This window comes from Scyliorhinus canicula, chromosome 2, assembly GCF_902713615.1.
Source record: "Scyliorhinus canicula chromosome 2, sScyCan1.1, whole genome shotgun sequence".
Lineage (NCBI taxonomy): Eukaryota > Metazoa > Chordata > Chondrichthyes > Carcharhiniformes > Scyliorhinidae > Scyliorhinus > Scyliorhinus canicula.
The window spans coordinates 97,091,687-97,163,775 of record NC_052147.1 but is presented as its reverse complement, the minus strand read 5'-3'; the positions used below and the strand labels follow the sequence as shown (position 1 = coordinate 97,163,775).

At 47.5% G+C, this 72,089-nt stretch overlaps 1 protein-coding gene and 1 long non-coding RNA gene across 5 annotated transcripts; one reads left to right on the top strand and one right to left on the bottom strand.

The window, feature by feature from the left end:
* The first annotated feature begins 13,713 nt into the window (after positions 1-13,713).
* Positions 13,714-58,621, top strand: LOC119956489 (mRNA decay activator protein ZFP36L1-like). 4 transcript variants are annotated; one of them, XM_038783773.1, is made up of 3 exons: positions 13,714-13,800; positions 31,212-31,406; positions 55,434-58,621. In XM_038783773.1, exons 2-3 carry the CDS (start codon positions 31,359-31,361, stop codon positions 56,406-56,408), a joined length of 1,023 nt encoding a protein of 340 aa, XP_038639701.1. In that variant the 5' UTR covers positions 13,714-13,800; positions 31,212-31,358; the 3' UTR covers positions 56,409-58,621. The 4 variants fall into 4 exon arrangements, with proteins under 4 accessions (XP_038639701.1, XP_038639717.1, XP_038639709.1 ...); XM_038783789.1 differs by lacking the exons at positions 13,714-13,800; positions 31,212-31,406 and adding an exon at positions 51,554-51,669; XM_038783781.1 differs by lacking the exons at positions 13,714-13,800; positions 31,212-31,406 and adding an exon at positions 51,706-51,799.
* LOC119956514 lies at positions 44,941-51,389 on the bottom strand. Its single transcript, XR_005458644.1, has 2 exons — positions 51,179-51,389; positions 44,941-45,336 (listed from the first exon to the last, which is right to left on the bottom strand). It is a non-coding gene; the product is annotated as an uncharacterized LOC119956514 (long non-coding RNA).
* Positions 58,622-72,089: the final 13,468 nt, after the last annotated feature.

The window sequence follows — 72,089 nt, the reverse complement described above, 5'->3', positions numbered from 1 at the left end:
GCATATACTTGTATATATGTTCACTTGTTCACAATGTACACATTGTCAAGACGTTACAACCTGCCTCAGTGCTCTGATAGGAGGGTGTGAGGGATGGCTTGGTCTGGGCTGGCCGCAGAGGGGATGCTGGGAGTGGGGTGGGGGCTGGGCGGGTGTTAGGGGTGGGCATGGGCCACGAACTCCAGTCCAGCCAGTGCCCACCACTCCGGTGTCCCATCCCCATCCTTCTCCCCCACCCTCCCCCACCTCCGCCACCCCAAGGGTTTGGCGGGACCGTGTGTAGCGATGGCCAACTCGCATGCAGGGATCGCCCAGGTGGCCGGTGGAATGTGCTACCATGGGCAAAGTGGTTAAAGCGGATGGCCATCATCCTCCATCTCATGGACCAGATCCGGTGTTACTGCTGTAGTGTGGCAGGTAGGAATCACAGAGGCAGTTGCAAGGGACGTGAGGTGGGGGTGAACGCATGGAGGGTGTTCATGGAAGAGGGTGGTTGCCCAGGAGGACAGGGGGGGGGCATGGGGTTGTGATGGGATGTCCGTGCCATGGGCCAGTCACACCCTCCCCCCCCCCCCACCCAGTAGGTGAACCTGGAGGCGATCAGATCGTCCCGTGCACGCCGGCCCAGATGAACACATTCTGCAGCCTCCTGTGCCCGGGCCCTATGTCCTGCCCATCCTCACCCTCCCCAGCATCCTCCTCCTCTGGCACGTCACTCCTCTGCTGTGCAATGTTGTGGAGGACGCTGTAGGCCACCAAACTGTGGGTGACTCTCCTCGCGCTGTACTGGAGGGCCCCTCCAGAGAGGTCCAGGTACCTGATCCGCATCTTCAGGATGCCAAAGCACCGTTCCATCACGCTCCTGGTCGCTGCACGGGCGTCGTAATAGCGAATCTCCGAATCAGTCTGTGGCTTCCGGATCAGCATCATCAGCCACGGCCACAGCGGATAACCCCTGTCACCCAAGAGCCAACCCCTCAGCCGGAAGTATGCCTCGAGAAGGCTGGGAATCGTCGAGTTAGCCAGGGTGAAGGCGTTGTGCACATTGCCTGGGTACTGGGCGCAGACGTACATGATGCGCATCTCATGGTCACATGTCAGCTGCACTTTCATCGAGAGGAATCCCTTTTGGTTTGTGAAGACCGACCTGTCAGGGGCTGGTGCTCGTAGGGGGACATGCATCCCATCGGTCACCCCCTGGACCTGGGGCATCTCAGTGATGATGGCGAACTCTGCTGCCCAGGCATCCTGGTGGGCTCGGTGCACATTGAATTTGATATATTGTGCCAACTGGGCATATAGGGCCTCCATGACAGAGCAGCTGGGCCTGTGCATTCCAGAGAGGTCCCCACTCAGCGCCTGGACGGACCCGATGGTGCAAAGGTTCAGGGCAACCGTCACCTTGATGGTTACGGGAGGGGGTGTCCTCCCCCACATCCCAGCGGTGCCAGGTGTGCCAACTGTTTCTCTGCTCAGCCAAAGTCTTCGACAGCATGCCCATTCCTACAGGTCCTCGAATGATGGTGCTGCCGGTACACTCAAGGCCTCATGTGGCGCCTCCTTTCCACCACCTCCTACTTGGCCTGTTGGGCAGCCGGCTCTCCATGCTCACCAGTTGCCTCCTGTTCCTCTGGGGCAGGTTCCACCGCTGCAGGGTGCCCCTTGAGCAGCTCCTGCTCGTACAGCCTCAGTGCATCCCCCAGGGCTACGGCAACCAGGATGAAGGCCACCATTCTCGGTTGTATTCACAAGTCCATTGTGGAAGTCAGACATGCTAGTCTGGTGGCTCTGGTCTGCACTGCAGACCGTGCCCCCGCTTGTCCCCCGCCCCACACCCACTCCTGGCCGTTCCCCTTGCCACTCTGCCCTCTGCACCCCTGGCCCCATCGGTACCCGGCACCACGGGGACCTCAGGCCTTGGCACTCTTCACTGCTGCCAGTGGAACACTGTAGCACAGATTCACCAGGATGATACCAGGCCTTTGAGGAGAGGTCCCATAGGTCTGCCTTTCTGTCCCCTTGTGTGGAGGAGATAAAGGATATATAGAGTGCCTTCTCAGTCACTATGTCTCAATGCATTTTATAACCAGTGAATGACGTACTAGTTGAAGTGTAGTCACCGTTGTAATGTAAGAAATATGGCAGCCAATTTGTGCAGGCAAGATCCCACAAACAGCAATAAGAGAATGGCCAGGTAATCTGTTTTTGTGATGTTGATTGAGGGATAAATATTGGCCAGGACACCAAGGAGAACTGCCCTGCTCTTCTTCAAAATAGTGCCTTCGAATCCTGCCCAAACATCTGAGCAGACAGGGTCTCAGTTTCACACCTCAACTGAAAGGCTGCCCATCTGATGGTGCGGCACTCCCTCATTACTGCACTGGACTGTCCACCCTGATTTTTGAGATCAAGTCCTGGATTAGATCTGGAATCCAGAACCTTCTTACCCTGTGGCAACAGTGATGTCCACGGAGCCACAGGTTTTAAAAATGTTCAAAGCGCTTGATAAGCTAGCAAGAGTGAGTCACCTTCCCAGGTTGGGTGTCAGGGACAGGGGCAGGCACCTTAAAATGGACCATTTTGACGGCTGAAGTCAGGAAGCACCTTTTTCACACAACATGTCGAGAACAGCTGGGACTCGCTGCCCCCCCCCCCCCCCCCCCGCCCCCCCCCCCCCCCCCCAAATTGTGGATAATAGGGGAACAATTGCAGTGGAATTCTCCATTCCTGAGACTAAGAGTCGACACCGGCACAGGATTCCTGGACTTCCACAACAGCAAAACTGGGACGCGCCTGGACCGAGTCAGAGACCGTGGAGGGGCTCGCAGCGGCGCCACGTGGAACACAATCGATTCCAATGAAAAACGGTGCGGGATTCGCCAGGTCCATGATTGACACTCGAGAAGCTAACAAGCTGCAGCCGCGTATACACACTTCACTCCCCACACACACCACCCCAGCCAACAAGGTGGCACTGGTTGTGGAGCGCACCGATTCCACTGATGGGTCGGCTGGGGCAAGAGGGCACCCGAAGGGGGCGGCATGGGGGGACACGTAAATGATCCGTTCACAGTGGGCAGTCAGCAGCGTGCGCAGCTGCTCGGCTGCTTTGCCGACCGCAGCAACGGTGTTCCATATCCGTCCACCCTGACCCCACATCCCACCTCCTGACCACCCCCCATTACTCTCCCTGGCCCTGGCAGAAACCACCCCGGGCAGCTGCACAATTGTCAGAAACCTATGGCGATGTTGGACACTTTCTGTACCCCCACTCTCTCCCTCAGCAGCCAAGGCACCTGTTCACGGTTTTTAAAAGCACAAAGTGAACCTCGCCGTCGGGAATTCGGCCCAGTGGAGGCGAAACATTGCAGAGGCCCCACAGAAAACAGGGTCAGGCCCGCTAATGATATACCAACGGCGTTTTTGTACATGTAGAGTGGAACACATTGACGCCGCTGTCGAGGCACCAGAGAATTGAGACTTGGCGTGAAAGCGGCGCCCGCCACAATTTTGGCGTCAAAAACGATTCTCCGCCCAATCACGCTTCCCGATTCCAGCATCGGTCAACAGAGAATCCTGCCCTTGGGGTTTTTGAGACTGAGATTGATAGATCTTTGTTTGCTGAAGATATCAAAGTGTATGGAGCAACGGGAAGCTCTTGGTCTTTATTGTAAAGGTATCGGAGTGCAAAAATATGGAGGGTTTGCCACAATTGTATCGGGCTTTAATGACACCACATCAGGAATCTATGCAGAGTTTGGCAGCGGGTTTCTCTGTCAGCGGGATCTTCCGCTTTGCCGGCAGCGCACTCACACCCACAGGTTTCCCAAATGGTTGTGAATCTTTGGAATTGTCTGCTCCAGAAGGTTGCGGATGCTCCATTGTTGAATATATGTGAGGTTCAAATAGGCAGATTTCTCTGGTCTCTTGGGGATTCAAGGGATAGGGATTGGAAAAAGGAGTGGAGGCAGGCGGTCAGGCACGATTTTATCGGACGGTGTCCGGGTCAATGGGTAATGTGGTCTACCCCTGCTCCTCTTTTAACGTTAACGTGGGTAGCACTGTAGCACAAGTGAATAGCACTGTATCCAACAGCATATAGATGGTAGAATTCCTGAGCCCTCTGCTTCTTCAGCTGCTGGTCTTCTTGCCTCTGCTTGGACGTATTACTAGAGGTGTAATCACATGACATAGAACATACAGTGAAGAAGGAGGCCATTCGGCTCATTGAGTCTTCACTGTGGCTTCACAACGCCAGGGTCCCAGGTTCGATTCTCCGCTGGGTCACTGTGTGGAGTCTGCACGTTCTCCCCCAGTCTGTGTGGGTTTCCTCCGGGTGCTCCGGTTTCCTCCCACAGTCCAAAGACGGCAGGTTAGGTAGATTGGCCATGATAAATTGCCCTTAGTGACCGAATAGGGGCAGCACGGTAGCATAGTGGTTAGCATCAATGCTTCACAGCTCCAGGGTCCCAGGTTCAGTTCCCGGCTGGGTCACTGTCTGTGCGGAGTCTGCACGTCCTCCCCGTGTGTGCGTGGGTTTCCTCCGGGTGCTCTGGTTTCCTCCCACAGTCCAAAGATGTGCGGGTTAGGTGGATTGGCCATGCTAAATTGCCCGTAGTGTCCTAAAAAAAAGTAAGGTTAAGGGGGAAGTTGTTGGGTTGCGGGTATAGGTTGGATATGTGAGTTTGAGTAGGGTGATCATTGCTCGGCACAACATCGAGGGCCGAAGGGCCTGTTCTGTGCTGTACTGTTCTAAGGTTAGGAGGGGTTATTGGTGATCGGGTGGAAGTGAGTGCTTAAGTGGGGCGGTGCAGACTCAATGGGCCGAATGGCCTCCTTCTTCACTGTATGTTCTATGTTCTAGTAATACGTCAAAGCAGAGGCAAGCAGACCAGCAGCTGAAGAAGCAGAGGGCTCTGGAATTCTCCCACCTATATGCTGTTGGATACAGTGCTGAGTGCAGATTGCAGGCAGCCTGCAAACACATGTCATTCATTAAAGAGGAATTGGAAACAGTACAGTTCACTATGCTTGTCTACTTCATTTCATAATCACTAGCAGACATGTTTCTTTAAATACCAAGTGTAAATTGACCCCCTCCCCCCATCTTCAGATACTGTGGTCCTAACCGAACATTGAGGCTTCATTACTAGCCGTCGTTCAACCTTTGATTATCAGATTACTTGGTCCATAACATTTCAATGTAACTGTCGGGCAGGGTCGTCTCTTCAAGCAGACTTCAGAGATGCAGTGAAGCACATGAGGGTAATGAGTATCATTATCAATACGACAGGATCGAAATATATCATTCAGCACAAAGCCAGTCTTCTTCTCCCTGCTTCAGCTGGAGGCCACCCACTGTCCCCTGTGAAATTATTTAATGACACAGTAAAGCCCAAAGAAATCTTCTTTCTGTGCTTGTCAAGTGCAGGAGTGAAATACAGGGGTAAGGACACATTTTCCATTTTGGACATTAATTGTAACCATCAAACGCTCACAGAGCAGGTAACAAAGATAAGCGGAGAGTAAAACTCTCTCTTTACAGTCCCATCAAACACTCTCAGGCTGGTAGAGCACGGGGTTAGATGTGTGGTGTAAAGCTCCCTGTACACTATCCCATCACGTTCCCAGGACTGGTATAACATGGGTTAGATGCAAAATGTTCTCCACCATTCTATCAAAAACTCCCGGGCAGGTGCTGCACAGGTTAGATTCAGAGTAAAGCTCCCTACAGTGCCCCATCATACACTCCAAGGAACTGGTTAGATGCTAAAAATAACTGACTCTCTACTTAACACCAAAGCAAATATAGCACTGGTTAGACACAGAGTAAAGTTGCCAATAGCACTGGTTAGACACAGAGTACAGTTGCCAATAGCACTGGTTAGGTACAGAGTAAAGCTCCCAATAGCATTGTCATATCAAACGCTCCCAAGGCAGGTAATGCATAGATTAGATATAGAGTAAAATGCTTTCTACACTGTCCCAACAAATAGTTCAACGGCAGGTACAGTTAGATACAATATAAAACGTCCTCTACATTATCTAAAGTGTGTGCCTCAAATGCGACCAACAGAATATTTTCTATTGCACAAGTGTGAATGTTCTGTTCAATTTCTAGGCATGCTGGGCTGGATTCTCCGATTTTGGTGCTATGTCTGGAGGATCCGTGGCATTTTACGTGGAAAATATCGGCGAGGCTCCAGCACCGATCCACCGACCGGTGAGAGGCTAGCAGCCACGCTATGTAAAATGCATGGCCTTCCCGATATAAACATCTGGAGAATTGCTGGGCCTGTGGCCGTGCATGCCCACGGCGACAACCTGCAGCAGTCCCCCGTACAACATGGCGGCGGCAGAGTGCGGACCCGACCTGCTAGATAGTGCCCCCCTGGACACCACCTCGCCATCCCCCACCAGTCCCACCTCTCCAAAGCCAGCCAGTCGCACGGCTCCCCCCCCCCCCCCCCTCCCCCCGCCCGACTGTTGGCGGTGCTAGACACAGTCCGCAGCTGCCAGGCCGGGTTCCCAACCGCTGAGGCCATGAGTCAACCGCGTAGTCGGGAACTCAGCCCATTGGGGGTGGAGCATCGGGCGAGGGCCTTCAGGTAACATCTTGAGGCCGTCCCAATGGTGTGCAGCGTGCTCCTCGATGACGCCGTTTTGGAGGGGGCGGTGCATCCGAAAACTGGCACTGCCCCCAATTCAGTCGTAAAAAAGGATTCCCCACCCGATCACCGATTATGAAATCGGCGTATGCAAGCAGAGAAACCCGCCCACTTTCTTCTCTGTGAGTAACACTGGTACTTCAATCCCAATTGAAGAAGAGAGAAAGATCTTGCAATCATAAAATTCACTTTGATACTGGAGGCACTCTCACCCTGAGGTACAAAGGTGGTACAAAGGTTGTCCATTCAAGTTTCATCCCACAACTGAAGGAGTGCTGCATCGTTGAAGGTTCCCAAGAGAATTGAAGCTAAGCCCTTGTCTGGCCTTACAGGTTAACGTAACGCTAGGTTTGGAGAGACAGTGAAACTGGTGCAATGGATGCAGCAAGTTGCAAAGCGACATTGATCAGTTAAGTAAATGAGCAGAACTATGGCAGATAGACTTTAATGCGGGAAAGTGTGAGCTCATCCACTTTGGACTCAAGAAAGACAGATCAGAGTATTTTCCAAATGGTGACAAACTGGCAAGGAACAAAGAACATTGGGAGTCAAAGCACAGAAATCATTAGACAACAGACAATTGCAAAATAAGCAAAAAAAATTAAATAGTGGGAGTTGGAATTCAAAGGGGAGCAAGTTATGCTTCGGTTGTGTAAAGTTTTGATCTGACCCCAGCTGGAAAATTGCTTTCAGCTTTGGGCACTGCACCTCAGGTCGGATATATTGGCCATGGTTGGGAGCAGTGCAGTTTCAACAAAATGGTACCAAATTTAGAAGATTAGTTTATGAGGACAGGTTGAAAAAGCTTCCCTTGTATTTTCGTGAGATTAGGAGAGTTGCGGGCTGGTTTGTTCAAGCTGCTTGAAGCGTTAAAAGACTTTGACAGACACTGCAAATGTAGAAAAGCTGGTGAGAGAACAAAAAACAAGAGGACAACTTCAAATCAGATCCAGGTCCATTCAGGACAGCAAGCACTTTTCCACAAATGGCAGTAGAAATTTGGAACTCTCACCCCAAAAGACTGAGGATGTTGGGATAATTACAGCTTTTCAGGCAGAAATCAATAGATTTGTGTTGCGCATTTAGTGACCATGGAGGAGTCCAATACGAGAGGCGTAAAGAAACTTATTTTCAGCACTCATAGAACATAGAACATAGAACAGTACAGCACAGAACAGGCCCTTCGGCCCTCAATGTTGTGCCGAGCCATGATCACCCTACTCAAACCCACGTATCCACCCTATACCCGTAACCCAACAACCTCCCCCTTAACCTTACTTTTATTAGGACACTACGGGCAATTTAGCATGGCCAATCCACCTAACCCGCACATCTTTGGACTGTGGGAGGAAACCGGAGCACCTGGAGGAAACCCACGCACACAGGGGGAGGACGTGCAGACTCCACACAGACAGTGACCCAGCCGGGAATCGAACCTGGGACCCTGGAGCTGTGAAGCATTTATGCTAACCACCATGCTACCCTGCTGCCCTGCTGCCCCATCTGGGCGGCTTTTATGCCAGAGTCCTTTACTCGGCTGATAGGCCCCTGCCGCTCATTGGAGAAGCTTGTATCCTCCGAGTCTCGTGGAGCGGCTAATTGGTCCGTCCCCATAGGTCTCGTGCAGATTACCACAGGTATCAAGGAATATGGACCAGAAGTGGCAAAATGGAGTTGAGCGGTAGATCAGCCATGATCTAGTTGAATGTCACAGCAGGCCTGATGGACTGCAAGGCCTCTTCCTCTTCCAAGTCTTCCTGTAAAAGATCCCATGGCACCACTTCAAATTGGAATGAGGGAATATCTCTGGTTTCCTGGCCCCCAGTTATCCCTTAACTGACAACACTGAAACAACTTAGTTGGTCAGTATCTCACTGCTGGTTCCGGGAGTTTGTTGCATGCAAATTGACTGCCAGTTTTCCTGCATTACAACTTTGACCCCTCTTTAAAAGTACTGCATTAGCTGTAAAAGGCTTTGGGGCACTCTGAGTTGCAAATTGTGCTATATAAACGCAAGCTCTTTTCTCCTTTACATTGTTACACCCCTGGGTTATTCTATGGTACATTTAATTATTGGACAGCACTAGATGCTCAGAGCTCCCAGACTCAGAATATGTAAGAGTGAGCCAAATTCTGTAACAAACGGAAAGGAAGCTGACATCAGACTACGAGGGAAGTGAGAACTGCGAACATGAGCTCTGGAGAGTTACCAAGAGAGAAAAGAGAAGCACATAGAGCTGGTGCGTGTTTGGACACAGTGACAATATTTTTGTTTCTTTGAATTATTTAATGCCAATTTACTCCCTGGATTGGCACCTGGAGCAAAAACCCTGGCTGACGTTCCTCTATCTTGATCCATAGCTCATTCATTTTTAAGTATTTTTATTCAACATTTTTAATATTTTAACATTTAAAGCACACAAAAGTACAAAATAAAACCAACACAGAACCCAAACCCGGCACCCTCCCAACGCCCGAACCAACCACCCCCGCTTACCCCCTCCCCACGCACCCTCTCCCCTCCCCACCCAGCGGCTGACAGTAGCCAGCTCCTTGAAATGTAGTATAAACAAACCCATTTCTTATGAAACCCCTCACTCGCCCCCTTCAGAGTGAATTTAACCTTTTCCAAGTACAAGAATTCCATTGGATCCTCCTGCCACACCAAAGCACAGGGTGGAGAAGCTGAACTCCACCCCAACAGGGCCCCGCTTGCGTATCAACGAGGTGAAGGCTAACACATCTGCCTCGCTCCCATCTGCAACTCCGGCCAGTCCGACACTCCGAATATGGCCCCCAGGGAACTGGGCTCTAAATCCACGTGCAAGATCACCGACATGGTGCCGAAAAACAACCTCCAAAATTTCTCCAACTTCAGGCAGCACCAGAACGCATATACATGATTGACTGGGCCCCTCCCACACCGCTCACAAATATGCTCCACCCCTTCATACAACCGGTTCATGCTCATCAGATGCACTCTATGCACCTTCAGCTGTTTCCAGCCCAGCCTTGTGCACGAGGTTGAGGCATTCACCCTCTGTAACACTTCACACCACAACCCCTCCTCCAGCGCCATCCCCAACTTCTCCTCCCACTTGGCCTTAACCCCCTCCGGAGATGCCATTTGCTCTCCCAAAAATCCTCCCATAGATCACCGAGGTGATGCCCCCCTCCTCCAGCCCCATCACCGACAGCAACCCCTCCAACGAGGAGGGCAGTGCCACCGGAAAAGTCGGAAAAATGTTTTTCACAAAATCCTGCACCTGCGTATACCTGAAACCCCTCCCTCCGCGGGATCCAAAACTTATCCCCTAGCTCCTCCAAACTCACAAACCGCCCTTCTAAAAACAAGTCCATCATTTCCATCACCCCCCTCGCTCCTCCTATCCCCGAAACCTAACATTCACCCTTGCCGGTTCAAATCCATGGTTCCCTCAGATCGGCATCAACTTCAGCCCCGCCCCCAACCTAAAGTGCTGCCGAAATTGCCTCCATATTTTCAGCATGACCACCACCACTGAGTACTTCCCTGGGGCAAACGGGAGTGGCGCTGTTGCCAGCACCTGCGTTCCTGACGTCTTACAAGAGCATGTCCCCATCGTCACTCACAAAGCCTCCGTTTCCCTACTTAGGGCCCCCCACCTTCTCAGCGTCCGCCACCCAATAATAGCAGAAAAGGTTCGGAAGGGCCAGGCCCCGACTAACCTTCTCTGAAGTACCATCCTTCCTTACCACCTTACCTGCCCACACAAATCACGAGACCAATCTATCCACCCCTATAAAAAATAATTTCGGCGAAACGACGAGTAGGTACTGAAATAAAAATTTAAACGGCGGCAAAATATACCGTTCCCATCACCCACCATTCACAGCTCTCAGGCCCATTGAAACCTGTCCAATGGCCATGGCCCTTCCCCCAACCTTGCTCCCATTTACTAGCCACCTCATGCTTGTCAAAGAGATGTCCACTGCCAAAGGCCCTGCCCCACAAAGAGAAAGCCAACACAATGGCCTCCCACACCCACACCTTCCAAACTCCCAACACAGTAATCCCTCAGATCCAAAAGAAACCAATCCCAACCAATTGCCACAAATCCCCAAGCTATCCCGTCCCAAACACAACTTAAGAAGAAAGAAATAAGAAAAAAAAGAGAGAAAAACATGAAATAAGAAACACAGATTAACCCAAGCAAAGTCCAAACTCATCTCGCTCCCAGTCCTTCAGCTTTCACAAATGCCTCCTCCGCCATCTCCAAGTAGAAGTCCTTGGAGTTATGTGTAACCCTCAGCTTTGCCGGGTAGACCACCCCAAACCTCACATTGCTTTTATACAATGTTGCCTTCGCTCAACCAAAGACCACCAGCCTTTTCACCAGTTCCGCCGTAAGATCCTGGTATATATGAATACTCGCGCCTTCCCACCTTATCTATCGGTTCAGGTTCGCCCATCTCAGAACCTTTTCCTTCACCTGATAGCTGTGTAAGCAGACTGCCACAGCTCTTGGTGGCTCATTCACCTTTGGTTTTGGTCGGATCGACCAGTGAGCCTTGTCCAGTTCGTAGAAGGAGGGGTCCTCTTCCTCCCCCATCATCTTGGAGGCAATCTCCGCAAAGTTCTCCGGCGGCTAATTATAAGCAAGGCTCTGCTGAGACAAGTCTGGAGATCAAATTGTGGATGATATTTTTGAAGTGGCAATTACCCCATTATTCGCTGAGTTACTTTCTACACTGGAGTTAATTGTTATTTTGTGCAGAGTTCTGCTGCTGTGATTTAATGAAGTTCCATTGACATCATGAATGGGGAATGATAAAATATGTGGGTAGCACTCAACAGAACCCTAGTTTATAGCTCAGTGAGGAGGTACATTAGCCTCAGTTAGATGGTAAATTGAGGCATGGAAGGTGCCAGTCTGAATTTCATACCTTCAGAACTTCTTGTTACGTCTCAAACATATTAAAATGAAAATGAAAATCGCTTGATACTTAAGAATATCTCTCAATAAAGTTTCCTTTTTCAAGCATTTCTTTCCTTGCACACTTTAATTCCCCTTTACGTTCTTGTCCTCCTGGTCAAACCCTTCTGTTATCTCAGACACCCTTTCCTGGAGCCTGGCTATGGCTCACTCTGGCGCAAGCTGGGGCTAACAGCGTTCGAGGAGGGGAATTCATTTGGTCATCCCTGCCACAGTGGAAGAGGAGGATCAAGTTGTGAGGGTGAAAGGTCTTCATGTTTCATGAGATATTATGGGGTGATAACCATTGCCAGCAAACCCACAGATCCATGTTAAAGGCCAAGCCATTCTACAGGTGCCAGTTGTAGCTGTATGGGTGGCACTCTCACTCGATAGGCAGAAGGTTCAAGTCCGACTCCAGAGACTTCAGCACAGATTCCAGGCTGACACTCCATTAGCAGTACCAAGGAAATGCCGCACCATTACCACCTTTCAGATGAAGGCCCAGACATATCTACCCTCTCAGGGTTATGTAAAGGGTCCCACAGCACTATTCTGATGAAGAGAAGGGGCTAGTCAGCGTTCAACCAACATCACTAAAACAGATGATGTGATTATTATCACATTGCTGATTTTGGGACCTTGTTGGGAGCTAATTGGCTGCTGTATTTCCCTATGTTTCAACAGTGACTAAACTTCAAAAGTATTTTATGGTTGGGACATGCTATGGGATGTCCTGAGATTGCGATTTCTTGTATTTTTAGAAGTTGCATAAGGCAACACATATAATTGAGCTGATGACGTTCTCACACTCTCAAATAACGGGGAACAATGCACCTGTGATATGCCGTGCCTATTATTAGCTTTGTTCATTTAAAATGAAATGTCGGTTGGCAGGGATGATCTGACAAGTAGAGTCATAAGCAGCTCATTGTGAATTGCATGCTTGTAAAGGTTCCCTTTGCAATTCAAAGATTCCATCCTGTCTGGATAGATCAGGTGGCTCCCAGATTTGGTTCTTGCAGTGTGCTGAATAAACAGAGTGCAGTGAGCATTGGAGCAAGGAGACAGCATCTGTCCTCAGTCTCCCAGCGGTTCACAATCGAGAGGAAAGAATTGGCTATGGTTCTAAACCTGATTGCTACCTAGGGCAAGTGCTGATGGGTACTCCCATGGGTAAAGAGCTTACTGGCACTGAGTGCGATAATACAGGGTATTCAACACTCATCGAGCCCAGCAAAGGTTCAACATCTTCAGGAGAAAGAGCTGGCACGAGAAAAAACTGGCAAGTTTCCATGTTGGCACAGATATAACAAACCACGAGCAGGCTCGTGTTTACAGTGGCACTGACTTGGCACCCATAAATCGAAGTCCTTCAGATCAAATTTCATCTCACGTCTAAACTTCCAAACACAGTATAATTTCACACAATAGACTCTCTTTGTCCAATAAAGCACACCGAGATTTAATTATGTTCATTATTTTCTTGGGTTCCCATCAACACCATGGTTCAGTAGTAAGGGTAGTGATGAGGCCGGCTGTCTGCACTATTGGAAAACCCAATCTCTAGATAATATCCAAGGTCTGCCTGTCCATAAAGATCCCAATGCAATAATCATAAAAGATGAGGGCAACCTCTTTAGTCCCAAGTGAACTACAAAGTGTTCTTATTCTCTGAAGGCCCAATGAGAGTATGGGGCACATGGCACTGAATCCAAATAGCAAGGAAAGGGATATTCTCACTGGACCCCAACACAAATGAGAAGTCCAGTCTCACTGACAAATGTTTCACCTGAAACGAAGTATGCCGGACACACTTTCTCAAGGTACCATTAAAATAAGCAAATTACACCAGCAGACATGCTCAATGAGGTAAGTGGTGCAAATCATATTGCCATGGCAACGCTTTACTGCATATTACCATGGTGACAAGTAAACAATACACACATTAGTATGAGAGCATTGCCATGGCAACACTTTATCATGCTCATGTTACCATGGTGACAAAGGCTCCTTTCGGAAAAATTGATTTGTTCTGGATATTTCACGTGGTCAAGGTCCGACTTTTGCAGGTTATTTGCTCCATGCCCCCTTTGCCAATCATGGCGGGAGCCAAATATCCTAAAAGGTTGTAGAAATCCCTTTGATTTGCTCCTCAATATCATACAAGGAATTAGGTAAGTGTTTCTTTTTCATCCGCTCCAATTCTAAGGTGAACCCTTAGTTTCCGGAGACCATTTTGCAATAAACAAATGGGGGCACTTGTTTCTTTACTGCAATAAGACATTTGAGGCAAAGGCGTCCCTCACAAGGTGCTAATTGTTTCCAAGCTCAAAACAGATTGTGGCAGCACAGATGTGGTGACCGCGAAGTAGTGGTGGTTGGTAATGTGATGGGGATACAAAATCGGATATGCAAGAGAACTTTAGATTAATTGGAGTTTGTGAAGTTTTGAGGAGACAATCACCAAGTTAATAAAGGCATTGATTCGATATTTGTGGCAGATGAGGAGATGTTAGGGACACGCAATGCTTCTGAGATGAATGGGCTTCTGGTTGCTGCTTTGCTGATTGAGGTGAAGCTCAATCTGTGATATCTCCACGCGGTAAGGTGCAAATGTAATCAGAAAAAAATGGTATCGGTGTTCATAGAACATAGAACATAGAACGATACAGCGCAGTACAGGCCCTTCGGCCCTCGATGTTGCACCGACATGGAAAAAAAAAACTAAAGGCCATCTAACCTACACTATGCCCTTATCATCCATATGCTTATCCAATAAATTTTTAAATGCCCTCAATGTTGGCGAGTTCACTACTGTTGCAGGTAGGGCATTCCACGGCCTCACCACTCTTTGCGTAAAAAACCCACCTCTGACCTCTGTCCTATATCTATTACCCCTCAATTTAAGGCTATGTCCCCTCGTGCTAGCCACCTCCATCCGCGGGAGAAGGCTCTCGCTGTCCACCCTATCTAACCCTCTGATCATTTTGTATGCCTCTATTAGGTCACCTCTTAACCTTCTTCTCTCTAACGAAAACAACCTCAAGTCCATCAGCCTTTCCTCATAAGATTTTCCCTCCATACCAGGCAACATCCTGGTAAATCTCCTCTGCACCCGTTCCAAAGCTTCCACGTCCTTCCTATAATGAGGCAACCAGAACTGTACGCAATACTCCAAATGCGGCCGTACCAGAGTTTGGTACAGCTGCATCATGACCTCATGGCTCCGGAACTCAATCCCTCTACCAATAAAGGCCAACACACCATAGGCCTTCTTCACAACCCTCTCAACCTGGGTGGCAACTTTCAGGGATCTATGTACATGGACACCGAGATCCCTCTGCTCATCCACACTACCAAGAATTTTACCATTAGCCAAATATTCCGCATTCCTGTTATTCTTTCCAAAGTGAATCACCTCACACTTCTCCACATTAAACTCCATTTGCCACCTCTCAGCCCAGCTCTGCAGCTTATCTATGTCCCTCTGTAACCTGCAACATCCTTCCGCACTGTCTACAACTCCACCGACTTTAGTGTCGTCTGCAAATTTACTCACCCATCCTTCTGCGCCCTCCTCTAGGTCATTTATAAAAATGACAAACAGCAACGGCCCCAGAACAGATCCTTGTGGTACGCCACTCGTAACTGAACTCCATTCTGAACATTTCCCATCAACTACCACTCTCTGTCTTCTTTCAACTAGCCAATTTCTGATCCACATCTCTAAATCACCCTCAATCCCCAGCCTCCGTATTTTCTGCAATAGCCGACCGTGGGGAACCTTATCAAACGCTTTACTGAAATCCATATACACCACATCAACTGCTCTACCCTCGTCTACCTGTTCAGTCACCTTCTCAAAGAACTCGATAAGGTTTGTGAGGCATGACCTACCCTTCACAAAACCATGCTGACTATCCCTAATCATATTATTCCTATCTAGATGATTATAAATCGTATCTTTTATAATCCTCTCCAAGACTTTACCCACCACAGACGTTAGGCTCACCGGCCTATAGTTACCGGGGTTATCTCTACTCCCCTTCTTGAACAAAGGGACCACATTTGCTATCCTCCAGTCCTCTGGCACTATTCCTGTAGCCAATGATGACCTAAAAATCAAAGCCAAAGGCTCAGCAATCTCTTCCCTGGCTTCCCAGAGAATCCTAGGATAAATCCCATCCGGCCCCGGGGACTTATCTATTTTCACCTTGTCCAGAATTGCCAACACTACTTCCCTACGCACCTCAATGCCATCTATTCTAATAGCCTGGGTCTCAGCATTCTCCTCCTCAATATTATCTTTTTCTTGAGTGAATACTGACGAAAAGTATTCATTTAGTATCTCGCTTATCTCCTCAGCCTCCACACACAACTTCCCACCACTGTCCTTGACTGGCCCTACTCTTACCCTAGTCATTCTTTTATTCCTGACATACCTATAGAAAGCTTTTGGGTTTTCCTTGATCCTACCTGCCAAAGACTTCTCATGTCCCCTCCTTGCTCGTCTCAGCTCTCTCTTTAGATCCTTCCTCGCTTCCTTGTAACTATCAAGCGCCCCAACTGAAACTTCACGCCTCATCTTCACATAGGCCTCCTTCTTCCTCTTAACAAGAGATTCCACTTCTTTGGTAAACCACGGTTCCCTCGCTCGACCCCTTCCTCCCTGCCTGACTGGTACGTACTTATCAAGAACATGCAATAGCTGTTCCTTGAACAAGCTCCACATATCCAGTGTGCCCAACCCTTGCAGCCTACTTCTCCAACCAACACATCCTAAGTCATGTCTAATGGCATCATAATTGCCCTTCCCCCAGCTATATTCATCTTGGGCTATAATGGAAAATGGACAAAAGCAAATCGCCAGCCCATTCTGAACCCACTCTGATTTTAATAACAAACATTGGGGACCACTTTAGATTTTAGAAGTTTCCAATATAACTCACTTAAAAATCAGGAGGGTAATAACCCTATTAATAACCAGGGTTTAACTGGTCCCAGAGTGCATTTAACTTCTTGAGTTTCTACCAGCCTTGTCTTTAATGTCAAGACTCTGATATAAATGTTGCCACCAAAGCACCGATGAAGCTGTCACTTGATGCTCATCAACAAATCCTTCTATTATTCCTGGGTCATTGTGGAAAGCAAATAACCCAGCTCCTCTCTCAGGCCTCACTTCCCTTCATCTGCTGCTATTTCTTGCTTCTTAGAAAGGATGTGGGCTTTTCAGGATAGGCCAGCATTTATTGCCCATCCCGAAGTGCCCTTGAGAACGAAGTGGTGAGCCACGTTCTTGAACTGCTGAAGTCCATATGGTGTAGATACACCCACAGTGTTGTTAGGGGGAGAGAGTTCCAGGATTTTAACCATGTGACAGTGAAGGAACAGCGATGTGTTTCCAAGTCAGGATGGGTGATTGACTTGGTGAGAAGCGTGCAGGTGGTGGTGCTCCCATACATCTGCTGCTCTCGTCCTTCTAGGTGTTTGAGTTCACAGGAAGGTGCTGTCAAAAGAGCTTTAGTGAGTTGCTGCAATGCACCTTATAGATGGTACACATTGTGAGTTGGTGATGGGGTGGGGGGAGGATATTTCAGGGAGTGGGTGGGGTGTTAATTAAGTGAGATGCTTTGTCTTGGATGGTGTTGAGCTTCTTCAGTGTTGTTGGAGCTGCACACAGCGTGGCCAGTGGAAAGTATTCCATCACACTCCTGACTTGAAGATTGTGGGCAGGTTTTAAGGAGATGTATTACTCACCAGAGTTCCCAGCCTCTAACCTGCTCTTGCAGCCACTTCTCAAACAACTCAACTCTGCTTTCTGACTCCCCCATTTCTATGGGATTGTTTTATTGACTGATGCCACCTAGAGTCACTCTAATCACAGTTCATACTATTTAATCCCCTTTGTTTCCAGAATCACTATGGACCATTCGATTTTACTGGTTACATATGCCACTCTCCAATACGCTACTTCCTATCCTTGAACTATTTCTCTACCTATACTTGCACAGCAGCCTGTAGTATGCCCTGCCCTTGGTTCCACGGTATGTATGTGCTACCTCACAGTGACATCATTCACATTCAGCCTTCCAATTTATGCTAATGAGACCAGGACAAACTCATTGCCCATATCACTGACTCAAAGATTCTTATCTTTCTAACTGAGTGCCAAGTCTGCTATTTTGGTGTCACACCATCACTGCAAGTCCTTTGACCATTAACCTCCTGGCACGATCGAGCCCCAGTTGAACATAATGATCTGCATACAGTTAAATTCACACGGATTCAGGAGGCTGGGGGACCTGTTCATAGACGGGAAGTTTGCGAGCCTGGGTGAGCTGGAAGGGAAGTTCGGGCTCCCCGCGGGGAACACCTTTCGGTACATGCAAGTAAGGGCGTTTGTCAGGCGGCAGGTGGCGGGGTTCCCCCTGCTGCCGCCGTGTGGGGTCCAGGACAGGGTGCTCTCGGGGGTATGGGTGGGAGAGGGAGGATCTCGGAAGTGTACCAGGTGATGCAGGAGGTAGACGAGGCCTCGGTGGAGGAGCTGAAAGATAAATGGGAGGAGCTGGGTGAGGAGATTGAGGAGGGGACGTGGGCGGATGCCCTAGAAAGGGTGAACTCCTCCTCTTCGTGTGCGAGGCTTAGCCTCATACAGTTTAAGGTACTGCATAGGGCTCATATGACCGGGACAAGGATGAGCCGGTTTTTTGGGACCGAGGACAGGTGTATTAGGTGCTCAGGGAGCCCAGCAAACCATGTCCACATGTTCTGGGCATACCCAGCGCTGGGGGAATTTTGGAAGGGGGTAGCAAGGACGTTATCAAGGGTGGTAGGATCCAGGGTCAATCCAGGCTGGGGACTCGCAATATTTGGGGTTGCAGTGGAGCCGGGAGTGCAGAAGGCGAAAGAGGCCGGTGTTCTGGCCTCTGCGTCCCTAGTAGCCCGGCAGAGGATTCTTCTTCAGTGGAAGGATGCGACACCCCCAAGCGTGGAGGCCTGGGTCAAGGATATGGCAGGGTTTATTAAATTGGAGAGGGTGAAATTTGCCCCAAGGGGGTCAGTGCAGGGGTTTTTCAGGAGATGGCAACCATTCCTAGATCTCCTGGCAGAACGGTAAAAACAAAAGGTCAGTAGCAGCAGCAACCCAGGGAGGGGAGGGGGGGTTGTCTCTTTGTTTTTGTTTTGGGTTGAATATCTGTTTTTTGCCAATGACGGGCGTTAATTTATTGTTTCTCTTTTGTATTTACGTCGGGGGGGGGGGTTCTGTTTTTTTCTTAGACTTTTCTGTTATTGTTTTCTTTTTTGTGAAAATGTGAAAATTTGAATTAATATAATTTTTTAAAAAAGAAAAGGAGGTCACTGAGATCCATTGTGTACTTGGCCACGGAGATCCATTATGTACGAGGTCACGGAGATCCATTCTGTACGAGTTCACGGACATCCATTGTATACGAGGTCAATGAGGTCCATTGTGTAGGAGGTCAATGCGATCCATTGTGTAGGAGGTCAATGCGATCCATTGTGTAGGAGGTCAATGCGATCCATAGTGTTGACGGTCATTGTGTCAACTCACAGATCCATTGTGTAGGAGATCACTGAGGTCCATTGTGTAGGAGGTCATTGAGATCCATTGTGTGGGAGGTCATTGACATTCATAGTGTTGGAGGTCACGGAGATCCATTGTGCAGCGGGTCACTGAGATCCATTGTGTGGGAGGTCATGGAGATCCATTGTGCAGCAGATCACTGAGATCCATTGTGTGGGAGGTCACGGAGATCAATTGTGCAGCAGGTCACTGAGCTCCATTATTCTGATGGTCACTGAGTAGCTTGTGCAGGAGGTCACTGAGATCCATTGTGTAGGAGGTCACTGAGATCCATGGTGTAGGAGGTCACTGAGATTCATGGTGTAGGAGGTCACTGAGATCCATTGTGTAGGAGGTCACTGAGATCCATTGTGTGGGAGGTCACGGAGATCAATTGTGCAGCAGGTCACTGAGCTCCATTATTCTGATGGTCACTGAGTAGCTTGTGCAGGAGGTCACTGAGATCCATGGTGTAGGAGGTCACTGAGATCCATGGTGTAGGAGGTCACTGAGATCCATGGTGTAGGAGGTCACTGAGATCCATGGTGTAGGAGGTCACTGAGATCCATGGTGTAGGAGGTCACTGAGATCCATGGTGTAGGAGGTCACTGAGATCCATTGTGTAGGAGGTCACTGAGATCCATGGTGTAGGAGGTCACTGAGATCCATGGTGTAGGAGATCACTGAGATTCATTGTGCAGGAGGTCACTGAGATCCATTGCACAGTAGATCACAGAGATCCATTGTGCAGGAGGTCACTGAGATTCATTGTGTAGGAGGTCACGGAGATACATTGTATTGGAGGTCACAGAGATCCATTGTGTACGAGGTCACAGAGATCCATTGTATACAAAGACACTGAGATCCATGGTGCACAAAGTCACGGAGATCCATTGCGCAGCAGATCACTGAGATCTATTGTCTTGAGGGTCACTGAATTGCTTCTGCAGGGGGTCACTGAGATCCATTGTGCAGGAGGTCACTGAGATCCATTGTGTCGGAGCTCACTGAGATCTTGTGTAAAGGAGGTCACTGTGATCCATTGTATAGCAGGTCACAAGATCCATTGTGTCGGAGGCCACTGTGTGCATTGTGTAGGAGGTCACTGAGATCTATTGCGCAGGTGGTCACTGAGATCCATTGTGTCGGAGGAGATGGATGATCCATTGTTTAGGAGGAGATGGATGATCCATTGTTTTGGAGGAGATGGATGATCCATTGTGTAGGAGGTCAATGAGATCCATTGTATGAGGTCAATGAGATCCAGTGTGTAGGAGATCAAAAAGATGCATAGTGTTGAGCGTCACTGAAATCCATTGTGTAGGAGGTCAATGACATCCATTGTATATGAGGTTAATGAGATCCATTGTGTAGGAGGTCAATGACATCCATTGTATATGAGGTCAATGAGATCCATTGTGTTGGAGGTCAATGCGATCCATAGTGTTGAGGGTCACTGTGTCAACTCACAGATCCATTGTGTAGGAGATCACTGAGGTCCATTCTGTACGAGGTCACGGAGATCTATTGTGTATGAGGTCATTGAGATCCATTGTGTGGGAGGTCATTGAGATTCATAGTCTCGGAGGTCATGGAGATCCATTGTGCAGCAGGTCACTGAGATCCATTGTGTGGGAGGTCACGGAGATCAATTGTGCAGCAGGTCACTGAGCTCCATTATTCCGAGGGTCACTGAGTAGCTTGTGCAGGAGGTCACTGAGATCCATTGTGTAGGAGGTCACTGAGATCCATGGTGTAGGAGGTCACTGAGATTCATTGTGCAGGAGGTCACTGAGATCCATGGTGTAGGAGGTCACTCAGATTCATTGTGCAGGAGGTCACTGAGATCCATTGTGTAGGAGGTCACTGAGATCCATTGTGCAGCAGGTCACTGAGCTCCATTATTCCGAGGGTCACTGAGTAGCTTGTGCAGGAGGTCACTGAGATCCATTGTGTAGGAGGTCACTGAGATCCATGGTGTAGGAGGTCACTGAGATTCATTGTGCAGGAGGTCACTGAGATCCTTGGTGTAGGAGGTCACTGAGATTCATTGTGCAGGAGGTTCCTGAGATCCATTGCACAGTAGATCACAGAGATCCATTGTGTAGGAGGTCACTGAGATCCATTGTGCAGGAGGTCACTAAGATTCATTGTGTAGGAGGTCACGGAGATACATTGTATCGGAGCTCACAGAGATCCGTTGCGTACAAAGTCACTGAGATCCATTGTCTCAAGGGTCACTGAATTGCTTCTGCAGGAGATCACTGCGATCCATTGTGTAGGAGGTCACTGAGATCCATTGTGTAGAGGGTCACTTCGCTCTATTGTGCAGCAGGTCACTGAGATCCACTGTCGCGAGGGTAACTGAGTAGCTTGTGCAGGAGGACACAGCATGCTTGCCTTCATCGGACAGGGTATTGAGTACAAGAGTAGGCAGGTCATGTTACAGTTGTATAGGACTTTGGTTAGGCCACATGTGGAATACTGCATGCAGTTCTGGTCGCCATATTACCAGAAGGATGTGGATGCTGCATCTCCACCAAAGACTGGGTATTGGAAATTCTCTTGCAATTTACAGTTGTATAGGACTTTGGTTCGGCCACATTTGGAATACTGCGTGCAGTTCTGGTTGCCACATTACCAGAAGGATGTGGATGCTTCAGAGAGGGTGCAGAGGAGGTTCACCAGGATGTTGCCTGGTATGGAGGGTGCTAGCTATGAAGAAAGGTTGAGTAGATTTGGATTGTTTTCGTTGGAAAGACAGAGGTTGAGGGGGGACCTGATTGAGGTATACAAAATTATGAGAGGTATGGACAGGGTGGATAGCAACAAGCTTTTTCCAAGAGTGGGGGTGTCAGTTACAAGGGGTCACGATTTCAAGGTGAGAGGGGGAAAGTTTAAGGGAGATGTGCGTGGAAAGTTTTTTACGCAGAGGGTGGTGGGTGCCTGGAACGCTTTACCAGCGGAGGTGGTAGAGGCGGGCACGATAGCATCATTTAAGAGGCATCTAGACAGGTATATGAACGGGCGGCAACAGTGGGAAGTAGACCTTGGAAAATAGGAGACAGGTTAAGATAAAGGATCTGGATCGGCGCAGGCTGCGAGGGCCGAAGGGCCTGTTCCTGTGCTGTAATTTTCTTTGTTCTTTGTCACTGAGATCCCTTGTGCAGGAGATCATTGAGAGCCATTGTGTAGGATGCCAGTGATATCCATCATGGTGGAGTGCACTGAGATGCATTCTGTACAAGGTCAGTGAGATCCATTGTGCAGGAGATCACTGAGATCCATTGTGCGGGAGGTCAATGAGATCCATTGTGCAGGAGGTCACAGATCCATTGTGTAGGAGGTCACTGAGATCCATTGTATGAGGTCAATGAGATCCAGTGTGTAGGAGATCAAAAAGATGCATAGTGTTGAGCGTCACTGAAATCCATTGTGTAGGAGGTCAATGACATCCATTGTATATGAGGTCAATGAGATCCATTGTGTAGGAGGTCAATGTGATCCATAGTGTTGAGGGCCACTGTGTCAACTCACAGATCCATTGTGTAGGAGATCACTAAGGTCCATTCTGTACGAGGTCACTGAGATCTATTGTGTAGGAGGTCATTGAGATCCATTGTGTGGGAGGTCTTTGAGATTCATAGTGTCGGAGGGCACTGAGATCCATTGTGTAGGGGGTCACTGAGATCCATTGTGCAGAAGGTCATTGAGATCCATTGTGTAGGAGGTCACTGAGATCCATTATGCAGCAGGTCACTGAGATCCACTGTCTTGAGGGTCACTGAATTACTTCTGCAGGAGGTCACTGAGATCCATTGTGCAGGAGGTCACTGAGATCCATTGTGTTGGAGCTCACTGAGATCTTGTGTATAGGATGTCACTGAGATCCATTGTGTCGGAAGAGATGGATGATCCATTGTGTAGGAGGAGATGGATGATCCATTGAGTAGGAGATCACTGAGATCCATTGTGTAGGAGGTCAATGAGATCCATTGTATAAGGTCAATGAGATCCAGTGTGTGTGAGGACAAAAATATGCATAGTGTTGAGGGTCACTGAAATCCATTGTGTAGGAGGTCAATGACATCCATTGTATATGAGGTCAATGAGATCCATAGTGTTGAGGGTCACTGAGATGCATTGTTTCAGATTCAAAGATCAATTGTGTACAAGGTCACTGAAATCCATTGTGCAGCAGGTCACTGAGATCCAGTGTCGTGAGGGTCACTGAGTTGCTTGTGCAGGAGGTCAGTGATATCCATTGTGCAGGAGGTCACTGAGATCCGTTGCACAGGAGATCATAGAGACCCATTGTGTCGGAGGTCACTGAGATTCATTGTGCAGGAGGTCACTAAGATTCATTGTGTACGAGGTCACGGAAATCCATCGTGCAGCAGATCACTGAGATCTATTGTCTTGAGGGTCACTGAATTACTTATTCAGGAGGTCACTGAGATCCATTGTGCAGGAGGTCACTGAGATCCATTGTGTCGGAGCTCACTGAGTTCTTGTGTAAAGGAGGTCACTGTGATCCATTGTATAGGTGGTCACAAGTTCCATTGTGTCGGAGGCCACTGTGTCCATTGTAAAGGAGGTCACTGAGATTCATTTTGTCAGAGGTCAGAGATCCATTGTGTAGGAGGTCACTGAGATCCATTATGTTGGAGGTCACTGAGATCCATTGCGTAGGAGGAGATGGAGATCCATTGTGTAGGAGGAGACAAACGATCCATTGTGCAGGATATCACTGAGATCCATTGTGTAGGAGATCACTGAGATCCATTGTGTAGAAGGTCAATGAGTTCCAGTGTGTAGAAGGTCAATAAGATCCATAGTATTGAGAGTCACTGAAATCCATTGTGTCGGAGGTCAATGTCATCCATTGTGTAGGAGGTCAATGAGATCCATAGTGCTGAGGGTCACTGAGATCCATTGTGTCAGATTCACAGATCCATTGTGTAGGAGATGACTGAGGTCCGTTGTGTAGAAGGTCATTGAGATCCATTATGTACGAGGTCACGGAGATCCATTGTGCAGCAGGTCACTGAGATCCATTGTCTCAAGGATCACTGAATTGCTTCTGCAGGAGGTCACTGCGATCCATTGCGCAGAAAGTCACTAAGTTCCATTGCCCCGGAGGTCACTATGATCTGCTGTGTCTGTAGCCACTGAGATCCATTGTGCAGAAGGACACTGAGATCCATTATGTAGGAGGTCACTTAGATCCATTGTGCAGCAGGTCACTGAGATCCACTGTCACGATGGTCACTGAGATCCATTGTGTGGGAGGTCAGTGAGATCCATTGTGTATGAGGACAATGCGTTCCATTGTGTTGGAGGTCACTGAGACCTATTGTCAGATTCACAGATCCATTGTGTGGGAGGTAACTGAGATCCATGATGTATGAGGGCCATGAGATCCACTGTGTCGGAGACCACTGAGATCCATTGTGTCGCGGGTCACTGAGATACATTGTGTTGGAGGTCTTCAGATCTATAGTGTTGAGGGTCACTGGGATACATTGTGTCAGATTCACAGATCTATTGTGTCAGAGGTCACGAAGATCCATTGTCCCGAAGGTCACTGAGTAGCTTGTGCAGGAGGGCACTAAAATCCATTGTGTAGTAGGTCACTGAGATCCATGGTGTAGGAGGTCACTGAAATCCATTGTACAGGAGGTCACTGAGAGCCATTGTGCAGGATGTCACTAAGATCCATTGTGTCCGAGGTCACTGAGGTCCATTGTGTCGAGGGACACTGAGATTCATTGTGTAGTAGGTCAGTGATCCATAGTGCAGGAGGTCACTGAGATCCATTGTGTAAGAGGTCACTGAGATCCATTGTGTTGGAGGTCACTGGGGCCCATTTTGTAGGAGGACATCGGGATCCATTATGTAAGAGGTTACTGAGATCCATTATGTACGAAGTCACTGCGAACCATTGTGTAGAAGGTCACTGCAATCCATTGTGTAGAAGGTCACTGCGATCCATTGTGAAGAAGGTCACTGAGATCCATTATGTAGGAGGTCACTGAGATCCATTATGTAGGAAGTCACAGGTCCATTGTGCAGTAGGTCATTGAGATCCATTGTGAAGGAGATCGCTGAGATCCATTGTGAAGGAGATCGCTGAGATCCATTGTGTAGGTGGTCACTGAGATCCATTGTGTAGGAGGTCACTGAGATCCATTGTGTAGGTGGTCACTGAGATCCATTGTGTAGGAGGTCACAGATTCATTGTGTAGGTGGTCACTGTGATCCATTGTGTCTGAGGTCACTGAGATTCATTGTGTAGGAGGTCAGTGATCCATAGTACAGTAGGTCACTGAGATCCATTGTGTAGGTGGTCATTGAGATCCATTGTGTAGGTGGTCACTGTGATCCATTGTGTCTGAGGTCACTGAGATTCATTGTGTAGGAGGTCAGTGATCCATAGTACAGTAGGTCACTGAGATCCATTGTGTAGGAGGTCTCTGAGATCCATTGTGCAGATAGTCACTGAGATCCACTGTGTAGGAGGTCACTGAGATCCAGATCCATTGTGCAGGAGATCACTGAGATCCATTGTGTACGAGGTCACTGAGACCCATGCTGTAGGAGGTCACTGAGATCCATTGTGTAGGTCTCTGAAATCCATTGTGCAGATAGTCACTGAGATTCATTGTGTAGGATGTCACTGAGATGCATTGTGCAGGAGGTCACTGAGAGCCATTGTGTAGGAGGTCTCTGAGATCTATTGTGCAGATAGTCACTGAGATCCACTGTGTAGGAGGTCACTGAGACCCATTCTGTAGGAGGTCAATGAGATCCATTGTGTAGGTCTCTGAAATCCATTGTGCAGATAGTCACTGAGATTCATTGTGTAGGATATCACTGAGATGCATTGTGCAGGAGATCACTGAGATCCATTGTGTACGAGGTCACTGTGTTATATTGTGTCGAGGGTCCTGAGGTTCATTGTGTAGTAGGTCAGTGATCCATAGTACAGTAGGTCACTGAGATCCATTGTGTAGGAGGTCAGTGATCCATAGTACAGTAGGTCACTGAGATCCATTGTGTAGGAGGTCTCTGAGATCCATTGTGCAGATAGTCACTGAGATCCACTGTGTAGGAGGTCACTGAGATCCAGATCCATTGTGCAGGAGATCACTGAGATCCATTGTGTACGAGGTCACTGAGACCCATGCTGTAGGAGGTCACTGAGATCCATTGTGTAGGTCTCTGAAATCCATTGTGCAGATAGTCACTGAGATTCATTGTGTAGGCTATCACTGAGATGCATTGTGCAGGAGGTCACTGAGAGCCATTGTGTAGGAGGTCTCTGAGATCTATTGTGCAGATAGTCACTGAGATCCACTGTGTAGGAGGTCACTGAGACCCATGCTGTAGGAGGTCACTGAGATCCATTGTGTAGGTCTCTGAAATCCATTGTGCAGATAGTCACTGAGATTCATTGTGTAGGATATCACTGAGATGCATTGTGCAGGAGATCACTGAGATCCATTGTGTACGAGGTCACTGCGTTATATTGTGTCAAGGGTCCTGAGGTTCATTGTGTAGTAGGTCAGTGATCCATAGTACAGTAGGTCACTGAGATCCATTGTGTAGGAGGTCTCTGAGATCCATGGTGTAGGAGGTCACTGAGATCCATTGTGTTCGAGATCACGGGATCCATTGTGCAGGGGTTCACAGTGATCTATTGTGTAGAAAGTCACTGAGATCTATTGTACAGGAGGTCACTGAGATCCATTGTGCGGGAGGTCGCTGAGATTCATTGTGTTGGTGGTCACTGAGATCCATTGTGTAGGAGATCACTGAGATCCATTGTGTGGGAGGTCACTGAGAGCCATTGTGTAGGAGGTCTCTGAGATCTATTGTGCAGATAGTCACTGAGATCCACTGTGTAGGAGGTCACTGAGATCCATTGTGTAGGTCTCTGAAATCCATTGTGCAGATAGTCACTGAGATTCATTGTGTAGGATATCACTGAAATGCATTGTGCATGAGATCACTGAGAACCATTGTGCAGGATTCAGTGAGGTCCATTGTGTACGAGGTCACTGAGTTATATTGTGTCGAGGGTCACTGAGATTCATTGTGTAGTAGGTCAGTGATCCATAGTACAGTAGGTCACTGAGATCCATTGTGTAGGAGATCACTGAGATCCATTGTGTAGGAGGTCACTGAGATCCATTGTGTTCGAGATCACGGGATCCATTGTGTAGTAGGTCACTGAGACCCATTGTGTCGAAGGTCACGGAGATCCATTGTGCAGGGGCTCACTGAGATCCATTGTATAGGAGGTCACTGAGATCCATTGTGTGGGAGGTCACTGAGATATATTGTGCAGGAGGGAACTGAGATCCATTGTGCAGCAGGTCACCAAGATCCATTGAGTTTGAGGTTAGTGAGATCCATTGTGTTGGAGGTCAGTGAGATCCATTGTCAGATTCACAGATCCATTCTGTAGTAGGTAACTGAGATCCATTGTGTCGGAGGACACTGAGATGCATTGTGTCGAGGGTCACTGGGATACGTTGTGTGAAATTCACAGATCCATTGTGTAGGAAGTCACTGAGATCCATTGTGTAGCCGGTCACTGATATCCACTGTGTTGGAGGTCAATCAGATCTACACAATGGATCTCAGTGACCTCCTACACAATGGATCTCAGTGACCACCTACACAATGGATCTCAGTGACCTCCCACACAATGGATCTCAGTGACCTCCTGCACAATGGATCTCAGTGACCACGTATACAATGGATCTCAGTGATCTCCTACACAATGTATATCAGTGACCTACTGTACTATGGATCACTGACCTACTACACAATGAATCTCAGCGACCTCCTACACAATGGATCTCAGTAACCACCTACACAATGGATCTCAGTGACCTCCTACACAATGGATCTCAGTGATCTCCTACACAATGTATATCAGTGACCTACTGTACTATGGATCACTGACCTACTACACAATGAATCTCAGCGACCTCCTACACAATGGATCTCAGTAACCACCTACACAATGGATCTCAGTGACCTCCTACACAATGGATCTCAGTGATCTCCTACACAATGTATATCAGTGACCTACTGCACAATGGACCTGTGACTTCATACACAATAGATCTCAGTGACCTCCTACACAATGGATCTCAGTAACCACCTACACAATGGATCTCAGTGACCACGTACATAATGGATCTCAGTGACTTCCTACATAATGGATCTCAGTGACCTCTTACAGAATGGATACCGATGTCCTCCTACAAAATGGGCCCCAGTGACCTCCAACACAATGGATCTCAGTGACCTCTTACGCAATGGATCTCAGTGACCTCCTGCACTATGGATCACTGGCCTACTACACAATGAATCTCAGTGTCCCTCGACACAATGGGCCTCAGTGACCTCGTACACAATGGATCTTAGTGACATCCTGCACAATGGCTCTCAGTGACCTCCTGTACAATGGATCAGTGAGCTCCTACACCATGGATCTCAGTGACCTCCTGTACAATGGATTTCAGTGACCTCCTACACCATGGATCTCAGTGACCTACTACACAATGGATTTTAGTGCCCTCCTGCGCAAACTACTCAGTGACCTTCAGACAATGGATCTTCGTGACCTCCAACACAATAGATCTGTGAATCTGACACAATGTATCCCAGTGACCCTCAACACTAGGTGGTCACTGAGATCCATTGTGTAGGAGGTCACTGTGAACCATTGTGTAGGAGGTCACTGAGATCCACTGTGCAGCAGGTCACAGAGATCCATTGTGTAGGAGGTCATGGAGATCCATTGTGTAGGAGGTCACTGTGATCCATTGTGTAGGAGGTCACTGAGATCCACTGTGCAGCAGGTCACAGAGATCCATTGTGTAGGAGGTCATGGAGATCTATTGTGCAGGATCTCACTGAGATCTGTTGTATCGGACGTCACTAAGATCTATTGAGTGAGAGTTCATTGAGATCATTGTGTTGTAGGTCACAGATGCATTGTATAGGAGGTCACTGAGATCCATTCTGCACGCAGTCACTGAGATCCATTCTGCACGCGGTCACTGTGCAGTTCTACGCTCCATTGTGTAGGTCACTGAGATCCATTGTTCTGGGAGGTCCCTGAGATCCATTGTATCGGACATCACTGGGATCCATTGTGTAGGATTACACGGGGATCCATTTTGTAGGTCACTGAGATCCATTGTATAGGAGGTCACCGAGATCCATTGTGCAGCAGGTCACAGATATCCGTTGTCTCGAGGGTCACTGAATTGCTTCTGCAGGAGGTCACAGAGATCCATTGTGCCGGAGGTAAATGAGATCCATTGTGTAGGAGGTCACTGAGATCCATTGTGTAGGAGGTAACTGAGACCTGTTGTATAGGAGGTCACTGAGATCTATTGTGTGGGAGGTCACGGAGATATATTGTGTCGGAGGCACAGATTCATTGTGTGGGAGGTCACTGAGATCCATTGTGTAGGAGGTCACTGAGATCCATTGTGCAGCAGGTCATTGAGATCCATTGTGTAGGAGGTCACTGAGATCTGTTGTATAGGACGTCACTGAGATCTATTATGTGGGATTTTACTGAGATCATCGTGTAGTAGGTCACAGATGCATTGTGTAGGTCACTGAGATCTGTTGTGTAGGAGGTCACAGATTCATTGTCTAGTAGGTCACTGATCCATTGTGTAGGAGGTCAGTGAGATCCAATGTGTAGGAGGTCACTGATCTATTGTAGGAGGTCACCGTGATGTATAGTTCAGAAGAGAGATCACTGATTTAAATCTATAATGTATGGCATCGCTGGGATCCACTGTGTCGGAGATCACTGTGATCTGTTGTGTAGGAGTTCAAGGTGTCTCCCAGTTCAAACCAAAAGTAGACACTACAATTAAATCAGAGGGACATTTCACCCAAAGGTTTAGAATTGTGAAATAACTCAGGATGGCCTTTGTCCAGACTTTGTAAGTAGGATTGAGGTAATTAGGGGTTACAATTTGTACTAGGGGGAGCATGCAATCAAGCCCACCCTGCCAAGGAATACATGCTAAACCCCCGGATACATAAATAATTGGTTGGGGGCCTGTGGTTTCTTTAATCAGACACAGGGAATCCACACCGAGTAAAATAATAAAAAAGGTTTTATTTACACAAACGTTATGTTCTCTTACCCGGTAGCTCCCCACCTGGTTTCTCTCTGGGTCTGTGACTTATTGGCCGACCTTTTATACATGAGTTAATTGAGATACCCTGCCCCTAGCACGGGAGCTCATACTCCGCAAGGTGCACAGGGCAGACAACCCTTAGGTTCCGTGCAAGATATCACATTTTCCCGTTGGCCTCCACAGCAGGAAATGCTCCTCATCCCAGCCCCTGCCATTGGGCCTAGTCCCAGATGGGAGAATTCCGACTAACATCTCTTACTCTGCAGCACTCTCTCAGTATTACCTCGGTCAGCCTGGATTTGTTGTTCAGGTCTCACTGATACTCGCTTGTGACTGAGTATGTGAGGTGAGCATGCTTTAGTCTATTAACAAGTTCCTTGGAGCTATCTGGGATCCAGGATGTACACAACAAACACTTACCTCGTCCATGTTCCGCTTCCTCCTGCCAAGGTATTAGTTGAGGTTATACATTCTGTTGAGAGTTAATTGCAGGAATAGCTCCTGGGCTGATATGGGCCTTGAATCTGAACTCAGCGCTCCCCCAATCTTGTCCCCTCAGTGCTCCACTGAACAGCTGAGGAGAGCGCATGTTTGGAACATAGCCTCTGAATAGACACAGTAAATGGAGCGGGTGGACTCAGCCTTGTGTCACAGCACCACCAATGGAGAGAGTCAAGCACTGCAATGAACAATCTCACTCAAAGCTCTAAAATGATCAGCACTAAAATAGCAGGCCCTGGAGGCTAAATGCACTCCTTCCTCTTCAGTCTGGACACCTCATACCTACACAGTGACTCTTATTCTATTTCAGAGTACAGTGATCCCTCGAGGGTTCAGCACAGTGCAGAGAAGGGACAGGGTGGGGAAGCAAGTTACCATGCCACAGCGAGTTGTGGCGTTGTTAAGGATTCAAAGAGGCTACGCTGTCCCTTAAGAGCCTCGGAAGCTCAGACCACGAATGGCCCAGAACAAAAAAAAAAGAGGGAACTGCAAACAAAACTGCAAGGTACTTTTTAACTTTCTGAACATATCAGTATGATGCAACCAGTGTCTAAAATTAGACCTTGTTTCTTCTGTGGCCTCTACCTCGACTGAACTTTACTCTGTAATCTCAGTAAAACTCTGTGACGCACCGACACCTTCAAGCACCTGTGAATTGATATGTCTATACTGAGAAAAGTGCCTTTGCATTTCTCTTTTCCCCACCATCCCAACTCCATTTTCCTCTCCTGAAGGCAGGGGTGCATTTTCCCATGGTGCTACTCCTGTCTATTTTTATGTCTGTGAGTGTGTGTATCTCTGTGTGTGAGTGTCTGTGTATGTCTACATGTGCCTGTGTATGTCTACATGTCTGTTCATGTATGTGCGTCGATGTGTGTGTGCGTATTTGTGCATCTGTGTGTGTGTGTATGTGTGGGCCTGTGTATACCTGTATGTGTCTGTGTGTGTGCCTCCATGTCTGTTTATGTATGTGTCTATGTCTGTGTGCGTGTGTATGGATGTGTGTGTGCCTGTGTGTGTCTTTGTCTGTGTGTGCTTGTGCCTGTGTCTATGTCAGTGAATGTGTGTGTCCTTGCCTATGTGTCGGTCTGTGTTTCCTTTTTGTGAGTGCACAGTCAGGCTATTCGACTGTGTTGGGCATCATGGCCAATGTTTAATCTTCTACATATGCGACCTTGCAAGCAAGGGTTGGTTGGTACGGGGGCTGGGGCGGGCGGAAGAATTGAGAGGAGCGGGGAATTGCGTGGAAGAGGTTTAAAGAGTCAGATAGCAATCAATAAAAGGAAACCCCATCCCCCACGCAGACCCCAGCCTTCTCCAGCTCAGGAGCATTGAGGTCAGCTGGAGCACACTAGCTGCTATCTGACTGGGAGCAGCTGAGCGTCGGCCTTGTCAGGGACATTATGGTTTGCTTGACTTTGTCCCGCACCGGGCATTCTTTCAACCCGTTGGGAAAGTGGTCTTCACCTTTCAGTTCAAAAGGAATAGAGGAATGTTCACATCTGTGCTGTACTGTTCTATTCTATAAAACTGATTCGTAAACTCAGGAATCGGGCTGGGGTCATTGAAAGCCCACGATTGGCAGATTTACAAGAAGGCATCAGGGAACCTCAGGATTAGAGCAGCATGGAGCAATCGAGGAAGAGGCCAATTTCCCCAGGAATCCTTCTCCTCATTTGCCGGAACATCAACAAAGAATGCGGGGAGATCCTGCAAAAACAGTGTGAATGGGATTTTCAAAGCAATGCTGCCTCACAAATGCCAGGGATCCGGGTTCAATACTGACCTCGGGTGACTGTGTAGAGATTCTCCCCGTATCTATGTGCAGGTTAGGTGGATCGGCCATGCTTAAATTGCCCCTTCATGTCCAAAAGGGTAGGTAGGGTTATTGGGTTAGGGAAATGGGACAGGGTCGGTGCAGGATCTGATGGACCGAATGGCCTCCCACAGCACTGTAGAGATTCTATGATTCTAACATTGGCTGCCGCTCACTGGTACAGGCAACACCAGTAAAGGCCACAGGTACCAGCTCCAAGTACATGAATAAAATGCCATTTACCCTTCCTTAGTTTAATCCTCCATGTCATAGCACTTTGCTTTTCAATTTATCCCTGTATCGATGTATTGGTTATTCAGCAGGGTAAGGATTCTCCACAGTGCAACAGTACTGAATTTCTGCTGATCCGGCTTTGCAAGAATTACTCCCTGTGTATCTGTAGAGTCTCTGTTTATTCAGCAGGATGAGGATTACTCCCTGTGAAACTGTATAGAGTCTCGGCGTGCAATCGTAGACCTCATTGCACCCGACTCGGTGACGCGATGAAAGATGAAAGGGATTTACGACGCTTAGGACGCCACACAAGATCTTTTTCAAAAAAGAGCCCCGTTTAATAATGGGGTCGCTCATAGGGCTGCAGGTGCCGATAAACACCCTACTATTAAACGTGCCCAAAACTCTGTTTCTTTTTTCTTAAATCGCACCCTCTGTTTATTCAGCAGGGTACGGTTTACTCCCTGTATAACTGTACAGAGTCTACGTTTATTCAGCAGGGTCAGGGTTACTCCCTGTCTAACAGTATAGAGTCTACGTTTATTCAGCAGGGTAAGGGTTACTCCCTGTCTAACAGTACAGAGTCTACGTTTATTCAGCAGGGTAAGGGTTACTCCCTGTCTAACAGTACAGAGTCTACGTTTATTCAGTAGGGTCAGGGTTACTCCCTGTCCAACAGTACAGAGTCTACGTTTATTCAGCAGGGTCAGGGTTACTCCCTGTCTAACAGTACAGAGTCTACTTTTATTCAGCAGGGTCAGGGTTATTCCCTGTCTAACAGTACAGAGTCTACGTTTATTCAGCAGTACTCCCTGTCTAACAGTACAGAGTCTACGTTTATTCAGCAGGGTCAGGGTTATTCCCTGTCTAACAGTACAGAGTCTACGTTTATTCAGCAGGGTAAGGGTTACTCCCTGTCTAACAGTACAGAGTCTACGTTTATTCAGCAGGGTCAGGGTTACTCCCTGTCTAACAGTACAGAGTCTACGTTTATTCAGCAGTACTCCCTGTCTAACAGTACAGAGTCTACGTTTATTCAGCAGGGTAAGGGTTACTCCCTGTCTAACAGTACAGAGTCTACGTTTATTCAGCAGGGTCAGGGTTACTCCCTGTCTAACAGTACAGAGTCTACGTTTATTCAGCAGGGTAAGGGTTACTCCCTGTCTAACAGTACAGAGTCTATGTTTATTCAGCAGGGTCAGGGTTACTCCCTGTCTAACAGTACAGAGTCTACTTTTATTCAGCAGGGTCAGGGTTATTCCCTGTCTAACAGTACAGAGTCTACGTTTATTCAGCAGTACTCCCTGTCTAACAGTACAGAGTCTACGTTTATTCAGCAGGGTCAGGGTTATTCCCTGTCTAACAGTACAGAGTCTACGTTTATTCAGCAGGGTAAGGGTTACTCCCTGTTTAACAGTACAGAGTCTACATTTATTCAGCAGGGTCAGGGTTACTCCCTGTCTAACAGTACAGAGTCTACGTTTATTCAGCAGTACTCCCTGTCTAACAGTACAGAGTCTACGTTTATTCAGCAGGGTAAGGGTTACTCCCTGTCTAACAGTACAGAGTCTACGTTTATTCAGCAGGGTCAGGGTTACTCCCTGTCTAACAGTACAGAGTCTACGTTTATTCAGCAGGGTAAGGGTTACTCCCTGTCTAACAGTACAGAGTCTACGTTTATTCAGCAGGGTAAGGGTTACTCCCTGTCTAACAGTACAGAGTCTACGTTTATTCAGCAGGGTCAGGGTTACTCCCTGTCTAACAGTACAGAGTCTACGTTTATTCAGCAGTACTCCCTGTCTAACAGTACAGAGTCTACGTTTATTCAGCAGGGTCAGGGTTATTCCCTGTCTAACAGTACAGAGTCTACGTTTATTCAGCAGGGTAAGGGTTACTCCCTGTCTAACAGTACAGAGTCTACGTTTATTCAGCAGGGTCAGGGTTACTCCCTGTCTAACAGTACAGAGTCTACGTTTATTCAGCAGGGTCAGGGTTACTCCCTGTCTAACAGTACAGAGTCTACGTTTATTCAGCAGGGTCAGGGTTATTCCCTGTCTAACAGTACAGAGTCTACGTTTATTCAGCAGTACTCCCTGTCTAACAGTACAGAGTCTACGTTTATTCAGCAGGGTCAGGGTTATTCCCTGTCTAACAGTACAGAGTCTACGTTTATTCAGCAGGGTAAGGGTTACTCCCTGTCTAACAGTACAGAGTCTACGTTTATTCAGCAGGGTCAGGGTTACTCCCTGTCTAACAGTACAGAGTCTACGTTTATTCAGCAGTACTCCCTGTCTAACAGTACAGAGTCTACGTTTATTCAGCAGGGTAAGGGTTACTCCCTGTCTAACAGTACAGAGTCTACGTTTATTCAGCAGGGTCAGGGTTACTCCCTGTCTAACAGTACAGAGTCTACGTTTATTCAGCAGGGTAAGGGTTACTCCCTGTCTAACAGTACAGAGTCTATGTTTATTCAGCAGGGTCAGGGTTACTCCCTGTCTAACAGTACAGAGTCTACTTTTATTCAGCAGGGTCAGGGTTATTCCCTGTCTAACAGTACAGAGTCTACGTTTATTCAGCAGTACTCCCTGTCTAACAGTACAGAGTCTACGTTTATTCAGCAGGGTCAGGGTTATTCCCTGTCTAACAGTACAGAGTCTACGTTTATTCAGCAGGGTAAGGGTTACTCCCTGTTTAACAGTACAGAGTCTACATTTATTCAGCAGGGTCAGGGTTACTCCCTGTCTAACAGTACAGAGTCTACGTTTATTCAGCAGTACTCCCTGTCTAACAGTACAGAGTCTACGTTTATTCAGCAGGGTAAGGGTTACTCCCTGTCTAACAGTACAGAGTCTACGTTTATTCAGCAGGGTCAGGGTTACTCCCTGTCTAACAGTACAGAGTCTACGTTTATTCAGCAGGGTAAGGGTTACTCCCTGTCTAACAGTACAGAGTCTACGTTTATTCAGCAGGGTAAGGGTTACTCCCTGTCTAACAGTACAGAGTCTACGTTTATTCAGCAGGGTCAGGGTTACTCCCTGTCTAACAGTACAGAGTCTACGTTTATTCAGCAGTACTCCCTGTCTAACAGTACAGAGTCTACGTTTATTCAGCAGGGTCAGGGTTATTCCCTGTCTAACAGTACAGAGTCTACGTTTATTCAGCAGGGTAAGGGTTACTCCCTGTCTAACAGTACAGAGTCTACGTTTATTCAGCAGGGTCAGGGTTACTCCCTGTCTAACAGTACAGAGTCTACGTTTATTCAGCAGGGTCAGGGTTACTCCCTGTCTAACAGTACAGAGTCTACGTTTATTCAGCAGGGTCAGGGTTATTCCCTGTCTAACAGTACAGAGTCTACGTTTATTCAGCAGGGTAAGGGTTACTCCCTGTCTAACAGTACAGAGTCTACGTTTATTCAGCAGGGTCAGGGTTACTCCCTGTCTAACAGTACAGAGTCTACGTTTATTCAGCAGGGTAAGGGTTACTTCCCGTGTTATTATTTATTTGTTATTTTCTCTGGTTTTATTGAATCTGCCTGTTATCACTCTCCTGTGGTCACAATGGACCCTGAAAAGAGCCAAATTCTGAATCCCGAGTTGAATATTACTAATCAGGTTCCAGAGGAGTCTGGAGATGGAAGTAATTAAATTAATTGATTTACTGCAACAGCATTTGCTGACCAACACCATTAGGTGTCTAGGCTGTCTCAAAGTGGCTTGATGCAGGCCCCCAACTGCTGACAATTCATTTGTTCTGGAAAATCTGAGCATGTCTGGTTTATGTCACTCATTGCTGTGTATTACCAGTTTATTTAAATTTGTTTGCAAAAGTTTCTTTCGAATGGGCTATATTATCCTCCGGGGAATCGTCTTGGCAACAGGGCTAGCCAACAAGTGGGCCTGAGACACGTAGCTCTGTGTGCTAGCTGACAGTTGTTCCATGGCAGCCAGCGAGTTGATGAAAAAGGATGGTTGACTGGCTGGCAGGTGAACTATAGGAAGCAAAGACTCGACCAGCTTCAAGTTCTATTCGCTACGAGAGAGGGCTTTGGTTACATTGCAGGGAGAGCAGACTGAGCCAAGATAAGCTACTCACTGCTCAGAGTAGGTTCCGAGTGTCTTAGCAAGACCTCCCCCCACCCTCACAGCTTCAGCCATGAGGGATGGGGGAGGTACAGGGGCAATTGCTCTCTGGGGCCTCCTTCCCGACTGCTATCCCGTGACTGCCCCAGTGGAAAATGTGGATGAGTTGAGGGCAGGATTGGGCTCAGATTATGTGAAGCTGCCCACAGTCGAATAGCTGATCCAGAAGCACAGAGAACATGTGCCAAACAGCAGGTGTAGCACTGCGAACCAGAGAGGGGTCAGCACCTTCAGGGCAAGGGATGGGGGTGGTAGCGGATTTTAAAATATATTTGTATGTAGCTTGTGCCAAGTAGAGTGCCTCATGTCAGGAAATAAATTGGCTGGTTTAAGGGATATGCTTTAATCCACCGCACCGCCCAGTCCCCAATGCGTGGAGATGAGAGATTTGTCACATCTGCCTGCTCTGCATTTTAGTCTATATCCCAGAGGCAAAAGGTGAATGTCTGAACTCAGTCCACCCTTTTAATCTATCTCCCCATGGAACAAATTCCAGATATTCTGCTGAAGCTCACAGGAACCTTCCACCAGAAGCTCACCAACACATGATTTACAACACTGAGTAGGAGGTATTTCTGGTGGGCTGAATGGGGGGGGGGGGGAGAGCGGACAATAAGTACCCTCACCCTCACCAATAAAAGGGGACCTGAATGTGAGATGTCCTCTTTAAATGGGCTCCCTGGCAGTCAGATCACTTGTTGAAAAGCAGTCCTGATAGTGAGATTCACATTCATCATAAGTACTCCCACAAAAGGTGTTCTGATAGCGAAACCGTCTTTTGAGAGGATTCCTGATGGGTAGCTTCCCTCTTGACAAAGGGGTTGATGGATGGCCTGCTTAAAAAGGATTCTGACGATAACATTTACTGTCATAGACTTTCTGGTGGTCAGTATTGGCCTCACACCTCGGCCATATCAGAGTCAATCACATTGCTGTGGGTCTGGAGTCACATTTAGGCCAGACCAGGTAAAGATGGCAAATTTCCTTCCCTAAAGCGTATTAGTGAACCAGGTGTTTCTTTACACCAAGCAACATGGTCACCATTACTGGAACGCGTTTATCAATTCCAGATTATTCAACTGAATTTAAATTCCACCAGTTTCTGTGGTGGGATCTGAACCCGTGTCCTCTGAACTGGGACCTGAAGATTACTAGTCCAGTAACATTACAACTATGCCACCATCTCCCCACGTGTGACTGCATGTGGATGTGGGTGTGTATTGGAGAGGGGGGTTTGAATGTGTGTGTATGTGAGGGGGGGGGGGGGGGGTGTGATTATGTGTGCGTGGGTTTGTGGGTGTGTGTGGGTTTGTGTGTGTGTGTGGGTTTGTGTGTATGTGGGTTTGTGTGTGGGGGGATGTATGCGTGTGGGCTTCTGTGGGCGTGCGGTTGTATGTGTGGGTGTCTGTGTGGGTGTGTGCGGATGGGTGTTTTTTTTGTGGGAAATGTGTGAGTTCGTACATGTGGATGCATGGATTTGTGTGGGTGGGTTTGAGTGGGTGTGAGTTTTTGTTGTGTGGGTTTGTGTACGGGGTATGTGTGGAGGTGGATTTGTGTGTATGTGGGTGTTCGTGAGGGGTTGTGTGTGTATGTGTGGTGTGTGTGTGTATGTGTGGAGGGAGGTTTGTGTTGGTGTGTGGGTTGTGTGAGTGTCTGTTTTGGAGGGGACACCACGGTGGTGCAGTGGTTAGCACTGCTGCCTCACAGCGCCGAGGACCCGGGTTCGATCCCGGCCCTGGGTCACTGTCCGTGTGGAGATTGCACATTCTCCCCGTGTTTGCGTGAGTCTCACCCCCACAACCCAAAGATGTGCAGGATAGGTGGATTTGCCACGCTAAATTGCCCCTCAATTGGATTTTTTTTTTAATGGGAAAGCTGTGTGTGGGTCTGTATGTGGGGGGTTTATCTGCGTGTGGGGGGGTTGTCTGTGTGTGTGGGTTGTCTGTGCATTTGTTTTTTAGAACAGTACAGCACAGAACAGGCCCTTCGGCCCTCGATGTTGTGCCGAGCAATGATCACCCTACTCAAGCCCACGTATCCACCCTATACCAGTAACCCAACAACCCCCCATTAACCTTATTTTTTAGGACACTAAGGGCAATTTAGCCTGGCCAATCCACCTAACCCGCACATCTTTGGACTGTGGGAGGAAACCGGAGCACCCGGAGAAAACCCACGCACACACGGGGAGGACGTGCAGACTCCACACAGACAGTGACCCAGCCGGGAATCGAACCTGGGACCCTGGAGCTGTGAAGCATTGATGCTAACCACCGTGCTACCGTGCTGCCCCGTTGGTGTGTATGGGTTGTCTGTGTGTGGGTGTGTGTGTGGGGGGGGTTGTCTGTGCGTAGGTGTGTATGTGGGGGGGGTGTCTGTGCGTGGGTGTGTATGTGGGGAGGTTGACTGTGTGTGGGTGTGTATGTGGGGGGGGTTGTCTGTGTGTGGGTGTGTATGTGGGGGGGGGTTGTCTGTGCGTGGGTGTGTATGTGCGTGGGAGTGTATGTGGAGGGGGTTGTCTGTGCGTGGGTGTGTATGTGGGGGGGTGTCTGTGTGTGGGTTTGTCTGTGCATGGGTGTGTATGTGGGGGGTGTTGTCTGTGTGTGGGGGGTTATCTGTGTGTGGGTGTGTATGGGCAGTGGTTGTCTGTGTGTGTGGGTTGTCTGTGTGTGGGGGTGGTTGTCTGTGTGGGTTGACTGTGTGTGGGGGGGGGGTTTGTCTGTGTGTGGGTGTGTATGGGTGGGGTTGTCTGTTTGTGAGGGTGTGTTGGACCGGGGGGGGGGTTAATTAAAATAGCCGGCTCAGGTTCGACCATTGTGTTTCCCCGCTCTTGAATCTGAGGCTGAAATTTTCTGTCCCTCTCGCTGTGTGGTATCTTCCGGTCCCGTCGAGGTCAATGGATGTTTGAATGGCTCGCCGGATCCACCGCGGGGGAACCGGCATGGCAAACCTGGAAAAGTCCGGCCAAAGTCTGCTGGCACAGACTGGGCTGCACATTGGAGCTGATTTCAACTCTGGGTAAGTGGGTGGGTTTTCAACAGCTTAAAATCTCGCCCAAAGTCTGGCTTAGTTAAATATAGGATGGTTGGCCTGAGCCTGGAGTGCTGAACACTGGCCGGGAGGGGCCAGGAGGGGAGGAGGAAGTGTTGGCTGGCAGCCCACAATGTTCAGGGCGGGTAAGCAGGACATTGGCTGTGACTTGGTGCAGTTCCACCCTAACAATCAGAGACAGGAAAGAAAGTTGTATTTTTCTGTTCTCCCCTGAGTGAGAGCAGCTGGATAGCTGATGTGAGTTGGTTTCTAAACACATTCTCCACTCCCAACCCCCAAAACCTCCCCTCCCCTCACACCAGCAGCACCCTGAACTGCCAAAACAATTACACCCTCAACAAGACTGTGACAGACTCAACACTAAGATTGGAAAGCTCACAATGTTTTTAATTCAAATTATTCGATGCGGGCTCCCCTCACTTTCAGCCTGCTGTGGGAGAATCAGGGGTTTGGAGACTGGGGAAAGGCAGGCATTCTTTCAGCTCTGTTCCTTTCTGCCCTGTCACATGGTTTCATTTAGAACAAGGCCCGAGTTCAAATAACAAGTGACTGAGCTGCCAGACTGCTGCTCTATGGCTGACCTATTTGAACAAGATTTTTAAGCTTGTTTAATCCAACAATCACCCCTTTCTTGTGCAATAGCTTTCCTGGGAAGTTTTTGATTTGGATCTAAAATTTGATGTCTAACTGTCCTTCCTTTCTCTGAAGGAGCTGACTCCTAGTTCGGGGTGAACGGGATCCCCGCCATCTCCAGACAATGTTGGCACTGGCACCCTGTTCTGTTCCCATATGAACGTTACAGACACAGATTCCACACACTCCCCCCCCCCCCCCCCGCCTCAGGATTACAGGAGATCTGTTCCTTCTCATCTGACCGACACCAGTGCCCTTTCCCCTTGTCTCCCACCAGCCCCAACGTAGAGGTACTAAAGATAACTCTAACCCCAACAGAGCTGAACTGGCTGAGGTCCAGCTTATCAGCGTAGGCCGAGAACAGAGCCTGGGACTTTCCTGGGGAGCATGGCCCAGTACCTCTGGTTGCAGGCGGGGCTCCAATTTCAAGGGCAGCAGCCTTCACCTATACTTTCTTCGGGTCCTGCTTCCTGCACTCCACTCACAAAATGAAGAAGTGAAATCTGCTTGTTTCCAAGTCTGAGATTATTTAAATCAGTTGATTATTTTTCTTGCCTTCTTCCTCTTTCTTTGCCGACTCCCTAGAGTCCATGACAGCCAGTAGCTCCTTCCAGGCCTGAACAGCTCAAACCAGACAGGGGGAGGGGTCTCAGGGTTGTGAAAGGGCATGGCCCGTACCCATGGTTGACTCCCATCCAAACTCTAAGGTTACCAATCCTCCTGGATTGCCTCGGCGTCGCCAGGAATTGAAGCTGATATATAGCAAGAAACTACAAGCAAAATCACTGGGACATCAAAAAATAATTACCTATTTTTCATTCACATTGAAATTTCTTTTGCTTATTAGTCACAAAGGTATTGGAGGTGGGAAGAAAGACTCTTTCACTGTGTCAATAATCATCCAAATATTTAAGCCTGATCGCAGACTCACTCTCAAAGAGGGGTCACCAGAGAGTGATCGAGTGCAGGAACACAGAGGCACAGAGGCCAGTTAACTTTCCCTAATTGTCACGCTGTCGCAGATGAGCTTCACTCAGTGGAAAGATTGGAATCAATCCAGATTCCTGTATTTCTCTACCAGCTAGATCAGTGGTTCTCAACCTTTTTTAACCCATGGACCCCTTTTCCTCTTAATTTTTTTTTGTGGACCCCCATAGTGAGTAATTAAGAAAAAAATGCAGATTTATTCAATGAGATCCCTGTGGTTGATGCTGCTCAGCGAGTTTTTTTATATTCGGCTCCATCGAGGTCAATGATAGTCGAAGATCACCCTTTTTCACAATGTCGAGTCTATTACGAGCTTTTGATAATAAGTGAAAAACACGACTAAATCCTGATTCAACAAGGTAAGATTATGGAAAAGCTATAACGTAGAGCTGTGCTTTATCCCAGAGTAGTGGGTACTTTTTAGCAGTGTCATTTGTTTTCCATATATTATGCTTCCCATCTTTGAATTTTGCGTGCAATATTTCATCACATTGTAATTCAATGAGGGTCTCCTGTAAAGAAATGTTATTCATAACTTGAGTTAGGATGAAAAATCTGAAAGAAAAATAGTTTGAATCGAACTATGAACTTTATTAAACATATGAAAACTGCGTTCCAGGTAAAGCAAGGCATATTCTCTTCACCCATAAATTTATGAATCCCAAGGGAGATTAGTGGGACAATTAGGGCCACAGCAAATGCACCTTTTTGGTTCTGAGCCCCTTCAGCCCTCAAGGTAAATTAGATAGATTATAATCTCTCTTTGACCTTTGTCAGTGCGAGAGAGAGAGAGAGAGAGAGAGAGAGAGAAAGGTGAATATTCATCATGAAAACAAACATCTAAGGTCGCTGCCTGCTACCTGAGAAAAGATGGGTGATTTTCACCTCCGTTTGTTCTAGGTAACTTTAAATTTACGACACTGTCAAATGTAAAGTTTTTTTCTTCTACTTGATTGCCATAAAAAATTCATAGCTACATGAATATTTCTACTTTTAGTATTTTAATATGGCGTAGATTACTGTAAAAATTTTATTCTCAGTAATAACAATTGTTCTGAAGTAGAATTGCTCTATGGACCACTAAAATATCACCGTGGACCCCCAATTCGGTATTTTTTTTGTGTGGACCCCCAGTAATGTTACATGGACCCCCAGGGTCCATGTGGACCCCGGTTGAGAACCACTGAGCTAGATGGACAAGGGCAGCAGATGCATGGGAACACCACCGCATCCAGGTTCCCCTCCAAGTCACACACCACCCTGATTTGGAAATATATCGCCATTCCTTAGTTGTCACTGGATCAAAATCCTGAAACTCCCTCCTCAGCAGTACTATGGGTATACCGACACCACACGGACAGCAGCAGTTCAAGAATGCTGCTGACAACTACCTTCTCAAGGGCAATTAGGGATGGGCAATAAATATGCCGGCAGAGCCAGTGACGCCCAAATTCCATGAAAGAATTTTAAAAACACCTCACATTCACAACCTATCCACATTCCCAGGCCAAGTTCAAGCTCCACTTCATTGCCAAGCTCAAGAAGGCGCTGGGGATAAACATTTTGGAGTCAATAGCCTGGGTCTCCACAGGAAGAGATTGGAGACTATTCAGCCTCTCAAGCCTGGTCCAACATTCATTTACCCAGCTTTGCTCCAATTCCCTTGTTAACCTTACCGAATATCTTCACAATCTTGACAGCTCCAGTCAACCCATCTGCAGCCTTCTGGGGTGTAGGAGTAGGCCAATCGGCCCCTTGAGCCTGCTCTGCCATTTCACTCGCTCAGGGCTGATTTTCCACCTCAACGCTATATTCCTGCACTATCCCTGTACCCCTTGATGTCATTGGTATCTAGAAATCCACTTCCTCTGTCTTGAACATGCTCAATAACACAACCTCCACAATCCTCCGAGGTAGAGAATTCCAATAATTCATCTCGGCCTAGCTGTTATTCTACCACTGTGTCCCCTGCTTCTAGACTGCCCCCAGCCAGGGGGAAACATCCTTCCTGCATCTACCCTGTTGAGCCCTGTAAGAATTTGTACACTTCAATGGGATCACATCTCGATCTTCTAAACTCTAGAGAATACAGGCCCAGTTGACTCAATCACTCCCCACAGGACTACCCTGCCATCCCAGGGGTTAGTTTGATGAACCTTTGAACCTGTTGGAAGAGAGTTCCGGATTTCCACTAGCATTTCTGGTCAAAAGCCTTCACTCCCGATTGGCCAATATGCTCTAATTTAAACATCATGCCCCCTTATTGTGGAGCCCTCCCCACCAGAGGAAATTGTTTTCCACTCGCTACACTGCCTCTCCAACTATTGACAGGAAGCAGTTAATGAGGGCACCAGCAGGTACACTCAGTCACCCATGACATCATCACTCTCAACACCAATACATCCTTCGCTCTATAGGCACTGGCCATGTTCCTTTGGGTTGTGGTATGTGGCATGATGGCAAAGCAGGGGGGCACCGGAGGTTGGATTAACACTGTAACTCGGTCGGAATAAAATACTCAGCTCGCACACTGTACCTGCGGGGGCCTTATATGGACTGTGGAAACATGTTGAGTAGCCAAGTGTTGGGGAAACAATCATGTCATGGTAACAGCAGCAGGAAGTGAAAGGCAATGATTAGTGGCCAGCTCAGCCAGGCAGCAGGCTGAGAACGAATAACCCCAACTGTACACGAGTGGGTCAGTCACTGATCTCCACCAGACAGGAAGCCCGCTGGCAGGTTTGCAACCAGAGTCTGTTGGTATCCAGTGTTGTTACTGGGCTTACTTTGATACATTGCTGTCAGGGAGAAATCACACCCACACTTGCAGTTGTTTTCAAGTACACTGTGGTGTATTACTGGGAGCTGGTGTAATCGATCAATACATTGTGTCTGAACACCCCCCCCCCCCCCCCCCCAGGCAGCAGCTTCCTCAGGGCTACCTGGATCTACAGGGCACCTGATGTCAATGGGCTGGCATGGGAAGCACACCTGTCAGACACTCGCAAATATTGTGCACAAAAGAAGTTCATATTGCTCGTGGCCTTAGAAGTGCTGTTGGGGCAAAGCGGCTTCATCTTGCAAATCTTCATGGAATAATTCTCCTGTCTCCACTTTCTCCATGCTTGCTGGAGGAAAATCGGAATGGTATTAAAACACACTCGTTTGTGTGCTTTTTTCCCACATTTTTTATTATTGATCAAAATCTAGTCACAAGATGCTCCACAAGAGTGTTACCGAACAGAATTTGACATCCAGACACATAAAGAGACAAACACTTGGTCAAAGGGGCTTTAAGGATTGTCTTAGGGGAGGAGAGAAAGGCTTAGGGGTTTAGGGAGCAGATTCGAGAGCCTTAGGGCCTCACCAGCTAAAATCACAACCGTCAATGTCAGGACCCTGATGAAGAGTCGGCCAGACTCGAAACGTTCGCGCTGTTCTCCTTCCACAGATGCTGTCCAACCTGGTGAGATTTTCCAGCATTTTCTGTTTTTGTTGGAGCTGAAGGAACTCACCCAGGATAGTATGACAGCCTCTACTCCACGCCGGAGGTCCTCTCTGGGAGCATGTTCCACCTATTAGGAGGGAGTCAAGACCAGCTGAGTGAAAGAAAAAAGTAATTGCTGTTGTACGGCAAAATTCCCTTTTTTGTTTAGGGTTCCTTACTCCCTGGAAAACATCTTGACAACCTTGTAATCCAGACCATTTTAATAGCCATTAATTCCAAGTATCAGGGAGCAGGAAACAGGCAGAACTCAGCCTGCCCATTCGCTGGGAACTGCGCAGTGTCTGGTGTGGAAGTCAATCATACAGATCAGGAATGTCCAAAATTGACCTCTGTTGAGTTAATTGTGATGCTAGTTTCCACTGAGCAGAATATTGGAGTGGGTTTAGTTGTGTGGTTTTGTCTGGTGGATGTGGTATGGGTGGAAGTGTGTAGTGGGGGGAGTACTGGGGGGTGAGCCATGCAGTGTTTGCAGGGAGTAGTGAGGTTTATGTGCAGGGGTAGTGGGGGTGTATTGGGTATGGGGCCGGGGGAGGTCTGGTGCAGGGAGTGGATGGAGGATAGTAGGGTGCATTGTGGGGGTCTGATAGGGTGTGTGGTGGAGGGGTAGCTGGAGGAGGGGAGGCGTATTAGGGTGTGGAGGAGGTATTTAAGTTGTGATGGGGATATTGGTGTCTGGAGGGGGGATTGGTGTGTGGAGGACGGATTGGGGGTGTGGAGGGGGGATTGGGGGTGTGGAGGAGGGATTGGGGGTGTGGAGGGGGGATTGGGGGTGCGGATGGGAGATTGGGGGTGTGGAGGGGGGATTTGGGGTGTGGAGGAGGGATTGGGGGTGTGGAGGGGGTGTGGAGGGGGGATTGGGAGTGCGGATGGGAGATTGGGGGTGTGGAGGGGGGATTTGGGGTGTGGAGGGGGGATTGGGGTGTGGAGGGCGGATTGGGGGTGTGGAGGGCGGATTGGGGGTGTGGAGGGGGGATTGGGGGTGTGGAGGGGGGATTGGGGGTGTGGAGGAGGGATTGGGGGTGTGGAGGGGGGATTGGGGGTGTGGAGGGGGGATTGGGGGTGTGGAGGAGGGATTGGGGTGTGGAGGGCGGATTGGGGGTGTGGAGGGCGGATTGGGGGTGTGGAGGGCGGATTGGGGGTGTGGAGGGGGGATTGGGGGTGTGGAGGGGGGATTGGGGGTGTGGAGGGAGGATTGGGGGTGTGGAGGGGGGATTGGGGGTGTGGAGGGGGGATTGGGGGTGTGGAGGAGGGATTGGGGGTGTGGAGGGGGGATTGGGGGTGTGGAGGGCGGATTGGGGGTGTGGAGGGCGGATTGGGGGTGTGGAGGGGGGATTGGGGGTGTGGAGGAGGGATTGGGGGTGTGGAGGGGGGATTGGGGGTGTGGAGGGGGGATTGGGGGTGTGGAGGGGGGATTGGGGGTGTGGAGGAGGGATTGGGGGTGTGGAGGAGGGATTTGGGGTGTGGAGGAGGGATTGGGGGTGTGGAGGGGGTGTGGAGGGGGGATTGGGAATGCGGATGGGAGATTGGGGGTGTGGAGGGGGGATTTGGGGTGTGGAGGAGGGATTGGGGGTGTGGAGGGGGTGTGGAGGGGGGATTGGGAGTGCGGATGGGAGATTGGGGGTGTGGAGGGGGGATTTGGGGTGTGGAGGGGGGATTTGGGGTGTGGAGGGGGGATTGGGAGTGTGGATGGGGGATTGGGGGTGTGGAGGGGAGATTGGGGGTGTGGAGGGGGGATTGGGGGTGTGGAGGGGGGATTTGGGGTGTGGTGGGGGGATTGGGTGTCTGGAGGGCAGATTGGGGGTGTGGAGGGGGGATTGGGGGGGTGGCGGGGGGATTGGGGATATGGAGGGGTCATTTGAGGTGTGGAGGAGTCTATTGGGGGGTGTAGAGGGGGGAGTATTGAGAGTGTAGTGGTTGAGTCGGGTTCCTTATTCCCTGGAAAACACCTTGACAGCCTTGAAATCCAGACCATTTTAATAGCCATGAAATTCCAGAATCAGGAAGCAGGAAACATGCTTGGGAGTGAGATGGGGGAGTATTGGGGTGTGTGGAGGGGAGCGTATTGAGGGGTGTAGAGAGGGGTTTTGGGGTGAGCAATGGGGGTGCGGAGGGGGAAGTATTGGGGTGCGGAGGGGTGGGTATTGAGGGGTGTAGAGAGGGGTATTGGGGTGAGCAATGGGGATGCGGAGGGGGGTATTGGGGTGTGCGGAGGGTTGGCTACTGAGGGGTGTAGAGAGGGGTATTGGGGTGAGCAATGGGGGTGCGGAGGGGGAGTACTGGGGTGTGTGGAGGGGGGTGTATTGAGGGGTGTAGAGGGGGACTATTGAGGGGTATTGGGGTGAGCAATGGGGGTGCGGAGGGGGGCGTATTGAGGGTTGTAGAGGGGGAGTATTGAGGGGTGTAGAGAGGGGTATTGGGATGAGCATGGGGGCGGGGGTATTGGGGTGTGCTATCGAATTACTATTGGAGTGAGTATTGGGGATGGTGGGGTATTTGGGTGAGTGTTGGGGGGTGAGTATTGGGGGTAGTGGGGTGAGTATTTGGGGGTCATGGGGTGAGTATTTGAGGGTAATGGGGTATTAGGGTGAGTATTGGGGTAGTGGGGTGAGTAATGGGGTTAGTATTGGGATGAGTAATAGGGTGAGTAGTGGGGTCAGTATTGGGGTAGTGGGGTGAGTATTGGGGGTCATGGGGTGAGTATTTGAGGGTAATGGGGTGAGTATTGGGGTATTAGGGTGAGTATTGCAGGTAGTGGGGTGAGTAATGGGGTGAGTAGTGGGGTGAGCAGTGGGGTCAGTATTGGGGTAGTGGGGTGAGTATTGGGGTCAGTATTGGGGTAGTGGGGTGAGTATTGGGGTCAGTATTGGGGTGAGTAATGGGGTCAGTATTGAGGTAGTGGGGTGAGTATTGGGGTCAGTATTGGGGTGAGTAATGTGGTCAGTATTGGGGTAGTGGGGTGAGTAATGGGGTGAGTAGTGGGGTGAGCAGTGGGGTCAGTATTGGGGTAGTGGGGTGAGTATTGGGGTGAGTAATGGGGTGAGCAGTGGGGTCAGTATTGGGGTAGTGGGGTGAGTATTGGGGTCAGTATTGGGGTAGTGGGGTGAGTATTGGGGTCAGTATTGGGGTGAGTAATGGGGTCAGTATTGAGGTAGTGGGGTGAGTATTGGGGTCAGTATTGGGGTGAGTAATGTGGTCAGTATTGGGGTAGTGGGGTGAGCATTGGGGTCAGTATCGGGGTGAGTAGTGGGGTATGTGGGTTCTGAGAAATCAGGTCAAGCTCCTGTCCACTGATCCGGAATGAAAATCCATTGGGTATGATAAATATTCAGGACCCCTACCCACCCTTTCATCTATCAAAACACCAAACATGTGAAGAAATAGACCTGGTAAATGTTTATGCACTGCATTAAGAAACGTCTATTTGTGAAGTGACACCAATCTACTGACCATCCGCAGCATTTGTCTGCTTGCAGAGTTTTACCCACATTCATCCGTGAATCACTGCACTTCTTCTGCTCCAGTTAGAAAGTCTAATTTGTGAAGAAATCCAAAATACTCTTTGGCAAGAAAGGCACGGACTGCCAGGAACTATGATGTGGAGATGCCGGCGTTGGACTGGGGTGAGCACAGTAAGAAGTCTTACAACACCAGGTTAAAGTCCAACAGGTTTGTTTCAAACATGAGCTTTCGGAGCGCAGCTCCTTCCTCAGGTGAATGGAGAGGTATGTTCCAGAAACATTTATATGGACAAAGTCAGAGATGCCAGACAATGCTTGGAATGCGAGCATTAGCGGGTCATCAAATCATTACAGATCCAGAGATAGGGGGTAATCCCAGGTTAAAGAGGTGTGAATTGTCTCAAGGCAGGACAGTTGGTAGGATTTTGCAAGTCAAGGCCAGATGGTGGGCCGGGAACTATGGAACTACACCCCAACTGTACTGAGAAAAAGTACAGAAAGAATGTGCATGTCGATAGCACCTTTCACCACCTTGGGCTTCCCAAAGTGCTCCCCAACCAGTTGGATGTACACGGCAGCCACTTTAAACATAGCACGTTTCCACATAGAGCATTGAAATACTGCTCGGGTAAGCTGTTTCCTGCTCAGACTGGGGTTCCTGCTCCGCTCAATTCGTAAGCATGGCCCCGAGCTTCCAGGTGTTTGATAGCCATTTTGATTCTCCACCTTGGCTCTCGTGCTCACATTTCTAACCTCAGCCTGACCACTGCTGCTGAACCCTGGCTGCCAAGGTTCCAGTGAAGTTCAACAGAAGCTGAAAGCACCTCGTCCCCCAATGAGGCACTGTACAAGTTCCTGGACCCAACATTGAGATCAGTCTTTTCAGACCCCGAACTCTGTCCTCCATTTTGATTGTTTTTCTGCCATGTGCCGGTCTGAATCCTGTTTTTCATGTTTTCACTTTTGGAGAGTCGTTCATTATCCTGCCATTCACACTCACTCTGGACAAATGCTTTGTTCCTTTACTTGAAACCATTACCACTCCCTTCGCCTTTTGTTCCATGACATCTATGTCATTTAAGACAGAGAATGGAAGAGATTTTTCTCTGAGGGTTGTGAATCTTTAGAACTCTTCTCCAGAGAGCAGTGGAGGCAGGGAGAATGAATATTTAACTAACAAGGGATATAGGCAGAATGGGGCAGCACGGTAGCATGGTGGTTAGCATAAATGCTTCACAGCTCCAGGGTCCCAGGTTTGGTTCCCGGCTGGGTCACTGTCTGTGCGGAGGCTGCACGTCCTCCCCGTGTGTGCGTGGGTTTCCTCCGGGTGCTCCGGTTTCCTCCCACAGTCCAAAGATGTGCGGGTTAGGTGGATTGGCCATGCTAAATTGCCCGTAGTGTCCTAAAAAGTAAGGTAATGGGGGGGGGGGGGGGGGGTTGTTGGGTTACGGGTAAAGGGTGGATACGTGGGTTTGAGTAGGGTGATCATTGCTCGGCACAACATCGAGGGGCGAAGGGCCTGTTCTGTGCTGTACTGTTCTATGTTCTATGTTACAATCAGTCCAGCCATCATATTGAATCGAGGGGCCGAATGGCCTACTCATGCTGCTAATTCGTACGTTTGTATTTAATCTGTCCCGTTTTGCCATATCCCCAGACATTCCCCTTTCGTTCCCCTTTTTCAACAGCACAAACCCCATCACATTTCTACCCTCCTTCAATTCTGAAGAAGCCATATTCGATATGAAGCATTCACTGTTTCTCTCACCACCAGTGAATCATAGAATCCCCCCAGTGCAGGAGGCCATTCAGCCCATCAAGTCTGCACCAATGGTAGCACCGTGGTTAGTACTGTTGCTTTACAGCTCCAGGGTCCCAGGTTCAATTCCCGCTTGGGTCACTGTCTGTGTGGAGTCTGCACGTTCTCCCCGTGTCTTTCCTCCGGGTGCTCCAGTTTCCTCCCACAAGTCCCGAAATATGTCATTGTTAGGTGAATTGGACATTCTGAATTCTCCCTGTGTACCCAAACAGTACACAGTGTGTGTGGCAACTAGGGGATTTTCACAGTAACTTCATTGCAGTATTAATGTAAGCCCACTTGTGACAATAAAGATTATTATATTGTATAAGGCAACCCACTTAGGCACCTGTCGCTACCCTATAACCCTCTCAACTCCAGCCTAACCTTTGGACACTGAGGGGCAATTTAGCAGGGCCAACCTCCCTAACCTGCCCATCGCTGGACTGTGGGAGGAAACCAGAACACCCAGAGAATGTGCAAACTCTAGTCACCAAAGGTTGGAATTGAGGCAACAGTGCTAACCACTGTGCCAACAGACCTGCTGTATATTTCCAGCACTTTTGTTTCCGTTTCCTAGTTGTTGGACGCAGGAGTAAAAAAAAATAGCCATGACCCCCCTCCAACACCATCAGAAATATTCCTCCATTCACCTGAGGCCAGACGGGGGGCCGCGGTTCAACGTCTCATTCGCCTCCCACGGTGCGGCGCTCCCTCGGGATTGCAAGTGGGGTGGTCAACCTGGATTAGCTCAATCCTCTGGAATGGAATTGTGAATCCATGAATTTGTGGCGAGAGGCATACCCTTCTTCCCCTCACCCTCCCTAAAAAATACAGCTCCTTTAATTGGGGGGGGGGGGGGGGGTTAAATATTCCTGCAGAGAATTCCCCCACTGGAAGAACAAAACGGGATCTGGCGGGGAAGGGCTGGAATTGTTTACTGTGTTATGTGCAGGAAATGGACACGCCGATTCCAGGGACCTCCCCTTCCCTGCAAACGAGAGAAAGATCAGATTAAAAACTCCACACAGCACATGGAGAGGAACGTCAGCATAAGGAGCTCTCTGAACTCCCTCAAATGAATCTAAAAAAGATTATCTTGGGGATGTGAGCTCCTTCAAAATATATCCCAGTAGCCGTAAAGGTAAATAACTTTCACAAAAAAGGTTTAAGAGTGAGCCACTGTTGTGACCTATGTGACTGTTTCGATATTTTTTGTTTGTGGGTGGGGTGTCTCTGAAGCGGTTCCAAATGGATAGAAAATGTATATTAAGGTGAGCAAAATTACACTTCTAATTCGTGGACAGATACAATTATCTGATCAACAACCACGTGCGAATGGGATTAAAGAGTTGGGGGAGGGGGGTTTGGGATTTGAAGGTGGAATGCCCCCCACCCAAAAACGCCTTTTTAATTCGTTTCAAGAACCTTCTCTCCCCAGAGCCACTTTTTAAAAACATTCTCAATCCAGTTTCACTACTTTTACTCGCACGAGTTGGGCTAAAAATTAAAAATAAAACAGGATTTCAAACACAGCCTTGCTTTTATTTGTGTGAAGTTTGGAAATAAAAAGCACATGATGGGGGCGTTTGCATTGCATTGGGCAGGAAATTGAGATCATGTGGCAGCCACTCGGAAAGAGAAATTTAAAAAAACACATCTAAACCACTGAAACAAACCGGAGGAACTTTTAAAAATACGTTTAAAACAATGCTGCTATCTCTTTACTAAAAAAGGCATGAGACAGAGTTGGAATAAATCAGCACTTTTAGAATCCTTTGCCCGAGAAGTTTTATGTTAGTTTCAAATTAAAAGCGGGGACAATTGTCCCTTTTTTATTTTTAGGACTTTTGGGGGGGGCTCCTTTGGCCCTTAAATGAAAGTCAACCCTTTGATTTCAACACCCTCTCCTTTCGTTCCTATCCCCCCACCCCCCCCCCCCCCCAAAAATACCCTTTTAGCGCCATGTGCGCTCTCCCGCCAAAATCCGTTGTAACAGACTTGAAATTGCAACCATCTGTTACAGATAAGCCGCGCACAATGCAAATTCAGTCTGAAACGTGTGCCAAAACACGGCAATTCGACAACTTTGTTGGGTTGGGGGGGGGGGGGGGGGGAAGAGACCTATATATTTAAAAAAAACCACTCCACCAACTATTTAAACGGTCATTAAAAAATATATCTCAAAGCAGCAAAGATAGAGTGTAGCCTTGTATCAAACGGGTTGCTCTGGGCTGTACAACCGATTATAGATCATGTAAAATTCCCCTAATGTTGAATCCAAAAGCAGAAAGGGGTTTTAAAACAACCCTCCCTTTGCTAAAACATTTCGCAACAGCTCCTTTACCCTCCCCGCTCCAATCCTTTATGAATTGGGCGACTCCAAATCCCGCCCAAAAATAAACGAGCAGAAATAACAAAAAATCTATCAATTAGTAACTTAGGTTTTCTCAGTGATGTCATTGTATGTGTGCAAATAAAATCTTCAATTATTCAATGCAAAGTTTTACAAAGGAAAAACTTTTGCGAAAGTTTGTTTAGTCCTCAAACTTTTAACTTGTTTTTTGTTGGTGGGAAGGACTTTTTTTTTTAAAAAGGAGGGGTTTTTTTGCTGGTGGGTGTCAGTCAAGGAGGGAGGTTTTTCTTTCCCCAAAAGGAGCCGACAAACTCGGCTGATTTAAATACCAGGGACCCGCCTCCGGGGGGAAGGGAAATTATTTATGGGTGATGTCGGACTGAGAGTTGCTGAAAGTCTGCGGGGCGAGTGGGAGGCTCGCAGCCCGGAGAGAGGGGAAGGGAAATAAGAGCAGAGTGAGGACTTGCTATCGTTTGGGGGAGTCCAGTCGATCCGATTCGTCCCATCCCGCCCCCTGCCGCCACTCTCTCTCTCTCTCTCTTCTCCCCCCCCCCCCCCCCCCCCCAGCTTCGCCCTGCTCTGTGTTAACCTTCGACACCTCGACATGTCTACAAAGTTCGCCTCATGTTTCTACGACATTGGAGAAGTTTTATGTAAGGTAAAAAAAACAACCCACACTCTTTGTTTTGAAAGCCGGGATACGAGAGAGAGGGGGAAAATCAGCAACTATTGGGTCCAACAATTTGCAACTTTTAAACACTCCCGATCAATCTACGGTCTCTGGGTTTTTGTACATGGAAGATTAAAACTTGGTGCGTTTTGTGCAACCAACTTCCCCACTCAGTCTCTCTATTTTTTAAACTGTGTCGTCGATCGGAGGGTTTCAATTTAAACTTTTTTTAAAAATTACTTGGCGTGAGGAGGGTCTTTCTCTCCTCTTCCCCCCCCCCCCCCCCCGGGGAGTTTTTTGTCTGATTATTTTTTTTTTTCTGTCCTGTTCGAGGCGGTTTGGTGGAACTTTCTTTCCTGTTTGTGTTTTACAAATTTAACCCATTGTGCAATGCCTCCCAAATAGAAGTGTTTAAACATTATTTTGTGCATGTTGTTGGGGAAGGGGAGGGGGGAGAAATTCCTTGATCCCAGATCTGGAATGTTGCCATTGTGTTTTTTTTGGGGGGGGGGCGTCTGATTTGGAACGTTGGTAAGTGATTTGCAACGCGGCCGATGTTCTGATTTGGAATGTTGCAATTTGTTGGTGTCCCGGCCCCTCTTGCCCCCCCCCCCCCCCCCCCCCCCCCCCGGCCCTCAACCCATTGAGCCACTCGCCTCGACTGGAGGGGACGGCGGCAGCACAGAGAGCTGCAGCATCCACTCCGCCCGCATGTATTTTTTTAATGGGTGTCTGAGGGCATGATCCTCCCATCTCATCTCTCATTTTGCCCCCACTTTATTTTCTGCTTGTTATGCTTTCTGCCTTCCTTCAGGATTGTTGGAAACGACATGATTTGAGTCTGAGGTTTTCTGAAACGAGCACTATTTGGGGGGGGGGGGGTGTTCTCTGGTGCCCCCAACCCCAATATTGTGTTGCAGTACGTTATAAAGAGGGGATGGTTGGTTTCAGAACTCGAGGGGCGAGCAGCTGTGACTGGGAGAACCCTGGAGTCTGCAGCAGTAGATACAATCCGAGTTGTCCAAGAAGTACTGCGGGTATGGATTGATTGGTGCCGACTTCCGCCCTTAACCACAGTCTGTCCCTTGTCTGCGCCATGCAAACAATTTTTAGTCATGTTTCTTCTGTCAGTGACGTCAGCCCTGCAGTGGGAAAGGGCCACCCTGAGGTGGTCGCTCCCTGTCGCCTTTCATACCTGTCAGAAGAGACTTGAACAGCCCACTGCTCGTTTTCCCAAGGGTGACCTAATTGCAGTCTTTAAAGTTACAGAGGTGTTCGATGAGGTGATGTAGAGTGGATCGGCATGAGGGGGAATCCAAAACTAGGTCATAAATTTAATTGTCATTAATAAAACCATTGAAGGAATTCAGGGAAACCTCTCCTGCAGTGGACCTTGTTACCACGTGGAGTGGTTGAGGTGAATTGTGCAGCACAGTAGCCTAGTGGTTAGCACAGTTGATTCAGGGCCCCAGGTTCAATTCCCAGCAGGGTCACTGTGCACGTTCTCCCCGTGTCTGCGTGGGTCTCCTCCGGGTGCTCCAGTTTCTTCCCACAGTCCCAAGGATGTGCGGGTTAGGTGGATTGGCCATGATAAATTGCCCTTAGTGTCTGAAAAATGTTAAGTGGGGGTTACTGGGATAGGGTAGATACGTGGGCTTCAGTAGGGTGCTCTTTGGAAGGGCCGGTGCAGACTCAATGGGCCGAATGGCCTCCTACTGTACTGTAAATTCTATGATCTTAAGGAGAAGTTAGAAAAGTATATTCGGATAGAAGAGTTTGCTTGTGGTCGGCGGGGGAGAAGAGTTATGGGTTGTTGAGTCAAAAAGCCCGTCCAGGTGCTGTAATCTAAAGTGATGGTTTGTTTTCTCCTCTCCTCATCCAGAACAAGATGATGAGCTACAATAACAACATCAATGCAGGCAGCTCCAGTGTGCCCCTGCTGGACAGGAAGGCAGTCGGGACTCCAACACTGGTGGACTACCAGAGGCGACATTCAGTCACCCTCGCCAACGCTAACTCCAAGTTCAACCAGAACCAGCTCCTCAACAGCCTCAAGCTGGAGCAGAGCAGCTCCGCTGCCATAGCCAACAAGGAGAACAAATTCCGGGACCGTTCCTTCTCTGAGACGGGCCTTCAGAAGCCCCAGAGCCAGGTCAACTCCAGCCGCTACAAGACGGAGCTGTGCCGTCCCTTTGAGGAGAATGGGTCATGCAAGTATGGCGACAAGTGCCAGTTTGCTCACGGCATCCATGAGCTGAGGAGCTTAGCCCGGCATCCCAAGTACAAGACTGAGCTCTGCCGAACCTTCCACACCATCGGATTTTGCCCCTATGGACCCCGTTGCCACTTCATCCACAACGCAGAGGAAAGGCGCATGTCCCCTGGGCATGACCAACAGCACCTCTCCTCGTCCAACAAGATTGACAGGCCCCGTCTGCAACACAGCTACAGCTTCTCTGGCATCTCCAGTTCCTCCAGCGGGCTGCTGGACAGTCCCACCTCCATCACCCCTCCCCCCATCTTCAGTGCAGAAGACCTGAGCTCCTCCCCAACCCTGCCAGATTGTGCCAGCAACCCCTTCACCTACTCCAGCCAGGAACTAGCCAGTCTCTTTGCGCCCAGCATTGGGATCCAGATTCCCATGGCATCCACCAACAACGGTGCCCACTCGCCTTCGTTCCTGCTCCGACCTTTGGCTGAATCTCCCCACCTCTTTGAGCCTCCCCCAAGCCCTCCAGACTCTATGTCCGATGACTACCTGAGCAGCTCTGGGAGTGTGAGCGGCTCCGAGTCACCCACCCTTGATCTCAGTAAGCGTCTTCCCATCTTTAGCAGACTTTCCATCTCGGATGATTAACTCTGCCTCCTCCTTTCCCCAATGCTGGAAGAGGCAGAGTGCTGTCAAAAAATATTCCCTTAATCTGAGCAAGCATTTAAGATGAACTTTGATTCCCTAAACGTCCAGGTAGCCAGCTTTTGGCACACACCAGGGTTAAGTGACTAGCCAAACCCAAACTTGCCAGCTACATATGGTGTCACTGATGACCTACAATGTGTGTATTCCCACTTTGTAGCAAGGGGACAGCAATGACTGCACGCCTATCTCTCATTTTTAATAATTTATTCTTTTTTGGCAAATCAGAATGGCCTTTTTAAATTTTTTCCTTAATCTGTATCTAGTTGAGAGCTCAGCAATTTGGGATTTGGAGGGAAGAGTCATCCTGGGATAAACTGTGGTAGGTTTGGATTGTCTGTTTGGATCGGCCTAGTTGAGTCAAGGCACTTTGTGACCTGAAGTGAATTTGTTGTTGAGAGCAGCTACCTATCTGCCTGGCCTTAAGTTCTTAAATGTGGATTTGAGGATCTTTGAAGAGAATTTTTTTTTTAAAGCCAACTGAATGGTGTAATTACCTGCAATTTGCCGAAACAGATAGTTAATGTAGCATAAATAAATCTACATTTGATGTCCCTTTAGCAGTAACTTACTTTCTCCCTCTCCCCAACCTTGCTCAATTGCAATGGTAGCACTGAGTGAATGTGTCTTTGCACGGTTTAGTTTGGGTGGTGGGGACAGGTGTCATTATGAGGTGACTAAAATGTCTTCCTGATTCGTTTGTGGCCAGGTCTGGAGATGGATGGTCCAGGCATCAGGTGACACTTTGCCTCCCTCTGCCCCAGCTCCCCTGCCCCCCCCTCCCCTCATCCTTCTCTCTAGGATTGTCTCCCTCGCCCGCCCCTCCATCCAATTTCTCTTTCCATGGTGACAATTCCTCAATCCCAAGGACTGGAATTTATCGAACGTAGACTATGATTCCTTCCATTAATCGTTAGTGAACAAAAGTAGTGGCAAGACATTGTACAGGGCATGGGAATTGTGAAGTATCTTGAGGGAAAGGAAATAATTTTTGTGGGGAGGGGGGGTGAAGAGCAGTCAGGGTTAGCGGGGGGAGGGGGGGGTGCAAATGTTGGTGATTCTGTTGTTTAAAAATGCAAATGTGGTGCTGGTAATATCAATCTGGCTGCCTTGTTTTTAAGCTGTTCAGCACCCAGTGGGTAAAATTAACTCGAATATTTCTCATTTTTGGGTGAGGGGGTGGGAAGGGACCATGAACATTTCTTCAGAGGGAGGGAAAAATATCTTTGAACAGCATTATCTTCAGTGATGGGACAGAAATTGAGAGGGATGCTTTGACCAGCTAGCCTTCAGTCTTGGACTTTGCCAAGTTAGTTCCATTTTATTCCTTTTTTTTTCGCCCTCCCCCCTTTTTAAATTCTGCAGAATGTTAAAGAATTTAGAATTATTGCTTGCCCACTGCACACACGTACACACACATGCATACATAACACAAAAAAATTGCTTATTTAACTTATCAAAAACATATTTATTGCCAAACATATGCATTTTTGTTTGTATTTATCACTGATGAACCATAGAAATATATTTTTCTTTTATGTTTAAATTATGATCTTATTAATCTGAAGATTGTGAGGTTTTTCCTTTTCTTATTTTCATTTCCACAGTTTAATATATTATACTACAATGATGAGGGTTTTTGTAACGTTACTCTTCAGTTATTTTATTTAATAAAAAAAGTAATTTAAAAACACAAAAACATTCGAATTTATTTATTTTGTAGTTTACCCCCCTCCTTTTTAAAAATAAATAAATCGATTTTCTTGTATTTTGTATGGCAGCCTTGCGCTCACTGCCTTTAAACTCTTGTTGCCAACAGCGGCCTAGTATTTCAGGCTTTTTGAGTTAACTTCCATTATACAAGAGACTGTTAAGAAGATGCGGGCTCAGTACTGTGACACAAAAGTGCCTGTCAGAACACATTCCAAGCATTGATGTATGCTTTCTGTGTAGCTAATAATACGTTTTATTATTGATAGGTCCTGGCCTCTTGTTCAGAGAGAGTCAACCAGGAGTTGGCACAAAGGGAAGTTGAATGTATTTTTCCTACGTTGTTCACTACATGTTTTTTTTTTCTATGTCTGTTTATACAGAATGCTTTTGTAATGACTGGTTCAAATGTAAACCAATAAATCCCAATGGTTTTTTTTTCCAAAGTGTGGTAACTCTGGATTTTTCCCTTCTAGAACTGTTGCTTAGCGCTGTGCTAATTTTAGGTGGGGTGGGGAGATAGAGCGAGGGTGTGGCGCTTTTGTGACGCTGAGGAATGTGTAATGCGACATGTGTTAACCTGCCTGCAAATTAAAGTAGTCCTGGTAGAAGTGTAAAACAAAGACGATAGTTACTCAGAGTGGCATGATTTCACCCCCAAGGCCTGGTTAACATGCAACAACACTTCTAACAAACCAGATTGGCAAATATGAGGAGTCAAGACAGAGAAGATTGTGAATGACTGGGTTTAGACTCTTATCTTAGATCTGACATAGGACCCTTACAGTGCAGAAGGAGGCCATTTGGCCCATTGAGTCTGTACCGTCCCTCTGGAAGACGATCCTACCTGGGCCCTCTTCCCCCACCCTAACATTTGGACACTTAAGGGGCAACTTAGCATGGCCAATCCACCTAAGCTGCATATCTTTGGACTGTGGGAGGAAACCCACGCAGACACGGGCAGGAAAGTGCAAACTCCACACAGACGGTCACCCAAGGCCAAAATTGAACCTGGGTCCCTGGTGCTGTGACGGCAGCAGGGCTAACCTTTGTGCCGCTGTGACATGGTGCTAAAACTATTGTAGAAGTGATTGGTTTGGAGTCTCACGTTCTCCCGAGACTCCATATCCAGCAATGGTTGGGTTGGACTTAATCCAATGGATTCCTGTAGGCTGAGATAAATCCCATACAGCACATGGGGTAAGCAAGCACTGGTCCAGTTAACACGCTACACTGCATGCTGAGGTGGTGACACAATGAAACATGTGCCTTTGTAGAAAGAGGGAATGATTTATAAGATTTCAAGAGGTGAATTGAAAGGCAAACAGCAGGAAATGCCTTGAACCAGAGATGATGCAACAAATTTTGCCCTTTAGATGACAATGGCTGTGTTTTAAACAGTTTACTGCATTCTTGGAGCTTCTAAGTTGGGATGACCTGCTGGGTTCTGACAGATCAACCAGCTCAGAAAGCAGGCTTCCCTGTCTTGGAAGAAAACTCAGCAAGTGGCTGTTTTAGATTTTTGCTTTTACTGTGCCAAATGAAGCTTGCAATGCAAATTGAATGGTGCTGTGTGTTTGGAAGCACTCCTATCACCCAGCTCTGACCCAAAAGCGAATTGGTGGGTTACAACCAATGGCTACAAGAATCCATTGTGAAATGAGATAGTGGTCTTGATCCAAGTACAGAAGCCCCAAACCTGGTGCTGATTGGCTTACGGATGGCGGGCGGAGGGAAATATCACCCATACTCTATGTTGGGGCGGAGCAGAGGAGAGGAAGCTTTTCTCTGGTTTGACTGATATGGGAGAACCTGTTACCCGTAGAATCCCGAGTCCAGAAGGAGGCTATTCGGCCCATTGAGTCTGCACCAACCCTCTGAAAGAACACCAAACCTAAGCCCACTCCCCACCCTATCCCCACAATCCCCGCCCAACCTTTGGACATGAGGGGAAATTTAGCGTGGCCAATCCACCTAACCTGCATGTCTTTGGACTGGGAGGAAACCGCAGCACCCGGAGGAAACCTACAGACAGCCGGAGAACCTGCGAACTATCTAAATTACAGATAGCAGCAACTTATCCTTGGCTTAATTCTGAAGCAGCATCTTCTTCACCCCCCCCACCACCCAAAATCATATGTGCAACAAACTATTTTGTGACCCACATCTATGTAATTGAGTGCTGGTTTAGAATGAACTCCGTTTGTCTTGTGGCCATTGGTGAACGTTCTTTTAACTGATGTTTCACGGAAGGATTTCTGTGCCTTCTGAGTTCTCCAGCCAGCATGCTTGTACCGTTAGGATAGCACGTGATTGCCAGAACATCTGGTTCTATAAATTACTAACTTGGGTTAATTTGCCCTCTCGGCAGTGGGCGAAGGTCACTGAAATCGGCACACTGTCACAAACCTCTCAATTTTCACCTCAGTGACTATACCACATAGCCGAGTATCTCCTATACACTAAACAACAGGCCGCCTTAACAAGATTGAACCGGCTTTTGTGTGTTTCTAAAACCGAATATCTCCTGTTCTCCACACAATCCAAGTGGATTCTCCAGGTTTCAATCATCTCTCCTGTACATGGTACAATAAAGCATATAAGGTGCTTGCTGCCTAATCCCCTTCCAATAAACACAGACAGAAAATACTTGTATTCCAATTCTCTTCCCTGCACTTCGTGATGCACGCACACAGATGTTTGTCTGTTTCAACAGTTAGTCATTCCCAGAACAGGTCGCTATTTGTCTCTCGGAGCACATAGCTTAAGGGGTGCCACTCCGAATCAAGTATAGCTGACCAGGGGTCGGTGTCTCACTCTTACTCGAGCCATTGGCACTTTTGGAAAGATTTGCAGGTTGACACTACAGTCATGTTAGGAACACACTTTCTTGGCCATCAGTCCTGGGTGGGACTCTACTGGAGCTTCTGGCTCAAATGCAGGGATGCTACCCACTGCGCCACAAGGCCTCCCTCAGCAAATATATTATGGGCCAGGGTTTAGAGAACCCCAAAGTGTATCATGGAGTTCACCTGGCCCACAACTTTCAATAGATTGTGGTATGGGGAGCACACGGCCCACTCTACAGATGTGGTACGGCAGAAATTGAAAAGTTTTTTAAAGCAAAACAATGTTTATTCGATGAACTCAAGTTAACCTTTTTAAAACATACAGTGAACAGCTTAGCAACCATTAATTCAAATACAACATCCAGAAGACTAAAAAAAACCTTTAAGCAGAAGCACATCAGGTTAAAGTCACTACTAAGAGCAGTTATTAGTTTTGAATCGCCAAAGGATCGATTTACATTCTTCAGATTACAGAGGGAGACTCTAATACACCTTCTGGCTGTGACTGCAGCTATCCAGCTCTGAAAACGAAACTAAAACACATCCTGCAGCAAACAGCCTAAACCAAAAATAAAAAGCTGACAGACAGCCCAGCTCCACCCACTCTGACATCACTGCAGTAATAAACACCCATTTTGTAAAGGTACTCTCACTACAGATATTTATATACACATTTATAAACACCCATTTCTTAAAGATACTCTCACACGATACCTCCCCCAGAAGAAAAAAAGAATAAACCATCAATTTCAAGATGGTTTCATTTTTCACTTTTTCACGATCTTTTAAGAAATGCACACAGTAAATATACTTCATCGTTTCAAAAAACAACACACGCGAACAGGTATAATAATATAGTCCATCTTTCTTTTGTTCTTCCTCCAACTGGAATTCTTCTCGATTGACATTCTGTTTGAACAACAAGGTCTCTGCACGATCTATCCATTTCTCTACGTCTCGGCATTTCTCTTTAAAGTCAGTTACTTTAGTTAATCTGATCACAGAGTTCCTTGTAATTCTCCACAACAGGAGCATTGCCAATCACAACTTTCAGGCAGTCAAATGCATGTAGAAACTCCGCTGTCCACTGAAATTTTCAACGTTTTTTCAGCAAGTCCATCAGTGGAGCAACCACGCTACAAAACTTTTGCACAAATGTTCGATCAAATCCACTCATGCCAAGGAATCACATTATTTCCCTTCGTCTTGAGGGTATCGGAAACTCCTCAATAACTGTTGTCTTCACATCCCATGTGGCTATTCAGTCCTGTCCATTTGTATGGCCAAGGAAAGTGACTTGGGCTCTTCCAAATTTACTTTTGGCCAGGTTTATCACCAAACCCGCCTCCTGAAGTCAATCGAATAACTCCATTAGATGTTTTAAATGTTCTTTCCATGTCTGACTGAAAATTACCAGTCGATGTATACCGCACAATTGGGTAATCCTGAAACGACTGTTAGTTAACTGTTGAAATGTGGCTGGTGCATTTTTCATGCCAAATCGCATAACTTTGAATTGGTATATACCATCTGGAGTCACAAAACCTGAAATCTCCTTCATCCTTTCGGGTAAAGCTACCTGTCAGTAACCTTTAAGTAAATCCAGTTTGGAAATAACAGCTGATTGCCCCACTTTCTCAATGCAATCCTCCAAACATGGGGTAGGATAAGAGTTCGTCCATGTAACTGCATTAACCTATCTGTAGTCCACACACAACCGTTGGGTACCGTCTGGTTTATGGACCATCACTATGGGTGAGCTCCATTGGCTGCAACCCACTTCAATTATACAATTTTTAAGCATACTCTCAATCTCTTTGTTAACCTGTGCCAATTTTAAAGGGTTAAGTCTGTATGGATGTTGTTTGATTGGAACAGCATTTCCCACATCTACATCATGTATAGCCATTTTAGTACTTCCCAATTTATCTCCCCAAATATGCCCATGTGATATCAATAACTCTTTCAGCTCAGTCCATTTTTCCTCTGGAAGGTAACACAACAATTTATCCTATTTTTAAGAACATCCTCACTTTCCAATTTAATTTGAGGTATGTCAAATTCCAAGTCATCTGGATTTGGTTCGTCACTTTCAGTTAGAATCATTAAAATCTCCTTTTTCTCTCCTTCCCTTTCAAAGTACCTATTAAGCATATTCACATGACACACTCGGTGAGTTTTCCTTCTATCTGGTGTATTTACCACATAATTCACCTCACTTAATTTCCTTTCAATCTGATAAGGTGCACAAAACCTAGCTTTTAAAGGTTCACCTACCACCGGTCACAATACTGAAACTGACAAAACTACGAACTTTGGATTTCTTGTCCGCTCCCGTTTCATCACATTTTATGCAACTTTTAAATGTTGTCTAGCCAATTCACCTGCTCTATTTAATCGTTCCCTAAAATTTGACACGTAATCCAATAATGTAATTTCCAATTTCTCACTCACCAATCTTTCCTCTTGCCTCATGACCAAAAATTAGTTCAAAAGGACTAAATTGGGTTGACTCATTAGGTGCATCCCTAATTGCAAACAGTACGAACGGAATTCCTTTATACCAATCCTCTGGATAATCGTAACAATAAGCCCTCAACATTGTCTTTAAAGTCTGATGCCACCTTTCTAACGCTCCCTGCGATTCTGGATGGTACGCAGTTGATTTAAATTGTTTCATTCCTAAACTATCCATAACTTCTTTGAATAACCTTGAGGTAGAATTTAATCCTTGATCCGATTATATTTCTGTGGGTAGTCCATATCTAGTAAAGAATTTAAGTTACTCCTCCACAATCTTTTTGGCTGTAATATTACGTACTAGAATAGCCTCTGGATACCTTGTAGACATATCCATTATAGTCAAAAGATTCCCACTTTTCGTTTTAGGAAGCAGTACTATGCAATCAATTAGGACACTTGTAAAAAGGTTCCTCAAATGCTGGAATGGGTATTAAGCGCGCTGGTTTTATCACTGCTTGAGGTGCCCCTATCACTTGACATATGTAACATGATTGACAACATTTAACTACATCTTTATGTAGTCCAGGCCAATAAAAATGTTTTTGTGTTTTAGCTTGAGTTTTCCTTATTCCCAAATGACCTCCCACTGGTACCTCATGTGCAACTCGCAACACCTCCTTTCTATACCCGACGGGCAATACTACTTGATGAACATCTGCCCACTTTTCATCTGCCTGCATATGTAAAGGTCTCCATTTTCTCCTCAAGACATCACTTTTACGACAATAACACTCTGGTATATACTCGGATTCCGTTTCCGTATATGCTTTTTGATACATCCGTTTTATTTCTATATCTTTTTGTTGTAACTCCGCCAATTTTCCTGAAGTAAAAATATCCGCCACATCCTCCACCTGTTCTTGTTCTTTTTCAACCATCTGATCAAAAATTGTTTCTAATAATTGCACTTCAACTTCATCTTCAATATTTGATTTCTCCTCTTGTCTTAACTTGTAACTTTGCAACCTTGATACTACACAATCCGGAAAAATCCCAGTATCCTTGTCCTTCAACACTTCAGTTGTCTGATTTTCCACTGGCTTATCAACCATAGTAGGCATCACTCCCACCTGCGATCCAGCTATATTATTACCCAAGATAAACTGTATTCCTGGACAAGATAGTTTCTCTATTACTCCTACTACCACTTCACTACTGTTCACTGGACTTTCAAACCGTACCTTATATAATGGAACACTACTCCTCTCACCCTGAAATCCACATGTTACTTCCTTTTCTGGCAACATTCTTCCCAGACTACATAACTCCTCATCTCTTAGCATTAAAGATTGACTGGCTCCCATATCTCTTAAAATTGTGACTTCTTGACCTACTCCTCCTGAAGTAAATTCTTTAAAGAGATCTGGCATCTTCTTATCAATTACCTCTTGATCAGGCTGTACAATCTTTTATACCTCCTTCGCTTCACTTGGGCCTTCCTTTACCACTTTAACAAACCCCACTGTCTTATCCTGTTTTACCACATCAGCCTTCCCAGTGCTTTTCTTCAACCACCAACACTGTGACTTTACATGGCCTAGTTTATTACAGTGAAAACAATTGAAATTTTTCATTTCTTTTCCACCCTCCTGGATTTTTAAAAAAATCTGTGGTACACTCTCCTTATTATCTCCCATCAGATCACCTTTACCTTTCCCACTTGAGTATTTCTCATATCCCCAGTTTCTATCCCTCACAGGCTGAACTGATGTCCAAAACCAAGCTTTGATTTATGAACTAACTAATAATCATTTGCCATTTCTGCTGCAAATCTCGCAGTTTTAAACCCTCTGCTCTTCCACATGAGTTCTCACTACATCAGGATTTGAACTTTTAAACTCCACCAAAAGTATAATTTTTCTGAGAGCTTCATACGTTTGATCTATTTTCAAAGCCCTTATCCGCCTATCGAAATTACTCTGTTTGAGCCTTTCAAACTCCATGTAAGTTTGACCAAATTCTTTCCCGAAATTTCTAAACCTTTGTCTGTAGGCTTCAGGCACTAGTTCATATGCACCCAAGATGGATTTTTTCACCTCCTCATACGACCCAGATACCTCCTCCGGTAGCGATGCAAACACTTCACTGGCCCTACCTACCATCTTTGTTTGAATCAGTAATACTCACATGTCCTGTGGCCATTTCATTTGTTTAGCCACCTTCTCAAATGAAATGAAAAAGGCTTCTATCTCCTTCTCATCAAAACTTGGTAATGCTTGGAAATATTTAAATAGATCCCCACCAAGCCTTTGACTATCACGCTCTTTCTCACTATCCTCCTCACTATCATCCAACTGTACGTTTCCCTTTACGCCTGCCAATTTTAACTGACTGTCATGTTTCATGGCCATTTTCTGAAGTTCAAACTCTCGCTCTTTATCTTTTCCCCTGATCTGTATCTCCCTTTTTCTTTATTTTTGTTCTGCTAGGACTATTCTTTCTGTTTTCCTTTCTTCTCTCTCTTTTTCCTCTCTCTCTCTCTTTCTCTTTCTTTTTCCTCTCTCTCTCTTTCTCTTTCTTTTTCCTCTCGCTCACTTTTGTATTCAAGCTGCTTTAATTCTTTCTCATGTTCCATTTGCTTAATTTGTAACTGAATTTTTGCCATTTCCAATGAGTCAAACTGTATCTCAGGTAACTTTAAATGCTTAGCCACCGCCATAATTACCTGATCTTTTCACATTTTGTCAGGTAATGTTAACTGCAATGTTTTTGCCAAATCTAACAGTCTGCTTTTAGTCTCTGTCCGTAAGGTATTGCGTGTGACCGTCTCCACACTCAAAAACTTCAGAGCCTCTGAAAGAGCCATTGTCCACAACACACTCCCTACTTAAACTGGAATACCACACCTGAAAAGGAACCACAATATGCTCACCCCTCACTGTCTTTAGGTTCACTAAGCCAATCCAATAGATAGAATTTTATCCCGCTCGAGTCCCCAATTTGTTATGGGCCAGGGTTTAGAGAACCCCAAAGTGTACCATGGGTGTTCACCTGACCCACAAATTTTAATAAGTTGTGGTATGGGGAGCACATGGCCCACTGTACAAGTGTGGTACAACAGAAATGGAAATGTATTTTTTAAAGCAAAACAATGTTTATTCTATGAACGCAAGTTAACCGTTGTAAAACATAGTGAACATCTTAGCAACCATTAATTCAAATACAACCCCCAAAGAATACAACACTAAGTAATTCTTAAGTTGTCCTTTTAATATCCAGAAGACTTTTTAAAAAGCCTTTCAGCAGAAGCACATCAGGTTAAAGTCACTACTAAAAGCAGTTATTAGTTTTAAATCACCAAAGGATCAATTTACATTTTTTAGATTACAGAGCGAGACTCTAATGCACCTTCTGGCTGTGACTGCAGCTATCCAGCTCTGAAAACGAAACTAAAACACACCCTGCAGCAAACAGCCTAAAACAAAAGTAAAAAGCTGACAGACAGCCCAGCTCCACCCACTCTCTGACATCACTGCAGTAATAAACACTCATTTCTTAAAGGTACTCTCACTTCAGAAATTTAAATACACACCCATTTATAAACACCCATTTCTTAAAGGTACTCTCACATGACAATACAGATGGAGGTTAATGGTAGATGTGTGAATGAACATCATACTGTTTAATGTTAAGCCTGCCTAGATTGACTGTTCATATTTCAAATGAGTCCAATTGGAAATCTGGAACATGAGTGGGAGAATAGTGTCTTCAGGTCAACAAAGGAATACATTTTTACTTGTTCTTTCATTCCTCCACACCACGCCACCCCACAAATATAAGGAGGCACTGGAATGATCTTAGATGCATGTGTGGTGTTTGGGAAACCAGGTCATCCAAAGTAGCACCCGAACTCCTAGACAATCACAGAGCAGCAACGTTGATCTCATTTGTGCTGAAATTTCTATTAAGTTTGTGCACGTGTTGAGTCAGGAGCATTGGATTGTTGCTGTTGCCTCATTGGTGGATGAATCCTAAACTGGAACACCCAGATCTCTTCACTTTTGCAACATCAAGACAGAGAAATGAAGGGTGGCATGTGGCGCAGTGGATAGCACTGGGACTGCGGCGCTGAGGACCCGGGTTCAAATCCCGGTCCTGGGTCACTGTCTGTGTGGAGTTTGCACATTCCCCCCATGTCTGTGTGGGTTTCACCCCCACAACCCAAAGATGTGCAGGTTACGTGGATTGGTCATGCTAAATTGGCCCTTAATTGGAAAAAAAAATTGGGTGCTCTAAATTTATATTTAAAAAACAGAGAAATTAAAATAAATGGGAACTGTCACTTTATGGCTGGTTTAGCTCACCAGGCTAAATCGCTGGCTTTTAAAGCAGACCAAGCAGGCCAGCAGCACGGTTCGATTCCCGTACCAGCCTCCCCGGACAGGCGCCGGAATGTGGCGACTAGGGGCTTTTCACAGTAACTTCATTGAAGCCTACTTGTGACAATAAGCGATTTTCATTTCATTTCATTTTTAAATGTGAATGGCGAACCTTGACCTTGGTACAAATCCTAAGAAGCCACTACCAAAATCGGAGATGTGGGTAGACCGGACACACGATGGTGGTCTTTGGACCTCATCATATTGTCCCTTATGGGCACCAAGCAACTCCTATAGGGGGACTCCTGGATCAGGGAATGACAATGGGATCAGCAGTCCTCACTAAACCATGAATGGAAATTGGGAGGAGTGGACATTGGTCAATATCCATCAGCATGAGGGTAATTACAGTGGGAGATCAGGGCAGGGGGATTTCAGTCCAAATGTCACAGTCAGTGGAGAACAGGTCCGGGCGTTACAGCTGGAGGTCAGGGTGGGCGGTCACTGTTGGAGAACAACAGTTGGGGATTGGAATGGGGTAATGGTGCAGATAAAGGTCGAGAGTAGAATCAGAGTCAAGCAGGGTGAGTTTATTGTTGGAGATCCGAGTGAGGGCTAACAGTCAGTGCAGATCAGGGTGGGGAAGTTACAATCTGGAGGATGGCATTACAAACATTGGGTTGGTGCAGTCAGAAATTGGGGCGAGGTGGATATAGGTGGTGATCAGGTTGGGAGGGGATTGGATTGGAGCTTACAGTTAGAGGGTGGGGGACAGTTGTGGGTATGGCAGTGGGGGTACAGCCAGAGCGTGGGAGGTCACAAATGGCAATCAGATTGGGGGCTTACAACTGGAGGTTGGGGCAGAACAGTCATCGTCCATGGAGAATGGGTGTGGGAGTCACAGCTGGAGGTCAGGGCCAGTGGTTGCAATCCAAGAAGGGGTGCAGAGGGTACAGTCTAAGAACCGGGTGGGAGTAAGTTAGTGGGGGGGGGGGGGGCTACAGTCAGAATTTGGGTTAGAGGTTACAGTTAGTGATTGGCATGGAGAGGGAGGGTACTGCTGGTGATGGAGTGGGGAGTACTGTCAGGTGGGGCTATTACAGTTGGCAGGAGGGAGGTTTAGAGTTTTTGGAAATGGGTGGCAGGGATAAAGGAGAGCGGGTTGGGGATTACAGTTGTAGCTCAAGGATGGGGGTAGCAGCTAGTGTAGATGTGGGTGGAGAGGTACAGATCGGGAGACTGTGAGAGCATAGTCAGATCGGGTGGGGGGAGCGTAATGGTTAGCAGAGATTGGAGTTGGGGTAACGGTTGGTATAGATAATGGGAGGGGAGGTTACGGGTGGGGCAGATCGGATTTGAAAGGTTACAGTCAATGGAAATGAGCTTGGGGCAGTCCAAGACCGGAGTAGGGATTAAAGTCAGTGGAGGGTTTGCAGCAGATGGAGATCAAGGTGGAAGGCAGTGTTACAATCTGAGAGCTGGTTGGGTTAGTCAGAGATTCGGATGGTCACAGTAGAGATTGGGGTGAGGGGGTCTACATAGTTCTTGATGGAGTGGGGGGGGGCAACACACAACAGGTAGGGGGCATTAGAGTTAGAGATTGGGGTGATGGGTTGCAGTCAAAGGTCTGGTGGGGATTTACAGTTGGATGCCAGGATTACAGTCAGATTGGGTTGGGGGTTACAGTCAGAGGTTGGAATGGGGAGGTTACAAACAGAGATTGTGGAGTCTTTAGGGTTGTTGAAGACTGGGGTGATGGAGGATACAGTCAGTGGAGGTGGCAACAGGTGGGCTTACAGTTGGCGAAGAACAGCGTGGTTTAATGGAGATCAGATAGAAATTGGGTTGAGGTTTAGTCAGTGGAGATCAGGATATAGGTTTACAGTCAGACTTGTGTGCAGGTTACAGTCAGATTGGGGTGTGGAGGATTACAGTCAGTGCTGATAAGGGCAAAGATTTGTGGAGATCCAGGTGCAGGATGAGGGACTACAGGAAGTGGAGATCGGAGTTGTGGGCTACACTCGGAGATCTGGGTGACTGAATACTGTACTGTTTATAGGGGAGAGGGAAGTTACAGTTGGAGATCAGGACCAGAGGTTTACAGTGAGATTGGAGTAAGGGTTACGCAAATCAGAATGGGCGTTTACAGGCATAGATTGGGACTGAGGTTATAGTGGATGGAGATTTGTGTGGAAGATTATAGTTGTTATAGATCAGGCTGAGGCAACAATCAGTGGAGATCAGGATGGGAAGTTACAGTTTGTGGAGATCAGGGAGTGGGTTTGGGGGCTACAGTCGGTGGCAAATTTGGTGACGGGCTAGGTGGCTACAGTCGGGGATGTAGGATAGTGGCCATTACCATTTGTGGAGATCGGGATAGGTGTTACAGTCAATGCAGATTGGATGGGGGTTACAGTCAATGGGAAATCAGGTGGTGGGGGGGTTACAGCCAATGGGAGATCGGATGGGGGGTTACAGCCAATGGGAGATCAGGTGGGGGGGTTACTGTCTGGAGATCGGGTGAGAGGTTACAGTCAGTGGGAGATTCTGTGGGGGATTACAGTCGATGGGAGATCAGCTGCGGGATTACAGTTTACGGGAGATCAGGTGGGGGGTTACAGTCGATGGGAATTCGGGTGGGGGGGCTTGCATTCAGTGGGAGAGGGGTGGGGGGGTTACAGTCGATGGGAGATCAGGTGGGGGGTTACAGTCGACGGGAGATCAGTTGGGGGGGGGTTACAGTCGATGGAGATAGGGTGGGGGATTACAGTTAGTGGGAGATTGGGTGGGGGGTTACAGCCGGTGGGAGATAGGGTGGGAGGGTAACAATTGACTCTCTTCTGAAGGTACAGTCAGCAGAAGTTATGTGAGGGGTTACAGTCGGAGTTCAGGTAAGGGGTTACCATTGGAGGTTAAGTGAGGAGTTATAGTCAGAGGTTGGGTCAGGGGTTGAAGTCGGCGGACGGTGGGTATGGGGTTATTGTCAAGGTCGGGTGAGAGATTACAATCAGACGTCAGTTGAGGGCTACAGTCAGCGGTGATGTGGATATGGGGTTGCAGTCTAAAGGTCAGGTGGGGGTTACAATCGAAGATTGGGGGGTTATAGACTGAGATGGAAATCAGTGTGGGCTCCATCAGGCTGAACACTGGGTGACAGCCCTCTGACCCCCACATCACAATGTAAACATCACATTTATATCAAAAGCAATTTGTCTGTGTCACCCATGAGTGATTAAGAACATTTTATTCCCGTTTGGGTAATTGATTGCATTTTCTGTAATCACATTCACACTGCATTATAGTTCCACCATGTGTAATTAATGTAATAGAGTTTCTAAGTTATATTTAATTAATAAACACAAACTAACTGATGGAGGGAGAACTGGCCTTACATTGAGCTACACACCTTAATAAGAGTGTAGCAAAGGTTCTGTCACTGCAGGGCCAGTTGAGTGTGCTGTTTATACAGAGCGTAGAGGGACACCTTGTAAAGGGTGCATCTTGAATGGTTTCACTGTGTGTTGGTGGGGACAGTGGACATAGTTGGGACACTGTATTGTTGAGTAGTGCGTTTGAAAGTGTTTGCAAAGATATTTTATTAGTTTCAAAAACACTTGCAAAGGAGAAGAAAGGCTTTCACAACATTTAGTTGCACTTTAGCTGTATAGCACTGTAAGCTTGACCATTTTTAAAGATTATAACTGATAAAAGTAACACCTCATAACTGTGTATATAAAAGTAATATTGTAAAAGGATAATGACAATGAGGCCACATTCATAATGTAAATCAGACATTTACTTCTATTGAGGTCCAGTTTCAAAAGTACAAACAGGAGCTCGCTCTCATGTCGTCAGCAGCCGGATAGTGACGGAGGAGGAATTGGTGTCCCCCCACCCGAACCAACTCTCCCCCCACCCCCACCAAATCTCCACCCCCACCCCCATCCAACCAACTCTCCCCCCACCGCCACCCAACCAACTCTCCCCCCACCCCCACCCCACCCAACCAACTCTCCCCCTACCCCCACCCCACCCAAATCTCCACCCCACCCCCACCCAACCAACTCTCCCCCCACCCCCACCAAATCTCCACCCCACCCCCATCCAACCAACTCTCCCCCACCGCCACCCAACCAACTCTCCCCCCACCCCACCCCACCCAACCAACTCTCCCCCTACCCCCACCCCACCCAAATCTCCACCCCACCCCCATCCAACCAACT

Excerpts from the sequence above, each read along its gene's own strand:
- LOC119956489 (XM_038783765.1), top strand. The coding sequence starts at position 53,486 with ATGTCTACAAAGTTCGCCTCATGTTTCTACGACATTGGAGAAGTTTTA. Across the intron at positions 53,540-55,433 it reads TTGGAGAAGTTTTATGTAAG|AACAAGATGATGAGCTACAA; the intron begins GTAAAAAAAACA and ends CTCCTCATCCAG.